This window comes from Pristiophorus japonicus, chromosome 23, assembly GCF_044704955.1.
Source record: "Pristiophorus japonicus isolate sPriJap1 chromosome 23, sPriJap1.hap1, whole genome shotgun sequence".
In the NCBI taxonomy this organism is placed as follows: domain Eukaryota; kingdom Metazoa; phylum Chordata; class Chondrichthyes; family Pristiophoridae; genus Pristiophorus; species Pristiophorus japonicus.
Window position 1 is genome coordinate 18,552,204 of NC_091999.1, and position 71,577 is coordinate 18,623,780.

General features: G+C 45.2%; 20 non-coding genes across 20 annotated transcripts; all 20 read right to left on the reverse strand.

The window, feature by feature from the left end:
* Positions 1-10,272: 10,272 nt before the first annotated feature.
* On the reverse strand, positions 10,273-10,356 carry trnal-uaa (transfer RNA leucine (anticodon UAA)). The gene has a single exon. It is a non-coding gene; the product is annotated as a tRNA-Leu (tRNA).
* A 7,314-nt stretch (positions 10,357-17,670) lies between these two features.
* On the reverse strand, positions 17,671-17,751 carry trnas-aga (transfer RNA serine (anticodon AGA)). Its single transcript has one exon. It is a non-coding gene; the product is annotated as a tRNA-Ser (tRNA).
* Positions 17,752-17,970: 219 nt separating this feature from the next.
* trnad-guc (transfer RNA aspartic acid (anticodon GUC)) lies at positions 17,971-18,042 on the reverse strand. Its single transcript has one exon. It is a non-coding gene; the product is annotated as a tRNA-Asp (tRNA).
* Positions 18,043-19,925: 1,883 nt separating this feature from the next.
* Positions 19,926-19,997, reverse strand: trnad-guc (transfer RNA aspartic acid (anticodon GUC)). Its single transcript has one exon. It is a non-coding gene; the product is annotated as a tRNA-Asp (tRNA).
* A 1,582-nt stretch (positions 19,998-21,579) lies between these two features.
* Positions 21,580-21,660, reverse strand: trnas-aga (transfer RNA serine (anticodon AGA)). Its single transcript has one exon. It is a non-coding gene; the product is annotated as a tRNA-Ser (tRNA).
* Positions 21,661-21,879: 219 nt separating this feature from the next.
* Positions 21,880-21,951, reverse strand: trnad-guc (transfer RNA aspartic acid (anticodon GUC)). Its single transcript has one exon. It is a non-coding gene; the product is annotated as a tRNA-Asp (tRNA).
* Positions 21,952-23,533: 1,582 nt separating this feature from the next.
* trnas-aga (transfer RNA serine (anticodon AGA)) lies at positions 23,534-23,614 on the reverse strand. Its single transcript has one exon. It is a non-coding gene; the product is annotated as a tRNA-Ser (tRNA).
* A 219-nt stretch (positions 23,615-23,833) lies between these two features.
* Positions 23,834-23,905, reverse strand: trnad-guc (transfer RNA aspartic acid (anticodon GUC)). Its single transcript has one exon. It is a non-coding gene; the product is annotated as a tRNA-Asp (tRNA).
* Positions 23,906-25,486: 1,581 nt separating this feature from the next.
* On the reverse strand, positions 25,487-25,567 carry trnas-aga (transfer RNA serine (anticodon AGA)). Its single transcript has one exon. It is a non-coding gene; the product is annotated as a tRNA-Ser (tRNA).
* A 219-nt stretch (positions 25,568-25,786) lies between these two features.
* Positions 25,787-25,858, reverse strand: trnad-guc (transfer RNA aspartic acid (anticodon GUC)). The gene has a single exon. It is a non-coding gene; the product is annotated as a tRNA-Asp (tRNA).
* A 1,567-nt stretch (positions 25,859-27,425) lies between these two features.
* trnas-aga (transfer RNA serine (anticodon AGA)) lies at positions 27,426-27,506 on the reverse strand. Its single transcript has one exon. It is a non-coding gene; the product is annotated as a tRNA-Ser (tRNA).
* Positions 27,507-27,725: 219 nt separating this feature from the next.
* trnad-guc (transfer RNA aspartic acid (anticodon GUC)) lies at positions 27,726-27,797 on the reverse strand. Its single transcript has one exon. It is a non-coding gene; the product is annotated as a tRNA-Asp (tRNA).
* A 1,576-nt stretch (positions 27,798-29,373) lies between these two features.
* On the reverse strand, positions 29,374-29,454 carry trnas-aga (transfer RNA serine (anticodon AGA)). The gene has a single exon. It is a non-coding gene; the product is annotated as a tRNA-Ser (tRNA).
* A 1,868-nt stretch (positions 29,455-31,322) lies between these two features.
* On the reverse strand, positions 31,323-31,403 carry trnas-aga (transfer RNA serine (anticodon AGA)). The gene has a single exon. It is a non-coding gene; the product is annotated as a tRNA-Ser (tRNA).
* A 220-nt stretch (positions 31,404-31,623) lies between these two features.
* trnad-guc (transfer RNA aspartic acid (anticodon GUC)) lies at positions 31,624-31,695 on the reverse strand. Its single transcript has one exon. It is a non-coding gene; the product is annotated as a tRNA-Asp (tRNA).
* Positions 31,696-33,277: 1,582 nt separating this feature from the next.
* trnas-aga (transfer RNA serine (anticodon AGA)) lies at positions 33,278-33,358 on the reverse strand. The gene has a single exon. It is a non-coding gene; the product is annotated as a tRNA-Ser (tRNA).
* A 1,872-nt stretch (positions 33,359-35,230) lies between these two features.
* trnas-aga (transfer RNA serine (anticodon AGA)) lies at positions 35,231-35,311 on the reverse strand. Its single transcript has one exon. It is a non-coding gene; the product is annotated as a tRNA-Ser (tRNA).
* Positions 35,312-35,529: 218 nt separating this feature from the next.
* Positions 35,530-35,601, reverse strand: trnad-guc (transfer RNA aspartic acid (anticodon GUC)). Its single transcript has one exon. It is a non-coding gene; the product is annotated as a tRNA-Asp (tRNA).
* Positions 35,602-37,188: 1,587 nt separating this feature from the next.
* On the reverse strand, positions 37,189-37,269 carry trnas-aga (transfer RNA serine (anticodon AGA)). The gene has a single exon. It is a non-coding gene; the product is annotated as a tRNA-Ser (tRNA).
* Positions 37,270-39,140: 1,871 nt separating this feature from the next.
* Positions 39,141-39,221, reverse strand: trnas-aga (transfer RNA serine (anticodon AGA)). The gene has a single exon. It is a non-coding gene; the product is annotated as a tRNA-Ser (tRNA).
* Positions 39,222-71,577: the final 32,356 nt, after the last annotated feature.

A 71,577-nucleotide genomic window follows, 5' to 3' on the forward strand; every position in this document is an offset into this window, starting at 1 on the left:
CTCAGTACCCCTTTCCAGCTTTCGCTCCACACCCCTTGATCCCATTAACTTAATGGCCATATCCAACTCCCTCTTGAATATATCTGATGAACTGGCATCAACAACGTTCTGCGGAAGAGAATTCCACAGGTTAACAACTCTCTGAGTGAAGAAGTTTCTCCTCATCTCGGTCCTAAATGGCTTATCCCTTGTCCTCAGACTGTGACCACTGGTTCTGGACTTCCCCAACATCGGGAACATTCTTCCTGCATCTAACCTGCCCAGTCCCGTCAGAATGTTTCTGAGGTTCCCTCTCATTCTTGTAAACTCCAGTGAATACAGGCCCAGTCGATCCTATCTCTCCTCATATGTCAGTCCTCCCATCCCGGAAATCAGTCTGGTGAACCTTTGCTGCACTCCCTCAATAGCATGAACGTCCTTCCTCATATTAGAACAAAACTGAACACAGTATTCCAGGTGAGGCCTCACCAAGGCCCTGTACAGCTGCAGCAAGACCGCCCTGCTGCTATATTCAAATCCCCAAGATATGGGGCCAACATGCTATTTGCCTTCTTTCTGTCTGCTGCACCTGCATGCCAACCTTAAATTACTGATGTACCATGACACCCGGATCTCGTTGCACCTCCCCTTTTCCTCATCTGCCGCCATTCAAATAATATTCTGCCTCCGTGTTTCTGCCACCAAAGTGCATAACCTCACATTTATCCACATTACACTACATCTGCCATGCAATTGCCCACTCACCTCACCTGTCCAAATCACCCTGCAGCCTCTTAGCATCCCCCTCACATTTCACACCTCCTTCCAGCATAATGTCATCTGCAAACTTGGAGATATTATACAAAATTCCTTCATCTAAATCATTAATGTATATTGTAAATTGCTGGCGTCCCAGCACTGAACCCTGCGGCACCCAACTAGTCACTGCCTGCCATTATGAAAATAACCCGTTTATCCCGACTCTCTGCTTCCTGTCCGCCAACGAGTTCTCTATCCACGTCAATACATTAACCCCAATACCATGTGCTTTAATTTTGCACACCAACCTCTTGTGTGGGACCTTGTCAAAAGTATTTTGCAAGTCCCACTACACCATATCCACTGGTTCTCACTTGTCGACTCTACTAGTTACATCCTCACACAATTCTAGAAGATTTGTCAAGCATGATTTTCCTTTCATAAATCCATGCTGACTTGGACCAATCCTGTCACTGCTTTCCAAATGGGCTGCTATTTCATCTTTAAAAATTAATTACAACATTTTCCCCACCACTGATGTCAGGCTAACCGGTCTATAATTACCCGTTTTCTCTCTCCCTCCTTTTTCAAAATGTGGTGTTGCATTAGCTACCCTCCTGTCCATACAAACTGATCGAGAATCGATGGACTGATGGAAAATAATCACCAATGCATCCACTATTTCTAGGGCCACTTCCTTAAGTACTCTGGGATGCAGACCATCAGGCCCCGGGGATTTATCGGCCTTTAGTCCCATCAATTTCCCTAACACAATTTCCCACAAATAAGGATTTTCTTCAGTTCCTCCTTCTCACTAGCCCCTCGGTCACGTACCATTTCCAGAAGATTATGCGCGTCTTCCTTCGTGAAGGCAGAACCAAAGTATCTGTTCAACTGGTCTACCATTTCTTTGTTCCCTATTATAAATTCACCTGAATTTGACTGCAAGGGACCTACGTTTGCCTTCACTACTCTTTTTCGCTTCACATATTTATAGAAGTGTTTATGTTCCCAGCAAGCTTCCTCTCATACTCTATTTTCCCCCTCCTAATTAAACCCTTTGTCCTCCTCTGCTGAATTCTAAATTTCTCCCCGTCCTCGGGTTGATGCTTTTTCTGACCAATTTATATGCCTCTTCCTTGGATTTAACGCTATCCTTAATTTTCCTTGTTAGCCACGGTTGAGCCACCTTCCCCATTTTATTTTTACTCCAGACAGGGATGTCCAATTGTTGAAGTTCATCCATGTGATCTTTATATGTTTTCCATTGACTATCTGCCGTCAACCCTTTATGTATCATGTCCCAATCTATTCTAGCCAATTCATGTCTCATACATCGAAGTTATCTTTCCTTAAGTTCAGGACCCCAGTCTCAGAATTAATTGTTTCACTCTCCACCTTAACAAAGAGTTGTACCTTATTGTGGTTACTCTTCCACAAGGGGCCTCGCACAACAAGATTGCTAATTAGTCCTTTCTCATTACACATCAAGCAGTCGAGGATGGCCAGCCCTCTAGATGGTCCCTCGACATATTGGTCGAGAAAACCATCCCTAATACACTCCAGCAAATCCTTCTCCACCGTATTGCTACCAGTTTGGTTAGCCCAATCTATGTGTAGATTAAAGTCGCCCATGATAACTAATGTACCTTTATTGCACACATCCCTACTTTCTTGTTGGATGCTGTCAGCAAAATCACTACGATGTTTGGTGGTACACAACTCCCACTAGCGTTTTTTTCCCTTTGATATTCCACAGATCCACCCACGTAGAATCCACGCGAATGTCCTTCCTGATTATTGCATTAATTTCCTCTTCAACCAGCAATGCCACCCCACCTCCTTTTCCTTTGTGTCTATCCTTCCTGACTGGTGAATACTCCTGGATGTTGCGTTGCCGGCCTTCGTCACCCTGGAGCCATTTCTCCGTGATGCCAATTGCATCATATTCATTAATTGCTGCCTGTGCAGTTAATTTCTCCACCATATTACGAATACTCCTCGCATTGAGTCACAGTGCCTTCAGGCTTGTTATCTTAACACACCTTGTCCCTTTAGAAGTTTGCTGCAATGTGGCCCTTTTTGATTTTTTCCTTTGGGTTTCTCTGCCCTCCACCCTTACTTTTCTGCCGCCAAAGGTTCCCATCCCGCTGCCATATCAGTTTAACCCCTACCCAACAACACGAGCAAACTCTCCCTCGTGGACATTGGTTCTGCTGAGGTGCAGACCGTCCGGTTTGCACAGGTGCCAGCTCCCACAGAACGGTTCCAATGTCCCAAGAAATTGAATCCCTCCCTTCTGCAACACACAGTCATCTGAACTATCCTGCGATTCCTACTCTGAAAAGTGGCAGCTATCCCTGAGATTGCTACCTTTGAGGTCCGATTTGTTAATTTAGCTCCCAGCTCCCTAAATTCAGCTTCTAGATCCTCAGACACAGAGAGTCAGACCCAAACACAAAAAGAGCTCTCTAAAGACAGAGAGTGAGAGGCACAGATACATTGCACAATCCCATTTGTTTGAATGTTACAAAGTTATCGACAAATGCAGATTCAACAGAATAGATTCAGGTATAACTGAGCAGGATGGCAGGAAATCGGTTTGAATTTAAATCTTTACCAGGAGTGGGGTTCGAACCCACGCAGGTATAAACCGATTCGATTTTCCGTCCAACGCCTGAACAACTCGGCCATCCTGGTTTTGTCAGTATTCGGATTTTGTCTCTGGGAGAATCTGGGCTGCAGCTCCACTCTCACAGACACAGGTTTTCAATGAGCATTTTCGAATATTTATAGTAATATTGACACAGGGGCAACTCTCCTGTTCTTTTTCGAGTAATGCTCTGGGAACTTTCATATCCACCCGAGGGTGCAGACGGAGCTTCAATTTAACATTTTATCCGAAAGTCAACAGCTTCAACAATGCAAAATCCCCCAAGTACTGCATTTGAGTGTCAGCCAAGATTATATGCTCAATTCTCAGGAGTGGGACTTACACACACAACCTCCTTATTCAGTCGAGAATACTGCCACTGAACCAAAGCCGATACCAAAGTTCACATCCGTATTATTTTCCCCAAGTCTTTTTATAAAGTTTCAGGACATACAGAAGTAATATTCAACATTTTAAAAAAGCTTCATCCTCGTCGGCGAATTGAACGCCTACCTCGCGCGTGACAGAGAGGGATATTAACTAAGACATGAATGAGGAGCTGACGGGTGTGGATTCTGTCAGTGCAGGAATCGAGCTGAGAACAGAAATGGACACCATGAGAAGTAGAAAGGCACATTGAGAGACAGAGACAAACCGACAAACAGGGAGAGACAGACAGAAAGATAGAGACAACGTGAGACAGAAAGTGTGAGACTGAGAAGCAGAGGCAGACTGAGTGAGAAAAAGACACAAACACACACACATACAGATATAAAGAGAGAGAAGGAAACAGTGAGAGAAAGACAGTGATAAAGACAGTAACAAGGAGCGAGACAGATGAAGAGTGAGCGACAGATAGAGAGATATACAGAGATATAAACAGAAAATGATGGAAATACTCAGCAGGTTAGAGACAGGAACTAAGAGAGACAGGCAAATAGAGACAGACAGGTCGAGACATAGACAGACAGAGATGATGGGAATGAGAGAGACAGTCAGACAGAGAGACAGAGAGAATCCCACTGGAACAGAACTGGACATCGTGAGAAAGAGACAGACACGTTGAGAGACAGACAAGCAGGGAAACAGGGAGAGACAGATAGCGAGATAGAGGCAAAGAGAGACAGAAAGTTTGAGACTGAGAGGGAGGGTCAGACTGAATGAGAAAACGACTCCAACACATACAGACACAGAGATGTGTTTGTGTGCTCCATAAAGAGAAGGAGTCAAATATGATGCCATGACAGAGACAAAGACAGGGACAAAGAAAGAGACAAAGAGGGAGACAGATAGAGAGAAAGACAGATAGAGACAATAATTTGGTTCTGTCTTTACAAAGGAAGATACAAAAAACCTTCCGAATGTACGAGGGGACTGTGCGTCTCGTGAGAATGAGGAACTGAAAGATATCCTTATTGGCGGGAAATTGTGTTGGAGAAATTGTTGGGATTAATAGCCGATAAATCCCCGGCTCCTGATAGTCTGCATCCCAGAGTACTTAAGGAAGTGGCCCTAGAAATAGTGGATGCATTGGTGATTATTTTCCAACAATCTATCGACTCTGGATCAGTTCCTATGGACTGGAGGGTAGCTAATGTGATGGCACTTTTTAAAAAAGGAGGGAGAGAGAAAGCAGCTAATTATAGACCGGTTAGCCTGGCATCAGTCGTGGGGTAAATATTGGAATCAATCATTAAGGATGAAATAGCAGCCCATTTGGAAAGCAGTGACAGGATCGGACCGAGTCAGCATGGATTTATGAAAGTGATATCACGCTTGACGAATGTTCTGGAATTTTTTGAGGATGTAATGAGTAGAGTGGACAAGGGAGAACCAGTGGATGTGGTGTATTTGAACTTTCAATAGGCTTTTGACAAGGTCCCGCACTAGAGACTGGTGCTCAAAATCAAAGCGCATGGTATTGGGATTAATGTACTGACATGGATAGAGAACTGGTTGGCAGACAGGATGCAGAGAATCGGGATAAACGGGTCCTTTTCAAACTGGCAGGAAGTGACTAGTGGGGTGCCGCAGGGCTCAGTGCTGGGACTCCAGCTCTTTACAATACACATGAACGATTTGGTTGAAGGAATAGAGTGTAATATCTCCAAGTTTGCGGATGACACTAAACTGGGTGGCGGTCCGAGCTGTGAGGAGGACGCTAAGAGGCTGCAGGGTGAATTGGACAGATTAGGTGAGTGGGCAAATACATGGCAGATGCAGTATAATGTGGATAAATGTGAGGTTATCCATTTTGGGGGCAACAACACGAAGGCAGAATATTATCTGAATGGCGGAAAATTAGAAAAAGGGGAGGTGCAGTGAGACCTTGGTGTTATGGTTCATCAGTCACTGAAAGTGGGCATGCAGGTACAGCAGGCGGTAAAGAAGGCAAATGGTATGTTGGCCTTCGTAGCTGGAGGATTTGAATATAGGAGCCAGGAGATCTTACTGCAGTTGCACAAGGCCTTCGTGAGGACACACCTGGAATATTGTGTTCAGTTTTGGTCTCCTAGTCTGAGGAAGGACGTTCTTGCTGTTGAGGGAGTGCAGCGAAGGTTCACCAGACTGATTCCAGGGATGGCAGGACTGTCATATGAGGAGAGATTGGATCAATTAGGCCTTTAATTTCTGGCGTTTAGAATGATGAGAGGGGATCTCATAGAATCATATAAGATTCTGACGGGACTGCACAGGTTAGATTCGGGAAGAATGTTCTCGATGTTGGGGAAGCCAGAACCAGGTGACATAGTCTTAGGATAAGGGGTAGGCCATTTAGCAGTGAGATGAGTAGAAACTTCTTCACTCAAAGAGTTGTTGACCTGTGGAATTCCCTGCCACAGAGAGTTGTTGAAGCCAGTTCATTGGATATATTCAAGAGGGAGTTAGATATGGTCCTTACGGTTAAGTGGATGAAGTGGGATGGAGAGGAAAACAGGAAAGGGTAACTGAAAGAATGATCAGCCATGATAATATTGAATGGCGGTGCAGGCTCGAAGGGCCTAATGGCCTACTCCTGCAGTTATTTTCTATGTTTCTATGTTTCAAAAACAGAAAATGATGCAAATACTCATCAGATTAGAGACAGGGACAAAATGAGACAGGCAAAGACACGGACAGGGAGGATGGGAAAGAGAGAGACAGTCATACAGAGAGTCTGAGAGAATCCCATTGGAACAGAACTGGACACCGTGAGAAAGAGACAGATTGAGAGACAGAGACAAACAGAGAACGATTCACCGACAGAGTGAGTCAGAGAGAGGCAGACTGAGGGAGACAAAGGCTCAAGCACACAAACAGATACACAACTCTTTAAAGAGAGAAAGGCAGAGACTGAGATACACAGCTACATTTCACAATTTCATTTCATGCTCGGCTTAGAGTGTCACAGAGTTACAGAAAATTGCAGATTCAACAGATGAAAATCATGTATCACTGGGCAGGATGGGAAAAATCTCTGTTAAATTAAAGAGATTCTAGGTTTGGGGTTCGAATCCACGCGGGAAAAACCCATTGAATTTTATGGCCAACGCCGTAACCACTCGCCCATCCTGGTCTTAGTAGCGTTTGGATTCTGTCTCTGTGAGAATGTGGCCTTCAGCTCCACCCCCACAGCAACACACACACATACACATCGGGTTTCAGTGAGCATTTACGAAAATTTTTAGTAATATTGACACGGGCGCAACTCTCCTATTCTTTTTCATGTAATGCTCTGGGAACTTTCACATCTAGCCGAGGGTGCAGACGGAGCTTCAATTTAACATTTCAGTCGATGGTCAACAGCTTCAACAATGCAAAATTCCCCAAGTACTGCACTTGAGTGTCAGCAAAGATTATCTGCTCAAGTCTCAGGAGTGGGACTTACACACACAACCTCCCGATTCAGTCCAGAATAGAGCAAATGAACCAAGGCCGATACCAAAGATCACAACCGTATTATTTTCCCCAAGTTTTTAAAAAATGTCCAGGACATACCACATTCATGGTGATGATTTCCACAGACAGTTGCACATACACAGAGACATACATACAGATAGACATACACAGACACACACACACACAATCACCAAAAATATACACGCGTCAACATAGAAACATAGAAAAATAGAAATTAGTTGCAGGAGCAGGCCATTCGGCCCTTCGAGCCTGCACCACCATTCTTTAAGATCATGGCTGATCATTCAACCTCAGTACCCATTTCCTGTTTTCTCTCCATACCCCTTGAACCCTTGAGTCGTAAGGGCCATATCTAACTCCCTCTTGAATATATCTAACTAACTGGCCTCAACAACTTTCTGTGGTAGAGAATTCGACAGGTTAACCACTCTCTGAGTGAAGACGTTTCTCCTCATCTCGGTGCTAAATGGCTTACCCCTTATTCTTAGACTGTGACCCCTGGTTCTCGAACTTCCCAGTAACGGAAACATTCTTCCTGCCACTCACTTGTCAAATTTCGTCAGGATTTTATTTGTTTCTATGAGATCCCCTCTCATTCTTCTAAACTCCAGTGGATACCAGCCCAGTTGATCCAGTCTCTGCTCATATGTCAGTCCTGCCATCCCGGGAATCATGCTGGTGAACCTTCGCTCTACTCCCTCAATAGCAAGGATGTCCTTCCTCAGATTCGGATACCAAAAGTGAACACAATATTCCAGGAGTGGCCTCACCAAGGCACTGTACAACTGCAGTAAAACCTCCCTGCTCCTATACTCAAATCCCCTCGCTATGAAGGCGAACATGCCATTTACATTCTTCACCGCCTGCTGCACCTGCACACCAAATTTCAATGACTGATGTACCATGACACCCAGATCAAGATATACACAGGTTGCCTTAGACAAATAGATGGATAGACAGGCAGGGTCACTGTCGCTACTTTGTCTGGCTTTTGCGTTTTTCAGTCGAGGATGCTGCCACTGAACCAAAGCCGATAGCAAAGTTCACAACCGTATTATTTTCCCCAAGTCTTTTTGAAAAGTTCCAGGACATACCAAATTCATGGTGATGATTTCCACAGACATTTGCACATACACAGAGACATATATACAGATAGGCAGACACAGAGACACACACATACATACATAACCAAAAATATACATGCACCAACGGACATGCACAGATGCCAGAGACATCTCGAGGGATGGACAGGCTGAGTCACTGTCGCTACTTTGGCTGATTTTTGCGTTTTTCTATCCGTATGTATCGTGAATATTGCAGATTAATAAAAATGAGATATAGATGTCAGTGTTGAAAGGTGTGGGACGTTATTCCACCTATCTCAGGATTCGTTTTGCAAAAACCTGGTTAAATTGTGAAGAAAATTGCTGAGAATCGTAGTCGGCTGGATTCGAACCTGAGCGCCGAAAACCCAAAGGAATTCAAGCCAATCGCATTAACCACTCGACCACAATAACTGCGTCTCTGAAACTTTAAATGTTGCTCAGAAAAAACTCAGTCATCCATCTCTGTGTAGCAGACGGCCACAGAATCATGAAAAGGTCTCTGTTTGCAAAAAATCTGGAAGAGGCAATCGCCTCTTGCTGTATTTTTACTGTTCTATATTGTTCTGGAACTTTTTAATATGAATCTATACCAAGAAACAGAAGTAAAATTAGACATTTTGAAAAAACTGCTTTTCCGTCGGGGAATTGAACCCGGTTCTATTGCTTAACAGGGGAGCAAAATCACGACTCTCCGGACGAAGGTACGGGCGATGTCAGAGCAGTAATCGAGTTGTGAACAGAAGTCGACAGACACATTGAGAGACAGAGACAAACCGACAAACAGGGAGAGATAGACAGCGATAGAGGGACAACGAGAGACAGAAAGGGTGAGACTGAAAATTCAGGCAGACTCTGAGAAAAAGACTCAAACACCTACATATACAGAGATGCGTGTGTGTGATCAATAAAGAGAGAGAGGGAAAGAGTGAAAGAAAGACAGTGATAAAGACAGTGACAAGGAGAGAGACAGATAGGTCGAGAGAGAGACAAAGATATCAACAAAAAAAGGTTGGAAATACTCAGCAGGTTAGAGACAGGAACTACCAGCGACAGGCAAAGAGAGACAGATCGGCAGAAATATAGACAGACATAGATGATGGGAAAGAGTGAGACAGTCAGACAGAGAGACTGAGAGAATCCCAATCGAACAGAACTGGACACCGTGAGAAAGTGACAGACACATTGAGAACCAGAGACAAACAGGGAAACAGGGACAGACAGACAGTGAGATAGAGACAAAGGGAGACAGAAAGTTTGAGACTGAAAAGGAGGATCAGACTGAATGAGAAAAAGTCTCAAACACATACATACACAGAGATGTATTTGCGTGCTCCATAAAGAGAGGGAGGCAAATAGTGATGGAATGACAGAGAAAAGGAGAGGGACAAAGAGAGAGACAAAGAGGGCGACTGATAGAGAGAAAGACAGATAGAGAGATAGACATAGAGACAAAAACAGAACATAATGGAAATATTTATCAGGTTAGAGACAGGGATTAACAGAGACAGGCAAATACATGGACAGACAGAGATAATGGGACTGAGATAGGCAGTCAGACTGAGAGTCTGAGAGAATCCCATTGCAACAGAACGAGACACCGTGAGAAAGAGACAGATTGAGAGACAGGGACAAACAGAGAAACAGGGACAGAGAGAGTGTGTCAGAGAGAGGCAGACTGAGAGAGACAATGACTCAAACACATTCACAGCTCTCGAAAGAGAGAGAGAGGCAGAGACCGAGCAACACAGATACATTTCACAATTTCATTTAATTGTCGGCTCAGAATGTCAATCGTTGCAGAAAATTGGAGATTCAGCAGATGAAAATCGGGTATCACTCGGCAGGATGGGAAAAATCTCTGTTTAATTAAGGAATCACCAGGAGTGGGGTTTGAACCCACGCAAGTATATAACCCATTACATCTTAAATGCAACGCCTTTAGCACTCGGCCATCCTGGTCCTGATCCTGTCAATGGTTGGACTCTGCCTCTGTGAGAATCTGGGCTTCAGCTCCACCCCCACAGACACACAGAGACATTGGATTTCAGGAAGCATTTACGAACATTTTTCGTAATATTGACACGGGCGCAACTCTCCTATTATTTTTCGACTAAGGCTCTGGGAAGTTTCACATCCACCCGAGGGTGAAAATGGAGCTTCAATTTAAAATTTCAGCCGATGGTCAACAGCTTCAACAATGCAAAATTCCCCAAATACTGCATTTGAGTGTCATCCAAGATGATGTGTTCAAGTCTCAGGAGTGGGACTTACACACACAACCTCCTGATTCAGTCGAGAATGGAGCCACTGAATCAAAACCGATACCAAAGATCACAACCGTATTATTTTCCCCAAGTGTTTTAAAAGTTCCGGGACGTATCAAATTCATGGTGATGATTTCCACAGACAGTTGCACATACACAGAGACATACATACAAATGGACATACACAGACACGCGCACACACAATAAAAAAATATACATGCATCAACATAGAAACATAGAAACATAGAAATTAGTTGCAGGAATATGCCATTCGGCCCTTCGGGCCTGCACCACCATTCAATAAGATCATGGCTCATCATTCAACCTCAGTAACCCTTTCCTGCTTTCCCTCCATACCACTTGATCTCTTTATCCATAAGGGCCATATCTAACTCCCTTTTGAATATATCTATGAACTGGCCTCAACGACTTTCTGCGGTAGAAAATTTCATAGGTAAACCACTCTCTGAGTGAAGAAGTTTCTCCTCATCTCGGTCATAAATGGCTTACCCCTTATTTTTAAACTGTAATCCTTGGTCTCAAACTCCCCAGCAATGAGAACATTCTTCCAGCCTCCAATCTCGTCAGAATTTTATATGTTTCTGTGAGATCCCCTTTCATTCTTCTAAACTCCAGTGGATACCAGCCCAGTTGATCCAGTCTCTCCTCATATGTCAATCCTGCCATCCCGGGAATCATGCTGGTGAACCTTCGCTGTACTCCCTCAATATCAAGGACGTCCTTCGTCAGATTCGGGGACCAAAACTGAACACAATATTCCAGGTGTGACCTCACCAAGGCCCTGTACAACTGCAGTAATATCTTCCTGCTCCTATGCTCAAATCCCCGAGCTATGAAGGCGAACATGCCATTTGTTTTCTTCACCGCCTGCTGCACCTACATGCCAACTTTCAATGACTGATGTACCATGACACTCAGATCCAGATATACACAGGTTGCCTTAGACAAATAGATGGATAGACAGGCAGTGTGACTGTCGCTACTTTGGCTGGCTTTTGCGTTTTTCTATCCGCATGTATCGTGAATACTGCAGATTGATGTAAGAAAGAAAACAGCGGCTGCATCGAAAGATGTGGGACGTTGCTCCATCTATCTCAGAATCAGTTTTGCAGTAACGTGGTTAAATTGTGAAACAGAATGAAATATGCTGAGAAACATAGTCGGCAGGATTCAAACCTGCACAGAGAAACCCCGATGAATTTTTTGTCTATTGTCTTACTCACTCGGCCACGACTACTAGCTCGCTGCATCATTCAATGTTACTCAGATAAAACTCAGTCATCCATCTCTGTGCAGCAAACGGCCACAGAATCCGGAAAAAGTCTCCGTTTGCTAAAAATCTGGAAGAGGCAATCTCCTCTTCCTGTATTTGTACTGTTCTATATTGCTCTGGAACTTTTTAATATGAATCAACACCAAGAAACAAGTAAAATTCTGCATTTTGTAAATGCTGCCACCGCGTCGGGAAGTAGAACCACGGTCTCCGGCGGAACAGGCGGGGATACTCACCACGATACTAACGAGCATGAGTTCTATCAGAGCAGGAAGCGAGCTGTGAATGGAACTGTACACGATGAGAAGAAGACAGACACATTGAGAGACAGAGACAAACCGACAATCAGGGAGAGACTGACAGCGAGATAGAGAAAATGAGAGACAGAAAATGTGAGACTGAGAAGGAGAGGCAGACTGAGTAAGAAAAAGACTCAAACATTTACATATACAGATATGTGTGTGTGTGATCTATAAAGAGAGAGGGAAAGAGTGAAAAAAAGAGAGTAATAAAGACAGTGACAAGGAGAGAGAGAGCGACAGATAGAGAGTGTTAGAGATAGAAACACTAATGCTGGAAATACTCAGCAGGTTAGAGACAGGAACTAAGAGAGGCAGGCAAAGACATGGACAGACAGAAATGATGGCAAAGAGAGAGCCAGTCTTTCAAAGAGTCTGAGAGAATCCCATTGGAACAGAACTGGATACCGTGGGAAAGAGACAGAGACACAGGAACAGACAGAGTGAGTCAGACTGAGAGTGAAAAACACACAAACACAAACACACCTCTCTGAAGAAAGAGACAGGCAGAGACCGAGCGACACCGATACATTTCACAATTTCATTTCATTATCGGCTCAGAGTGTCACAGAGTTGCACATTCAACAGATAAAAATCGGGTATCACTGATGAGAATGGGAGGAAATCCGTGTTAAATTAAAGAAGTAGCAGGAGTCAGCTACGAGAACACGCGGGAAACATCCCATTTAATTTTAAGGCCAACGCCTTAATCACTCGGCCATCCTGGTCCTGTCAGAATATGGATTCTGTCTTTGTGAGAAACTGGGCTTCAACCCCACCCCCACAGACACACAGACATGGAGGCTTTCAGTGAGCATTTACGAACATTTTTAGTAATATTGACACGGGGGAAACTCTCCTATTCTTTTTCGAGTAAGGCTCTGGGATCTTTCACACACACCCGATAGTGCAGACTCAGCTTCAATTTAACATTTCATCCGAAAGTCAACAGCTTCAACATTGCAAAATTCCCCAAGTGCGGCACTTGAGTGTTAGCCAAGATGATATGCTCAAGTCTCAGGAGTGCGACTTGAACACACAAACTCCTGATTCAGTCGAGAATGCTGCCACTGAACCAAAGCCGATACAAACGTCCACAACCGTCTTATTTTCCCCAAGTCTTTTTTATAATTTCCAGGACATACCAAATTCATGGTGATGATTTCCACAGACAGTTGCACATATATAGAGACATATATACAGATCGACAGACACAGAGACACACCCACATACATAACCAAAAATTTACACGCACCAACGGACATGCACAGATGCCTTCAACATATAAAGGGATAGACAGGCTGACTCACTGTCGCAACTTTGACTGATTTTTGTGTTTTCCTATCCGTATGTATCGTAAATATTGCAGATTAATAAAAATGAGAAAAAATGTCAGTGTTGAAAGGTGTGGGACGTTATACCATCTATCTCAGGATCAGTTTTGCAAAGTTCTGGTTAAATTGTGAAATGGAATGAAAAAATCCGAGAATCGTAGTGGACACGCCTCAAAGCTTCGCAGGGAAAACCCAATGGATTTTTAATCCATCGTCTTAACCACTCGGCCACTTCGAAGGCGACTCTGTCTTCTTAAACATTACACAGAAAAAACTCAGTCATCCATCTCTGTGCAGCAGACGGCCAACGAATCCTGTAAAAGTCTCCGTTTACTAAAAATCTGGAAGAGGCAATCTCCTCTCCGTGTATTTTTCCAGTTATATATGGCTCTGGAACTTTTTAATATGAATCTCTACCAAGAAACAGAAGTAAAATTCTACATTTTGAAATACCTGCCTTCCAGTCGGGGAATTGAACCCCGGTCTCCCGCGTGACAAACAGGGATACTCACCACTATACTAACGAGGAACTTACAGGTAGCAGCTCTGTCAGAGCCGGAATCCAGCAGTGCACAGAACTGGACACCATGATAAATCGACAGACACATTGAGAGACAGAGACAAACCGACAAGCAGGGAGAGACAGACAGCGAGATAGAGACAACAAGAGTCAGAAAGTGTGAGACTGAGAAGGAGAGGCAGACTTAGTGAGAAAAAGACTCAAATGCATACATATACAGAGATGTGTGTGTGTGTGTGATCTATTAAGAGAGAGAGGGTAAGAGTGAGATTAAGACAATGATAAAGACAGTGACATGGAGAGAGACAGATGGAGAGAGAGCGATAGAGACTAAAACAGAAAACGATGGAAATACTTCTCAGCTTACAGGCAGGGACTAACAGAGACAGGCAAAGACATGGACAGACCGAAATGATGGGAAAGAGAGAGCCAGTCAGAAAAAGAGTCAGAGAGAATCCCATTGGAACAGACGTGGCACCGTGAGAAAGAGACAGACTTGAGACAGAGACAAACAGAAACAGGGACAGACAGAGTGAGTCAGACTGAGAGAGACAAAGACTCAAACATACAAACACAAACACAACTCTCTGAAGAGAGAGAGAGAGGTAGAGACCGAGCGACACAGATACATTTCACAATTTCATTTCATTATCGGTTCAGAGTGTCACATTGTTACAGAAAATTGCTGATTCAACCGATGAAAATCCGGTCTCACTGATCAGAATGGGAGGAAATAAGCGTTAAATTGAAGAGACACCAGGAGTGGGGTACGAACCCACGCGGTAAAAAACCCATTGAATTTTAAGGCCAACACCTTAACCACGCGGCTATCCTGTTTCTGTGAGAACCTGCATTCTGTCTCGGAGAGAAACTGGGCTTCAACCCCAACCCCACATACAAACACACACACATCGGCTTTCAGTTAGCATTTACGAACATTTTTAGTAATATTGACAAGGAGGCAACTCTCCTATTCTTTTTCGAGTAATGCACTGGGAACTTTCATATCGACCCGAGGGTGCAGACAGAGCTTCACTTCAACATTTCATCCGAAAGTGAAATCTTCAACAATGCAAAATTCCCCAAGTGGTGCACTAGAGTGTCAGCCAAGATTATATGCTCAAGTCTCAGGAGTGCGACTTGAACACACAAACTCCCGATTCAGTCGAGAATGCGGCCACTGAACCAAAGCCGATACAAAAGATCACAACCGTATTATTTTCCCTAATCTTTTTTATAAGTTCCAGGACATGCAAAATTCATGGTGATGATTTGCAGAGACAGTTGCACATACACAGAGACATATATAGAGATAGACAGACACAGAGACACACACACACATAACTAAAAATTTGCACGCACCAACGGGCATGCACAGATGCCTGAGACATCTCGAGGGATAGACAGGCTGAATCACTGTCGCAACTTTGACTGATTTTTCCATTTTCTTATCCGGAATTATCGCGAATATTGCAGATTAATAAAAATGAGGAAAAATGTCAGTGTTGAAAGGTGTGGGACGTTATTCCATCTATCTCAGGATCAGTTTGGCAGAGAACCGGTTAAATTGTGAAATGGAATGAAAAATGCTGAGAATCGTAGTCGGCAGGATTCGAACGTGCGCGGGATAACCCAATGGATTTCTCGTCCATCGCCTTAACCACTCGGCCACGACTACTGTGTCGCTGCCTTTTTAAACGTTACTCAGAAAAAACTCAGTCATCCATCTCTGTGCAGCAGACGGCCAAAGACTCCTGAAAAATTCTCCGTTTGCTGAAAATCTGGACGAAGCAATCTCCTCTACCTGTATTTTTACAGTTCGATATTGCTCTGAAACTTTTCAATATGAATCTCTTCCAAGAAACAGAAGCAAAATTCTACAATTTGAAACAACTGCCTCCCCATCGGGGAAGTGAACCCCGGTCTCCCACGTGACAGGCGGTGATACTCACCACTATACTAACGAGGAACTGACGTGTGCCAGTTCGGTCAGAGCAGGAATCGAGCCACTATGAACAGAACTGGACACCATGAGAAGTCGACAGACACATTGAGAGACAGAGACAAACCGACAAACAGGGAGAGACAGACACCGAGATAGAAACAACGAGAGACAGAAAGTGTGAGACTGAGAAGGAGAGGCAGACTGAGTGAGAAAAAGACTCAATCATATACATATACAGAGATGTGTGTGTGTGATCTATTAAGAGAGAGAGGGATAGAGTGATAGAAAGACAATGATAAAGACAGTTACAAGGAGAGAGACAGATGGAGAGAGAGCGATAGAGACTAAAACAGAAAATGATGGAAATACTTCTCAGCTTAAAGGCAGGGACTAACAGAGACAGGCAAAGACATGGACAGACCGAAATAATGGGAAAGAGAGAGCCAGTCAGACAAAGAGTCTGAGAGAATCCCATTGGAACAGACGTGGCACCGTGAGAAAGAGACAGATTGAGAGACTGAGAGAAACAGAGAAACAGGGACAGACAGAGTGAGTCAGACTGAGAGAGAAAAAGACTCAAACATACAAACACATACACAACTCTCTGAAGAGAGAGAGAGAGGTAGAGACCGAGCGATGCAGATGCATTTCACAATTTCATTTCATTATCGGTTCAGAGTGTCACATTGTTACAGAAAATTGCTGATTCAACCGATGAAAATCCGGTCTCACTGATCAGAATTGGAGGAAATCCGTGTTAAATTAAAGAGATATCAGGAGTGGGGTACGAACCCACGCGGGAAAAAAACATTAAAATTTAAGGCCAACGCCTCAACCACTCAGCTATCCTGGTCCTGTGAGAACCTGCATTCTGTCTCTGTGAGAATCTGGGCTTCAACCCCAACCCCACATACAAACAGATACACATCGGCTTTCAGTGAGCATTTACGAACATTTTTAGTAATATTGAGACGGGGGCAACTCTCCTATTCTTTTTCGAGTAATGCACTGGAAACTTTCATATCCACCCGAGGGTGCAGACGGAGCTTCAATTTAACATTTCATCCGAAAGTCAACAGCTTCAACATTGCAAAATTCCCCAATAGCTGCACTTGAGTGTTAGCCAAGATGATAATGCTCAAGTCTCAGAAGTGCGACTTGAACACACAAACTCCCGATTCAGTCGAGAATGCTGCCACTGAACCAAAGCCGATACAAAAGTTCACAACCTTATTATTTCCCCCAAGTCTGTTTTATAAGTTCCAGGACATACCAAATTCATGGTGATGATTTCCACAGACAGTTGCACATACACAGAGACATATATAGAGATAGACAGACACAGAGACACACACACACATAACAAAAAATTTGCACGCACCAACGGGCATGCACAGATGCCTCAGACATCTCGAGGGATAGACAGGCTGAATCACTGTCGCAACTTTGACTGATGTTTGCAATTTTTGAAACGGATGTATCGTGAATATTGCAGATTAATAAAAATGAGAAAAAAATGTCAAAGTTGAAAGGTGTGCGACGTTATTCCATCTATCTCAGGATCAGTTTGGCAGAGAACCGGTTAAAATGTGAAATGGAATGAAAAATGCTGAGAATCGTAGTCGGCAGGATTCGAACCTGTGCGGGATAACCCAATAGATTTCTAGTCCATCGCCTTAACCACTCGGCCACGACTACTGTGTCGCTGCCTTTTTAAACTTTACTCAGAAAAAACTCAGTTATCCATCTCTGTGCAGCAGACGGCCAAAGACTCCTGAAAAATTCTCCGTTTGCTAAAAATCTGGACGAGACAATCTCATCCACCTGTATTTTTACAGTTCCATATTGCTCTGGAACTTTTTAATATGCATCTCTTCCAAGAAACAGAAGTAAAATTCGACATCTTGAAACAACTGCCTCCCCGTCGGGGAATTGAACCCCGGTCCCCCGCGTGACAGGCGGGGATACTCACCACTATACTAACGAGGAACTGACGGGTAGCAGTTCTGTCAGAGCAGGAATCGAGTCACTGTGAACAGAACTGGACACCAGGAGAAGTCGACAGACACATTGAGAGACAGAGACAAACCGACAAACAGGGAGAGACAGACAGCGAGATAGAGACAACGAGAGACAGAAAGTGTGAGACTGAGAAGGAGAGGCAGACTGAGTGAGAAAAAGACTCAAATATATACATATACAGATATGTGTCTGTGTGATCTATTAAGAGAGAGAGGGAAAGAGTGAGAGAAAGACAATGATAAATACAGTGACAAGGAGAGAGACAGATAGAGAGAGAGCGATAGAGACTAAAACAGAAAATGATGGAAATACTTCTCAGCTTACAGGCAGGGACTAACAGAGACAAGCAAAGACATGGACAGACCGAAATGATGGGAAAGAGAGAGCCAGTCAGACAAAGAGTCAGAGAGAATCCCATTGGACCAGACGTGGCAACGTGAGAAAGAGACAGATTGAGAGACAAAGACAAACAGAGAAACAGGGACAGACAGAGTGAGTCAGACTGAGATGAGACAAAGACTCAAACATACAAAACTCTCTGAAGAGAGAGAGAGACGCAGAAACCGAGCGACACAGATACATTTCACAATTTCATTTCATTATCGGTTCAGAGTGTCACATTGTTACAGAAAATTGCTGATTCAACCGATGAAAATCCGGTCTCACTGATCAGAATGGGAGGAAATCCGTGTTAAATTAAAGAGACACCAGGAGTGGGGGACGAACCCACGCGGGGCAAACTCATTGAGTTTTAAGGCCAACGCCTCAACCACTCGGCTATTCTGGTCCTGTGAGAACCTGGATTCTGTCTCTGTGAGAATCTGGGCTTCAACCCCAACCCCACATAAAAACACATGCACATCGGCTTTCAGTGAGCATTTACGAACATTTTTAGTAATATTGACACGGGGGCAACTCTCCTATTCTTTTTCGAGTAATGCACTGGGAACGTTCATATCCACCCGAGGGTGCAGACGGAGCTTCAATTTAATTTTTCATCCGAAAGTCAACAGCCATAACATTGCAAAATTCCCCAAGTGCTGCACTTGAGTGTTAGCCAAGATGATATGCTCAAGTCTCAGGAGTGCGACTTGAACAGACAAACTCCCGATTCAGTCGAGAATGCGGCCACTGAACCAAAGCCGATACAAAAGTTCACAACAGTATTATTTTCCCCAAGTCGTTTTTATAAGTTCCAGGACATACCAAATTCATGGTGATGATTTCCAGTGACAGTTGCACATACACAGAGACATATAAATAGATAGACAGACACAGAGACCCACACACACGTAACCAAAAATTTGCACGCACCAACGGGCATGCACAGATGCCTCAGACATCTCGAGGGATAGACAGGCTGAATCACTGTCGCAACTTTGACTGATGTTTGCGATTTTTGAAACGGATGTATCGTGAATATTGCAGATTAATAAAAATGAGAAAAAAATGTCAAAGTTGAAAGGTGTGGGACGTTATTCCGTCTATCTCAGGATCAGTTTGGCAGAGAACCGGTTAAATTGTGAAATGGAATGAAAAATGCTGAGAATCGTAGTCGGCAGGATTCGAACCTGAGCGGGATAACCCAATTGATTTCTAGTCCATCGCCTTAACCACTCGGCCACGACTACTGTGTCGCTGCCTTTTTAAACTTTACTCAGAAAAATCTCAGTCATCCATCTCTGTGCAGCAGACGGCCAAAGACTCCTGAAAAATTCTCCGTTTGCTAAAAATCTGGACGAGACAATCTCATCCACCTGTATTTTTACAGTTCCATATTGCTCTGGAACTTTTTAATATGCATCTCTTCCAAGAAACAGAAGTAAAATTCGACATCTTGAAACAACTGCCTCCCCGTCGGGGAATTGAACCCCGGTCTCCCACGTGACAGGCGGGGATACTCACCACTATACTAACGAGGAACTGACGGGTAGCAGTTCTGTCAGAGCAGGAATCGAGTCACTGTGAACAGAACTGGACACCAGGAGAAGTCGACAGACACATTGAGAGACAGAGACAAACCGACAAACAGGGAGAGACAGACAGCGAGATAGAGACAACGAGAGACAGAAAGTGTGAGACTGAGAAGGAGAGGCAGACTGAGTGAGAAAAAGACTCAAATATATACATATACAGAGATGTGTGTGTGTGATCTATTAAGAGAGAGAGGGAAAGAGTGAGAGAAAGACAATGAAAAAGACAGTGACAAGGAGAGAGACAGATAGAGAGAGAGCGATAGAGACTAAAACAGAAAATGATGGAAATACTTCTCAGCTTACAGGCAGGGACTAACAGAGACAAGCAAAGACATGGACAGACCGAAATGATGGGAAAGAGAGAGCCAGTCACACAAAGAGTCAGAGAGAATCCCATTGGACCAGACGTGGCACCGTGAGAAAGAGACAGATTGAGAGACAAAGACAAACAGAGGAACAGGGACAGACAGAGTGAGTCAGACTGAGAGAGACAAAGACTCAAACATACAAAACTCTCTGAAGAGAGAGAGAGAGGCAGAAACCGAGCGACACAGATACATTTCACAATTTCATTTCATTATCGGTTCAGAGTGTCACATTGTTACAGAAAATTGCTGATTCAACCGATGAAAATCCGGTCTCACTGATCAGAATGGGAGGAAATCCGTGTTAAATTAAAGAGACAATAGGAGTGGGGGACGAACCCACGCGGGACAAACCCATTGAGTTTTAAGGCCAACGCCTCAACCACTCGGCTATTCTGGTCCTGTGAGAACCTGGATTCTGTCTCTGTGAGAATCTGGGCTTCAACCCCAACCCCACATACAAACACATGCACATCGGCTTTCAGTGAGCATTTACGAACATTTTTAGTAATATTGACACGGGGGCAACTCTCCTATTCTTTTTCGAGTAATGCACTGGGAACGTTCATATCCACCCGAGGGTGCAGACGGAGCTTCAATTTAACATTTCATCCGAAAGTCAACAGCTTCAACATTACAAAATTCCCCAAGTGCTGCACTTGAGTGTTAGCCAAGATGATATGCTCAAGTCTCAGGAGTGCGACTTGAACAGACAAAATCCCGATTCAGTCGAGAATGCGGCCACTGAACCAAAGCCGATACAAAAGTTCACAACAGTATTATTTTCCCCAAGTCGTTTTTATAAGTTCCAGGACATACCAAATTCATGGTGATGATTTCCAGTGACAGTTGCACATACACAGAGACATATAAATAGATAGACAGACACAGAGACCTACACACACGTAACCAAAAAGTTGCACGCACCAACGGGCATGCACAGATGCCTCAGACATCTCGAGGGATAGACAGGCTGAATCACTGTCGCAACTTTGACTGATGTTTGCGATTTTTGAAACGGATGTATCGTGAATATTGCAGATTAATAAAAATGAGAAAAAAATGTCAAAGTTGAAAGGTGTGGGACGTTATTCCGTCTATCTCAGGATCAGTTTGGCAGAGAACCGGTTAAATTGTGAAATGGAATGAAAAATGCTGAGAATCGTAGTCGGCAGGATTCGAACCTTTGCGGGATAACCCAATGGATTTCTAGTCCATCGCCTTAACCACTCGGCCACGACTACTGTGTCGCTGCCTTTTTAAACTTTACTCAGAAAAAACTCAGTCATCCATCTCTGTGCAGCAGACGGCCAAAGACTCCTGAAAAATTCTCCGTTTGCTAAAAATCTGGACGAGACAATCTCATCCACCTGTATTTTTACAGTTCCATATTGCTCTGGAACTTTTTAATATGCATCTCTTCCAAGAAACAGAAGTAAAATTCGACATCTTGAAACAACTGCCTCCCCGTCGGGGAATTGAACCCCGGTCTCCCGCGTGACAGGCGGGGATACTCACCACTATACTAACGAGGAACTGACGGGTAGCAGTTCTGTCAGAGCAGGAATCGAGTCACTGTGAACAGAACTGGACACCAGGAGAAGTCGACAGACACATTGAGAGACAGAGACAAACCGACAAACAGGGAGAGACAGACAGCGAGATAGAGACAACGAGAGACAGAAAGTGTGAGACTGAGAAGGAGAGGCAGACTGAGTGAGAAAAAGACTCAAATATATACATATACAGAGATGTGTGTGTGTGATCTATTAAGAGAGAGAGGGAAAGAGTGAGAGAAAGACAATGATAAATACAGTGACAAGGAGAGAGACAGATAGAGAGAGAGCGATAGAGACTAAAACAGAAAATGATGGAAATACTTCTCAGCTTACAGGCAGGGACTAACAGAGACAAGCAAAGACATGGACAGACCGAAATGATGGGAAAGAAAGAGCCAGTCAGACAAAGAGTCAGAGAGAATCCCATTGGACCAGACGTGGCAACGTGAGAAAGAGACAGATTGAGAGACAAAGACAAACAGAGAAACAGGGACAGACAGAGTGAGTCAGACTGAGAGAGACAAAGACTCAAACATACAAAACTCTCTGAAGAGAGAGAGAGAGGCAGAAACCGAGCGACACAGATACATTTCACAATTTCATTTCATTATCGGTTCAGAGTGTCACATTGTTACAGAAAATTGCTGATTCAACCGATGAAAATCCGGTCTCACTGATCAGAATGGGAGGAAATCCGTGTTAAATTAAAGAGACACCAGGAGTGGGGGACGAACCCACGCGGGGCAAACTCATTGAGTTTTAAGGCCAACGCCTCAACCACTCGGCTATTCTGGTCCTGTGAGAACCTGGATTCTGTCTCTGTGAGAATCTGGGCTTCAACCCCAACCCCACATAAAAACACATGCACATCGGCTTTCAGTGAGCATTTACGAACATTTTTAGTAATATTGACACGGGGGCAACTCTCCTATTCTTTTTCGAGTAATGCACTGGGAACGTTCATATCCACCCGAGGGTGCAGACGGAGCTTCGATTTAATTTTTCATCCGAAAGTCAACAGCCATAACATTGCAAAATTCCCCAAGTGCTGCACTTGAGTGTTAGCCAAGATGATATGCTCAAGTCTCAGGAGTGCGACTTTAACAGACAAACTCCCGATTCAGTCGAGAATGCGGCCACTGAACCAAAGCCGATACAAAAGTTCACAACAGTATTATTTTCCCCAAGTCGTTTTTATAAGTTCCAGGACATACCAAATTCATGGTGATGATTTCCAGTGACAGTTGCACATACACAGAGACATATAAATAGATAGACAGACACAGAGACCCACACACACGTAACCAAAAATTTGCACGCACCAACGGGCATGCACAGATGCCTCAGACATCTCGAGGGATAGACAGGCTAAATCACTGTCGCAACTTTGACTGATGTTTGCGATTTTTGAAACGGATGTATCGTGAATATTGCAGATTAATAAAAATGAGAAAAAAATGTCAAAGTTGAAAGGTGTGGGACGTTATTCCGTCTATCTCAGGATCAGTTTGGCAGAGAACCGGTTAAATTGTGAAATGGAATGAAAAATGCTGAGAATCGTAGTCGGCAGGATTCGAACCTGCGCGGGATAACCCAATTGATTTCTAGTCCATCGCCTTAACCACTCGGCCACGACTACTGTGTCGCTGCCTTTTTAAACTTTACTCAGAAAAATCTCAGTCATCCATCTCTGTGCAGCAGACGGCCAAAGACTCCTGAAAAATTCTCCATTTGCTAAAAATCTGGACGAGACAATCTCATCCACCTGTATTTTTACAGTTCCATATTGCTCTGGAACTTTTTAATATGCATCTCTTCCAAGAAACAGAAGTAAAATTCAACAACTTGAAACAACTGCCTCTCCGTCGGGGAATTGAACCCCGGTCTCCCGCGCGACAGGCGGGGATACTCACCACTATACTAACGAGGAACTGACGGGTAGCAGTTCTGTCAGAGCAGGAATCGAGTCACTGTGAACAGAACTGGACACCAGGAGAAGTCGACAGACACATTGAGAGACAGAGACAAACCGACAAACAGGGAGAGACAGACAGCGAGATAGAGACAACGAGAGACAGAAAGTGTGAGACTGAGAAGGAGAGGCAGACTGAGTGAGAAAAAGACTCAAATATATACATATACAGAGATGTGTGTGTGTGATCTATTAAGAGAGAGAGGGAAAGAGTGAGAGAAAGACAATGATAAAGACAGTGACAAGGAGAGAGACAGATAGAGAGAGAGCGATAGAGACTAAAACAGAAAATGATGGAAATACTTCTCAGCTTACAGGCAGGGACTAACAGAGACAAGCAAAGTCATGGACAGACCGAAATGATGGGAAAGAGAGAGCCAGTCACACAAAGAGTCAGAGAGAATCCCATTGGACCAGACGTGGCACCGTGAGAAAGAGACAGATTGAGAGACAAAGACAAACAGAGAAACAGGGACAGACAGAGTGAGTCAGACTGAGAGAGACAAAGACTCAAACATACAAAACTCTCTGAAGAGAGAGAGAGAGGCAGAAACCGAGCGACACAGATACATTTCACAATTTCATTTCATTATCGGTTCAGAGTGTCACATTGTTACAAAAAATTGCTGATTCAACCGATGAAAATCCGGTCTCACTGATCAGAATGGGAGGAAATCCCTGTTAAATTAAAGAGACACCAGGACTGGGGGACGAACCCACGCGGGACAAACCCATTGAGTTTTAAGGCCAACGCCTCAACCACTCGGCTATTCTGGTCCTGTGAGAACCTGGATTCTGTCTCTGTGAGAATCTGGGCTTCAACCCCAACCCCACATACAAACACATGCACATCGGCTTTCAGTGAGCATTTACGAACATTTTTAGTAATATTGACACGGGGGCAACTCTCCTATTCTTTTTCGAGTAATGCACTGGAAACTTTCATATCCACCCGAGGGTGCAGACGGAGCTTCAATTTAACATTTCATCCGAAAGTCAACAGCTTCAACATTACAAAATTCCCCAAGTGCTGCACTTGAGTGTTAGCCAAGATGATATGCTCAAGTCTCAGGAGTGCGACTTTAACAGACAAACTCCCGATTCAGTCGAGAATGCGGCCACTGAACCAAAGCCGATACAAAAGTTCACAACAGTATTATTTTCCCCAAGTCGTTTTTATCAGTTCCAGGACATACCAAATTCATGGTGATGATTTCCAGTGACAGTTGCACATACACAGAGACATATAAATAGATAGACAGACACAGAGACCCACACACACGTACCAAAAATTTGCACGCACCAACGGGCATGCACAGATGCCTCAGACATCTCGAGGGATAGACAGGCTGAATCACTGTCGCAACTTTGACTGATGTTTGCGATTTTTAAACGGATGTATCGTGAATATTGCAGATTAATAAAAATGAGAAAAAAATGTCAAAGTTGAAAGGTGTGGGACGTTATTCCGTTCTATCTCAGGATCAGTTTGGCAGAGAACCGGTTAAATTGTGAAATGGAATGAAAAATGCTGAGAGTCGTAGTCGGCAGGATTCGAACCTGCGCGGGATAACCCAATGGATTTCTAGTCCATCGCCTTAACCACTCGGCCACGACTACTGTGTCGCTGCCTTTTTAAACTTTACTCAGAAAAAACTCAGTCATCCATCTCTGTGCAGCAGACGGCCAAAGACTCCTGAAAAATTCTCCGTTTGCTAAAAATCTGGACGAGACAATCTCATCCACCTGTATTTTTACAGTTCCATATTGCTCTGGAACTTTTTAATATGCATCTCTTCCAAGAAACAGAAGTAAAATTCGACATCTTGAAACAACTGCCTCCCCGTCGGGGAATTGAACCCCGGTCTCCCGCGTGACAGGCGGGGATACGCACCACTATACTAACGAGGAACTGACGGGTAGCTGTTCTGTCAGAGCAGGAATCGAGTCACTGTGAACAGAACTGGACACCAGGAGAAGTCGACAGACACATTGAGAGACAGAGACAAACCGACAAACAGGGAGAGACAGACAGCGAGATAGAGACAACGAGAGACAGAAAGTGTGAGACTGAGAAGGAGAGGCAGACTGAGTGAGAAAAAGACTCAAATATATACATATACAGAGATGTGTGTGTGTGATCTATTAAGAGAGAGAGGGAAAGAGTGAGAGAAAGACAATGATAAATACAGTGACAAGGAGAGAGACAGATAGAGAGAGAGAGCGATAGAGACTAAAACAGAAAATGATGGAAATACTTCTCAGCTTACAGGCAGGGACTAACAGAGACAAGCAAAGACATGGACAGACCGAAATGATGGGAAAGAGAGAGCCAGTCAGACAAAATCCCATTGGACCAGACGTGGCAACGTGAGAAAGAGACAGATTGAGAGACAAAGACAAACAGAGAAACAGGGAGAGACAGAGTGAGTCAGACTGAGAGAGACAAAGACTCAAACATACAAAACTCACTGAAGAGAGAGAGGCAGAAACCGAGCGACACAGATACATTTCACAATTTCATTTCATTATCGGTTCAGAGTGTCACATTGTTGCAGAAAATTGCTGATTCAACCGATGAAAATCCGGTCTCACTGATCAGAATGGGAGGAAATCCGTGTTAAATTAAAGAGACACCAGGAGTGGGGGACGAACCCACGCGGGGCAAACTCATTGAGTTTTAAGGCCAACGCCTCAACCACTCGGCTATTCTGGTCCTGTGAGAACCTGGATTCTGTCTCTGTGAGAATCTGGGCTTCAACCCCAACCCCACATACAAACACATGCACATCGGCTTTCAGTGAGCATTTACGAACATTTTTAGTAATATTGACACGGGGGCAACTCTCCTATTCTTTTTCGAGTAATGCACTGGGAACGTTCATATCCACCCGAGGGTGCAGACGGAGCTTCAATTTAATTTTTCATCCGAAAGTCAACAGCCATAACATTGCAAAATTCCCCAAGTGCTGCACTTGAGTGTTAGCCAAGATGATATGCTCAAGTCTCAGGAGTGCGACTTTAACAGACAAACTCCCGATTCAGTCGAGAATGCGGCCACTGAACCAAAGCCGATACAAAAGTTCACAACAGTATTATTTTCCCCAAGTCGTTTTTATCAGTTCCAGGACATACCAAATTCATGGTGATGATTTCCAGTGACAGTTGCACATACACAGAGACATATAAATAGATAGACAGACACAGAGACCCACACACACGTACCAAAAATTTGCACGCACCAACGGGCATGCACAGATGCCTCAGACATCTCGAGGGATAGACAGGCTGAATCACTGTCGCAACTTTGACTGATGTTTGCGATTTTTAAACGGATGTATCGTGAATATTGCAGATTAATAAAAATGAGAAAAAAATGTCAAAGTTGAAAGGTGTGGGACGTTATTCCGTTCTATCTCAGGATCAGTTTGGCAGAGAACCGGTTAAATTGTGAAATGGAATGAAAAATGCTGAGAGTCGTAGTCGGCAGGATTCGAACCTGCGCGGGATAACCCAATGGATTTCTAGTCCATCGCCTTAACCACTCGGCCACGACTACTGTGTCGCTGCCTTTTTAAACTTTACTCAGAAAAAACTCAGTCATCCATCTCTGTGCAGCAGACGGCCAAAGACTCCTGAAAAATTCTCCGTTTGCTAAAAATCTGGACGAGACAATCTCATCCACCTGTATTTTTACAGTTCCATATTGCTCTGGAACTTTTTAATATGCATCTCTTCCAAGAAACAGAAGTAAAATTCGACATCTTGAAACAACTGCCTCCCCGTCGGGGAATTGAACCCCGGTCTCCCGCGTGACAGGCGGGGATACGCACCACTATACTAACGAGGAACTGACGGGTAGCTGTTCTGTCAGAGCAGGAATCGAGTCACTGTGAACAGAACTGGACACCAGGAGAAGTCGACAGACACATTGAGAGACAGAGACAAACCGACAAACAGGGAGAGACAGACAGCGAGATAGAGACAACGAGAGACAGAAAGTGTGAGACTGAGAAGGAGAGGCAGACTGAGTGAGAAAAAGACTCAAATATATACATATACAGAGATGTGTGTGTGTGATCTATTAAGAGAGAGAGGGAAAGAGTGAGAGAAAGACAATGATAAATACAGTGACAAGGAGAGAGACAGATAGAGAGAGAGCGATAGAGACTAAAACAGAAAATGATGGAAATACTTCTCAGCTTACAGGCAGGGACTAACAGAGACAAGCAAAGACATGGACAGACCGAAATGATGGGAAAGAGAGAGCCAGTCAGACAAAGAGTCAGAGAGAATCCCATTGGACCAGACGTGGCAACGTGAGAAAGAGACAGATTGAGAGACAAAGACAAACAGAGAAACAGGGAGAGACAGAGTGAGTCAGACTGAGAGAGACAAAGACTCAAACATAAAAAACTCACTGAAGAGAGAGACAGAAACCGAGCGACACAGATACATTTCACAATTTCATTTCATTATCGGTTCAGAGTGTCACATTGTTACAGAAAATTGCTGATTCAACCGATGAAAATCCGGTCTCACTGATCAGAATGGGAGGAAATCCGTGTTAAATTAAAGAGACACCAGGAGTGGGGGACGAACCCACGCGGGGCAAACTCATTGAGTTTTAAGGCCAACGCCTCAACCACTCGGCTATTCTGGTCCTGTGAGAACCTGGATTCTGTCTCTGTGAGAATCTGGGCTTCAACCTCAACCCCACATAAAAACACATGCACATCGGCTTTCAGTGAGCATTTACGAACATTTTTAGTAATATTGACACGGGGGCAACTCTCCTATTCTTTTTCGAGTAATGCACTGGGAACGTTCATATCCACCCGAGGGTGCAGACGGAGCTTCAATTTAATTTTTCATCCGAAAGTCAACAGCCATAACATTGCAAAATTCCCCAAGTGCTGCACTTGAGTGTTAGCCAAGATGATATGCTCAAGTCTCAGGAGTGCGACTTTAACAGACAAACTCCCGATTCAGTGGAGAATGCGGCCACTGAACCAAAGCCGATACAAAAGTTCACAACAGTATTATTTTCCCCAAGTCGTTTTTATAAGTTCCAGGACATACCAAATTCATGGTGATGATTTCCAGTGACAGTTGCACATACACAGAGACATATAAATAGATAGACAGACACAGAGACCCACACACACGTAACCAAAAATTTGCACGCACCAACGGGCATGCACAGATGCCTCAGACATCTCGAGGGATAGACAGGCTGAATCACTGTCGCAACTTTGACTGATGTTTGCGATTTTTAAACGGATGTATCGTGAATATTGCAGATTAATAAAAATGAGAAGAAAATGTCAAAGTTGAAAGGTGTGGGACGTTATTCCGTCCTATCTCAGGATCAGTTTGGCAGAGAACCGGTTAAATTGTGAAATGGAATGAAAAATGCTGAGAGTCGTAGTCGGCAGGATTCGAACCTGCGCGGGATAACCCAATGGATTTCTAGTCCATCGCCTTAACCACTCGGCCACGACTACTGTGTCGCTGCCTTTTTAAACTTTACTCAGAAAAAACTCAGTCATCCATCTCTGTGCAGCAGACGGCCAAAGACTCCTGAAAAATTCTCCGTTTGCTAAAAATCTGGACGAGACAATCTCATCCACCTGTATTTTTACAGTTCCATATTGCTCTGGAACTTTTTAATATGCATCTCTTCCAAGAAACAGAAGTAAAATTCGACATCTTGAAACAACTGCCTCCCCGTTGGGGAATTGAACCCCGGTCTCCCGCGTGACAGGCGGGGATACGCACCACTATACTAACGAGGAACTGACGGGTAGCAGTTCTGTCAGAGCAGGAATCGAGTCACTGTGAACAGAACTGGACACCAGGAGAAGTCGACAGACACATTGAGAGACAGAGACAAACCGACAAACAGGGAGAGACAGACAGCGAGATAGAGACAACGAGAGACAGAAAGTGTGAGACTGAGAAGGAGAGGCAGACTGAGTGAGAAAAAGACTCAAATATATACATATACAGAGATGTGTGTGTGTGATCTATTAAGAGAGAGAGGGAAAGAGTGAGAGAAAGGCAATGATAAATACAGTGACAAGGAGAGAGACAGATAGAGAGAGAGCGATAGAGACTAAAACAGAAAATGATGGAAATACTTCTCAGCTTACAGGCAGGGACTAACAGAGACAAGCAAAGACATGGACAGACCGAAATGATGGGAAAGAGAGAGCCAGTCAGACAAAGAGTCAGAGAGAATCCCATTGGACCAGACGTGGCAACGTGAGAAAGAGACAGATTGAGAGACAAAGACAAACAGAGAAACAGGGAGAGACAGAGTGAGTCAGACTGAGAGAGACAAAGACTCAAACATACAAAACTCACTGAAGAGAGAGAGGCAGAAACCGAGCGACACAGATACATTTCACAATTTCATTTCATTATCGGTTCAGAGTGTCACATTGTTACAGAAAATTGCTGATTCAACCGATGAAAATCCGGTCTCACTGATCAGAATGGGAGGAAATCCGTGTTAAATTAAAGAGACACCAGAAGTGGGGGACGAACCCACGCGGGGCAAACTCATTGAGTTTTAAGGCCAACGCCTCAACCACTCGGCTATTCTGGTCCTGTGAGAACCTGGATTCTGTCTCTGTGAGAATCTGGGCTTCAACCTCAACCCCACATAAAAACACATGCACATCGGCTTTCAGTGAGCATTTACGAACATTTTTAGTAATATTGACACGGGGGCAACTCTCCTATTCTTTTTCGAGTAATGCACTGGGAACGTTCATATCCACCCGAGGGTGCAGACGGAGCTTCAATTTAATTTTTCATCCGAAAGTCAACAGCCATAACATTGCAAAATTCCCCAAGTGCTGCACTTGAGTGTTAGCCAAGATGATATGCTCAAGTCTCAGGAGTGCGACTTTAACAGACAAACTCCCGATTCAGTCGAGAATGCGGCCACTGAACCAAAGCCGATACAAAAGTTCACAACAGTATTATTTTCCCCAAGTCGTTTTTATAAGTTCCAGGACATACCAAATTCATGGTGATGATTTCCAGTGACAGTTGCACATACACAGAGACATATAAATAGATAGACAGACACAGAGACCCACACACACGTACCAAAAATTTGCACGCACCAACGGGCATGCACAGATGCCTCAGACATCTCGAGGGATAGACAGGCTGAATCACTGTCGCAACTTTGACTGATGTTTGCGATTTTTAAACGGATGTATCGTGAATATTGCAGATTAATAAAAATGAGAAAAAAATGTCAAAGTTGAAAGGTGTGGGACGTTATTCCGTCCTATCTCAGGATCAGTTTGGCAGAGAACCGGTTAAATTGTGAAATGGAATGAAAAATGCTGAGAGTCGTAGTCGGCAGGATTCGAACCTGCGCGGGATAACCCAATGGATTTCTAGTCCATCGCCTTAACCATTCGGCCACGACTACTGTGTCGCTGCCATTTTTAAACTTTACTCAGAAAAAACTCAGTCATCCATCTCTGTGCAGCAGACGGCCAAAGACTCCTGAAAAATTCTCCGTTTGCTAAAAATCTGGACGAGACAATCTCATCCACCTGTATTTTTACAGTTCCATATTGCTCTGGAACTTTTTAATATGCATCTCTTCCAAGAAACAGAAGTAAAATTCGACATCTTGAAACAACTGCCTCCCCGTCGGGGAATTGAACCCCGGTCTCCCGCGTGACAGGCGGGGATACTCACCACTATACTAACGAGGAACTGACGGGTACCAGTTCTGTCAGAGCAGGAATCGAGTCACTGTGAACAGAACTGGACACCAGGAGAAGTCGACAGACAATTTGAGAGACAGAGACAAACCGACAAACAGGGAGAGACAGACAGCGAGATAGAGACAACGAGAGACAGAAAGTGTGAGACTGAGAAGGAGAGGCAGACTGAGTGAGAAAAAGACTCAAATATATACATATACAGAGATGTGTGTGTGTGATCTATTAAGAGAGAGAGGGAAAGAGTGAGAGAAAGACAATGATAAATACAGTGACAAGGAGAGAGACAGATAGAGAGAGAGCGATAGAGACTAAAACAGAAAATGATGGAAATACTTCTCAGCTTACAGGCAGGGACTAACAGAGACAAGCAAAGACATGGACAGACCGAAATGATGGGAAAGAGAGAGCCAGTCAGACAAAGAGTCAGAGAGAATCCCATTGGACCAGACGTGGCAACGTGAGAAAGAGACAGATTGAGAGACAAAGACAAACAGAGAAACAGGGACAGACAGAGTGAGTCAGACTGAGAGAGACAAAGAGTCAAACATACAAAACTCTCTGAAGAGAGAGAGAGAGGCAGAAACCGAGCGACACAGATACATTTCACAATTTCATTTCATTATCGGTTCAGAGTGTCACATTGTTACAGAAAATTGCTGATTCAACCGATGAAAATCCGGTCTCACTGATCAGAATGGGAGGAAATCCGTGTTAAATTAAAGAGACACCAGGAGTGGGGGACGAACCCACGCGGGGCAAACTCATTGAGTTTTAAGGCCAACGCCTCAACCACTCGGCTATTCTGGTCCTGTGAGAACCTGGATTCTGTCTCTGTGAGAATCTGGGCTTCAACCCCAACCCCACATAAAAACACATGCACATCGGCTTTCAGTGAGCATTTACGAACATTTTTAGTAATATTGACACGGGGGCAACTCTCCTATTCTTTTTCGAGTAATGCACTGGGAACGTTCATATCCACCCGAGGGTGCAGACGGAGCTTCAATTTAATTTTTCATCCGAAAGTCAACAGCCATAACATTGCAAAATTCCCCAAGTGCTGCACTTGAGTGTTAGCCAAGATGATATGCTCAAGTCTCAGGAGTGCGACTTTAACAGACAAACTCCCGATTCAGTCGAGAATGCGGCCACTGAACCAAAGCCGATACAAAAGTTCACAACAGCATTAATTTCCCCAAGTCGTTTTTATAAGTTCCAGGACATACCAAATTCATGGTGATGATTTCCAGTGACAGTTGCACATACACAGAGACATATAAATAGATAGACAGACACAGAGACCCACACACACGTAACCAAAAATTTGCACGCACCAACGGGCATGCACAGATGCCTCAGACATCTCGAGGGATAGACAGGCTGAATCACTGTCGCAACTTTGACTGATGTTTGCGATTTTTGAAACGGATGTATCGTGAATATTGCAGATTAATAAAAATGAGAAAAAAATGTCAAAGTTGAAAGGTGTGGGACGTTATTCCGTCTATCTCAGGATCAGTTTGGCAGAGAACCGGTTAAATTGTGAAATGGAATGAAAAATGCTGAGAATCGTAGTCGGCAGGATTCGAACCTACGCGGGATAACCCAATGGATTTCTAGTCCATCGCCTTAACCACTCGGCCACGACTACTGTGTCGCTGCCATTTTTAAACTTTACTCAGAAAAAACTCAGTCATCCATCTCTGTGCAGCAGACGGCCAAAGACTCCTGAAAAATTCTCCGTTTGCTAAAAGTCTGGACGAGACAATCTCATCCACCTGTATGTTTTCAGTTCCATATTGCTCTGGAACTTTTTAATATGCATCTCTTCCAAGAAACAGATGTAAAATCGACATCTTGAGACAACTGCCTCCCCGTCGGGGAATTGAACCCCGGTCTTCCGCGTGACAGGCGGGGATACTCACCACTATACTAACGTGGAACTGACGGGTACCAGTTCTGTCAGAGCAGGAATCGAGTCACTGTGAACAGAACTGGACACCAGGAGAAGTCGACAGACACATTGAGAGACAGAGACAAACCGACAAACAGGGAGAGACAGACAGCGAGATAGAGACAACGAGAGACAGAAAGTGTGAGACTGAGAAGGAGAGGCAGACTGAGTGAGAAAAAGACTCAAATATATACATATACAGAGATGTGTGTGTGTGATCTATTAAGAGAGAGAGGGAAAGAGTGAGAGAAAGACAATGATAAATACAGTGACAAGGAGAGAGACAGATAGAGAGAGAGCGATAGAGACTAAAACAGAAAATGATGGAAATACTTCTCAGCTTACAGGCAGGGACTAACAGAGACAAGCAAAGACATGGACAGACCGAAATGATGGGAAAGAGAGAGCCAGTCAGACAAAGAGTCAGAGAGAATCCCATTGGACAAGACGTGGCAACGTGAGAAAGAGACAGATTGAGAGACAAAGACAAACAGAGAAACAGGGACAGACAGAGTGAGTCAGACTGAGAGAGACAAAGACTCAAACATACAAAACTCTCTGAAGAGAGAGAGAGAGGCAGAAACCGAGCGACACAGATACATTTCACAATTTCATTTCATTATCGGTTCAGAGTGTCACATTGTTACAGAAAATTGCTGATTCAACCGATGAAAATCCGGTCTCACTGATCAGAATGGGAGGAAATCCGTGTTAAATTAAAGAGACACCAGGAGTGGGGGACGAACCAACGGGGGGCAAACTCATTGAGTTTTAAGGCCAACGCCTCAACCACTCGGCTATTCTGGTCCTGTGAGAACCTGGATTCTGTCTCTGTGAGAATCTGGGCTTCAACCCCAACCCCACATAAAAACACATGCACATCGGCTTTCAGTGAGCATTTACGAACATTTTTAGTAATATTGACACGGGGGCAACTCTCCTATTCTTTTTCGAGTAATGCACTGGGAACGTTCATATCCACCCGAGGGTGCAGACGGAGCTTCAATTTAATTTTTCATCCGAAAGTCAACAGCCATAACATTGCAAAATTCCCCAAGTGCTGCACTTGAGTGTTAGCCAAGATGATATGCTCAAGTCTCAGGAGTGCGACTTTAACAGACAAACTCCCGATTCAGTCGAGAATGCGGCCACTGAACCAAAGCCGATACAAAAGTTCACAACAGTATTATTTTCCCCAATTCGTTTTTATAAGTTCCAGGACATACCAAATTCATGGTGATGATTTCCAGTGACAGTTGCACATACACAGAGACATATAAATAGATAGACAGACACAGAGACCCACACACACGTACCAAAAATTTGCACGCACCAACGGGCATGCACAGATGCCTCAGACATCTCGAGGGATAGACAGGCTGAATCACTGTCGCAACTTTGACTGATGTTTGCGATTTTTAAACGGATGTATCGTGAATATTGCAGATTAATAAAAATGAGAAAAAAATGTCAAAGTTGAAAGGTGTGGGACGTTATTCCGTCCTATCTCAGGATCAGTTTGGCAGAGAACCGGTTAAATTGTGAAATGGAATGAAAAATGCTGAGAGTCGTAGTCGGCAGGATTCGAACCTGCGCGGTATAACCCAATGGATTTCTAGTCCATCGCCTTAACCATTCGGCCACGACTACTGTGTCGCTGCCTTTTTAAACTTTACTCAGAAAAAACTCAGTCATCCATCTCTGTGCAGCAGACGGCCAAAGACTCCTGAAAAATTCTCCGTTTGCTAAAAGTCTGGACGAGACAATCTCATCCACCTGTATGTTTTCAGTTCCATATTGCTCTGGAACTTTTTAATATGTATCTCTTCCAAGAAACAGAAGTAAAATCGACATCTTGAAACAACTGCCTCCCCGTCGGGGAATTGAACCCCGGTCTTCCGCGTGACAGGCGGGGATACTCACCACTATACTAACGAGGAACTGACGGGTACCAGTTCTGTCAGAGCAGGAATCGAGTCACTGTGAACAGAACTGGACACCAGGAGAAGTCGACAGACAATTTGAGAGACAGAGACAAACCGACAAACAGGAAGAGACAGACAGCGAGATAGAGACAACGAGAGACAGAAAGTGTGAGACTGAGAAGGAGAGGCAGACTGAGTGAGAAAAAGACTCAAATATATACATATACAGAGATGTGTGTGTGTGATCTATTAAGAGAGAGAGGGAAAGAGTGAGAGAAAGACAATGATAAAGACAGTGACAAGGAGAGAGACAGATAGAGAGAGAGCGATAGAGACTAAAACAGAAAATGATGGAAATACTTCTCAGCTTACAGGCAGGGACTAACAGAGACAAGCAAAGACATGGACAGACCGAAATGATGGGAAAGAGAGAGCCAGTCAGACAAAGAGTCAGAGAGAATCCCATTGGACCAGACGTGGCAACGTGAGAAAGAGACAGATTGAGAGACAAAGACAGACAGAGAAACAGGGACAGACAGAGTGAGTCAGACTGAGAGAGACAAAGACTCAAACATACAAAACTCTCTGAAGAGAGAGAGAGACGCAGAAACCGAGCGACACAGATACATTTCACAATTTCATTTCATTATCGGTTCAGAGTGTCACATTGTTACAGAAAATTGCTGATTCAACCGATGAAAATCCGGTCTCACTGATCAGAATGGGAGGAAATTAAAGAGACACCAGGAGAGGTGGACGAACCCACGCGGGAGACGAACCCACGCGGGACAAACTCACTGAGTTTTAAGGCCAACGCCTCAACCACTCGGCTATTCTGGTCCTGTGAGAACCTGGATTCTGTCTCTGTGAGAATCTGGGCTTCAACCCCAACCCCACATACAAACACATGCACATCGGCTTTCAGTGAGCATTTACGAACATTTTTAGTAATATTGACACGGGGGCAACTCTCCTATTCTTTTTCGAGTAATGCACTGGGAACTTTCATATCCACCCGAGGGTGCAGACGGAGCTTCAATTTAATTTTTCATCCGAAAGTCAACAGCCATAACATTGCAAAATTCCCCAAGTGCTGCACTTGAGTGTTAGCCAAGATGATATGCTCAAGTCTCAGGAGTGCGACTTGAACAGACAAACTCCCGATTTAGTCGAGAATGCGGCCACTGAACCAAAGCCGATACAAAAGTTCACAACAGTATTATTTTCCCCAAGTCGTTTTTATAAGTTCCAGGACATACCAAATTCATGGTGATGATTTCCAGTGACAGTTGCAGGTACACAGAGACATATAAATAGATAGACAGACACAGAGACCCACACACACATAACCAAAAATTTGCACGCACCAACATGCATGCACAGATGCCTCAGACATCTCGAGGGATAGATAGGCTGAATCACTGTCGCAATTTTGACTGATGTTTGCGATTTTTGAAACGGATGTATCGTGAATATTGCAATTAATAAAAATGAGAAAAAAATGTCAAAGTTGAAAGGTGTGGGACGTTATTCCACCTATCTCAGGATCAGTTTGGCAGAGAACCGGTTAAATTGTGAAATGGAATGAAAAATGCTGAGAATCGTAGTCGGCAGGATTCGAACCTGCGCGGGATAACCCAATGGATTTCTAGTCCATCGCCTTAACCACTCGGCCACGACTACTGTGTAGCTGCCTTTTTAAACTTTACTCAGAAAAAACTCAGTCATCCATCTCTGTGCAGCAGACGGCCAAATACTCCTGAAAAATTCTCAGTTTGCTAAAAATCTGGACGAGGCAATCACATCCACCTGTATTTTTGCAGTTCCATATTGCTCTGGAACTTTTTAATATGCATCTCTTCCAAGAAACAGAAGTAAAATTCGACATCTTGAAACAACTGCCTCCCCGTCGGGGAATTAAACCCCGGTCTCCCGCGTGACAGGCGGGGACACTCATCACTATACTAACGAGGAACTGACGGGTACCAGTTCTGTCAGAACAGGAATCGAGTCACTGTGAACAGAACTGGACACCAGGAGAAGTCGACAGACACATTGAGAGACAGAGACAAATCAACAAACAGGGAGAGACAGACAGCGAGATAGAGACAACGAGAGACAGAAAGTGTGAGACTGAGAAGGAGAGGCAGACTGAGTGAGAAAAAGACTCAAATATATACATATACAGAGATGTGTGTGTGTGATCTATTAAGAGAGAGAGGGAGAGAGTGAGAGAAAGACAATGATAAAGACAGTGACAAGGAGAGAGACGATAGAGAGAGAGCGATAGAGACTAAAACAGAAAATGATGGAAATACTTCTCAGCTTACAGGCAGGGACTAACAGAGACAGGCAAAGACATGGACAGACCGAAATGATGGGAAAGAGAGAGCCAGTCAGAAAAACAGTCAGAGCGAATCCCATTGGACCAGACGTGGCACCGTGAGAAAGAGACAGATTGAGAGACAAAGACAAACAGAGAAACAGGGACAGACAGAGTGAGTCAGACTGAGAGAGACAAAGACTCAAACATACAAACCTCTCTGAAGAGAGAGAGAGAGGCAGAAACAGAGCGACACAGATACATTTCACAAATTCATTTCATTATCGGTTCAGAGTGTCACATTGTTACAGAAAATTGCTGATTCAACCGATGAAAATCCGGTCTCACTGATCAGAATGGGAGGAAATCCGTGTTAAATTAAAGAGACACCAGGAGTGGGGGACGAACCCACGCGGGACAAACCCATTGAGTTTTCAGGCCAACGCCTCAACCACTCGGCTATTCTGGTCCTGTGAGGACCTGGATTCTGTCTTTGTGAGAATCTGGGCTTCAACCCCAACCCCACATACAAACACATGCACATCGGCTTTCAGTGAGCATTTACGAACATTTTTAGTAATATTGACATGGGGGCAACTCTCCTATTCTGTTTCGAGTAATGCACTGGAAACTTTCATATCCACCCGAGGGTGCAGACGGAGCTTCAATTCAACATTGCATCCGAAAGTCAACAGCTTCAACATTGCAAAATTCCCCAAGTGCTGCACTTGAGTGTTAGCCAAGATGATATGCTCAAGTCTCAGGAGTGCGACTTGAACAGACAAACTCCCGATGCAGTTGGGAATGCGGCCACTGAACCAAAGCCGATACAAAAGTTCACAAATGTATTATTTTCCCCAAGTCGTTTTTATAATTCCAGCACATACCAAATTCATGGTGATGATTTCCAGTGACAGTTGCACATACACAGAGATATATAAATAGATAGACAGACACAGAGACCCACATACACATAACCAAAAATTTGCACGCACCAACGGGCATGCACAGATGCCTCAGACATCTCGAGGGATAGACAGGCTGAATCACTGTCGCAACTTTGACTGATGTTTGCGATTTTTGAAACGCATGTATCGTGAATATTGCAGATTAATAAAAATGAGAAAAAAATGTCAAAGTTGAAAGGTGTGGGGCGTTATTCCATCTATGTCAGGATCAGTTTGGCAGACAACCGGTTAAATTGTGAAATGGAATGAAAAATGCTGAGAATCGTAGTCGGCAGGATTCGAACCTGCGCGGGATAACCCAATGGATTTCTAGTCCATCGGCTTAACCACTCGGCCACGACTACTGCGTCGCTGCCTTTTTAAACTTTACTCCGAAAAAACTGAGTCATCCATCTCTGTGCAGCAGACGGCCAAAGACTCCTGAAAAATTCTCCGTTTGCTAAAAATCTGGATGAGACAATCGGGGATACTCACCAGTATACTAACGAGGAACTGACGGGTACCAGTTCTGTCAGAGCAGGAATCGAGCCACTGTGAACAGAAATGGACACCATGAGAAGTCGACAGACACATTGAGAGACAGAGACAAACCGACAAACAGGGAGAGACAGACAGCAAGATGGAGACAACGAGAGACAGAAAGTGTGAGACTGAGAAGGAGAGGCAGACTGAGTGCGAAAAAGAATCAAATATATACATATACAGAGATGTGTGTGTGTGATCTATTGAGAGAGAGAGGGAAAGAGTGAGAGAAAGACAATGATAAAGACAGTGACAAGGAGAGAGACAGATAGAGAGAGAGCGATAGAGATTAAAACAGAAAATGATGGAAATACTTCTCTGCTTACAGGCAGGGACTAACAGAGACAGGCAAAGACAGGGACAGACCGAAATGATGGGAAAGAGAGAGCCAGTCAGACAAAGAGGCTGTGAGAATCCCATTGGAACAGACGTGTATTTAGATTTACCGAAGGCATTCGATGAGGTGCCTCACAAGAGATTATTATACGAGCAAGGATTAAGGATTGGTTAATTGACAGAAAACAGAGAGTAGGAATAAACGGGTGATTTTCGGGTTGGCAGGCTGTAACTGGTGGGGTGCTGCAAGAATCGGTGCTTGGGCCCCAGCTATTCACAATGTATATCAATAATTTGGATGAGGGGACCAAATGTCATATATCGAAGTCTGCTAAGGCTACAAAGCTCGTTGGGGATGTAAGTGTGATGAGGATGAAAAGAGGTTTCAAACGGATATGTACAGGCTCAGTGAGTGGGCAAGAACATGGAAAATAAAATATAATGTGAAGAAATGTTAAGTTAGACACTTATAGTAAAAATAGAAAGGCAGAGTATTTTTTTTAAATGGTGAGAGTTTGGGAAACATTCTGTCCAGAGGGACGTGGGTGTTCTTGTACACACATCGCTAAAAGTTAATATGCAGGTGCAGCAAGCAATTAAGAAATCAATAGGTTTAGTGGCCTTTATTAAAAGAGGATTTGAATATTTACGTCTTACTGCAATTATACAGGGCCCTGGTGAGACCACACCTGGAGTATTGTGTGCAGTTTTGGTCTCCTTACCGAAGGAAAGATAAACTTGCTATAGAGGGAGTGCAATGAAGATTCACCAGACTGATTGCTGGGATGGGGGGATTGTCCTATGAGAGATTGAGTAGACTAGGCCTATATTCTCCAGCGTTTAGAAGAATGAGAGGTGAGAGACGAGACACACATCCCCTGAACAAATTTTTAAAAAGAGATGTGAGGTGCTTAAATTTAATCAAGGGCACCAGCTAAATTATAAGAGACACTCCCGGTCCTTCAGGGCCTGTGTCCAGGGGAGAAGCTGATGGGTTTATCTGATCATCTTTGGGTAAAATGTTGTGTTCATTGAGCTGAGCACCTCGTGCCAGCATCAAACACTCTCCAGTCGGGCACAGCATGGGTTAGATACAGATTGAAGCCATCGGTCGCTCCTCGACACAGATACTGAGGGACAGGTAGTGTCTGGGACACTGACATTTCTCACTCAATAAGGTATAGATTGATCCTGTACCTCTCCCCATTAATCCTGGGCTCCACACGGCTCGAATCCTGCTCCTGTTGCCCTTCCTGTGACAGCACTGAGCTCAACCCAGCCCATAATGAGCAGGGCTCAGGAAGGGTGGTTGCTAGGCGCTGCAGTGATGTCACTACGCAGGGCCATTCAGCCAAGCTGGTCCTCTCCTTGTCCCTTTCAAGGTGGAGAGCTGGGACATCCTGTCTCAACATACACACCCTGTTCATACTGAGAATCCCCAGGGAAGGCCCAAGGCCCAGAATGTGGAACACAACCAAGGGGGAAAGAGGAGGAGAGAAGGGGATGTAAATCAAGGAGTAGGGACTGAGGGCCACCAAGCTTCATTTTTAGAGCCTGTAGACTTCAGGAGGGGGAAGAGTTAGTTAGAAATATAGAAACATAGAAAATAGGTGCAGGAATTGGCCATTCGGCCCTTCGAGCCTGTACCACCATTCAATAAGATCATGGCTGATCATTCACCTCAGTACCTCTTTCCTGCTTTCTCTCCATACCACTTGATCCCTTTAGAGGTAAGGGCCATATCTAACCCACTCTTGAATATATGTAACGAACTGGCATCAACAACTCTCTGCGGCAGAAAATTCCACAGGTTAACAACTTTGAGTGAAGAAGTTTCTCCTCATCTCGGTCCTAAATGGCTTACCTCTTATCCTTAGACTATGTCCCCTGGTTCTGGACTTTCTCAACATCGGGAACATTCTTCCTGCATCGAACCTGTCCAGTGCCATCAGAATCTTATATGTTTCTATGAGATCCCCTCTCATTCTTCTAAACTCCAGTGAATACAGGCCCAGTCGATCGAGTCTCTCATCATAGGTCAGTCCTGCCGACCCTGGAATCAGTCACGTGAACCTTTGCTGCACTCCCTCAATAGCAAGAATGTCCTTCTTCAGATTAAGAGACCAAAACTGAGCACAAAATTCCAGTTGAGGCCTCACGAAGGCCCTGCACAACTGCAGTAAGACCTCCCTGCTTCTATACTCAAATCCGCTTGCAATGAAGGCCAACTTACCATTTGCCTTTTTCACCACCTGCTGTACCTTAAAGCCAACTTGCAATGACTGATGTACCATGACACCCTTGTCCCATTGCAACTCCCCTTTTCTTAATCTGTCGCCATTCAGATAATATTCTGTCTTCATGTTTTAGCCATCAAGTGGATAATTTCACATTTATCCACATTATACTTCATCTGCCATGCATTTGCCTGTCCAAGTCACCCTGCAGCCTCTTAGCATCCTCCTCACAGCTCACACCGCGATCCAGCTTAGTATCATCTGCAAACTTGGAGATATTACACTCCATTCCTTCATCTAAATCATTGATGTATATTGTAAATAGCTGGGTTCCCAGCACTGAGCCATGCGGCACCTCACGAGTAACTGCCTGCCATTCTGAAAAGTACCCGTTTATCCAGACTTTATGCTTCCTGTCTGCCAACCAGTTCTCTATTCACATCCATACTTTAACCCTAATACCATGTGCTTTAATTTTGCACACCAATCTCTTGTGTGGGACCTTGTCAAAAAACTTTTGAAAGTCCAAATACACCACATCCACTGGTTCACCCTTGTCCACTCGACTAGTTACATCCTCAAACAATTCTCGAAGATTTGTCAAGCATGATTTCCCTTTCATAAATCCATGCTGACTTGGACCGATCCCGTCACTGCTTTCCAAATGCGCTGCTATTTCATCTTTAATAATTGATTCCAACATTTTCCCCACGACCGATGTCAGGCTAACCAGTCTATAATTACCCGTTTTCCTCTCCCCCCTTTTTTAAAAAGTGGTGTTACATTAGCCACCCTCCAGTTCATAGGAACTGATACCGAGTCGATAGACTGTTGGAAAATGATGAGCAATGCATCCACTATTTCTCGGGCCACTTCCTTAAGTACCTTGGGATGCAGACTGTAGTTTCAGGATCCAGGGAGAGAACAAGGAGCAGATGGGGTGACTGGCGTGGACTCCAGCACAGTGAGGATGTCGGGGGAGGGAGATTGTGTCGGGTCGTGTATTAAGGGTGAAGGAGGGAGAAGAGAGGAAAAGTCAAAGGAGCTATTACTGCAGCAGTGTCCATCAATAGTGATAGAGAGAAGGTGGGGGCCAGAGTGGGGCTGGACTGGCAGGTAAACTGTTTGTTTGCTGTGAGCAGCTTTCCTTCTGTCACAAATAGCCTCCTGTAGCCCAGTGACACAAACAGCCCATTAAACGCCTCCAATGTCCTTTGGTCTGGTGAGGTCTCCCTTTGTGAAACATCAGCTGTTGTTAAAGCTTCTCATTCTGAATCGCTTACAGTGAGACAGTATCCACTGTCCGTTTTATTCCATGGGCTTCATCTTTGCTGGTATTGGTAACACGCCCGGGATCACTAAACATAAAACCCAGTCTGTGAATCACTTTCAGCTACTGGACTTAGTATGTTCTCCACTGCACCTCTCTCACCTTCTATGTGTGAATAGAGCATCACGTCTGCAAAGCTGGTTTAAGTTTATATCCAGGCAGAAAATATATTTAAGAAAAGCCTGTAGGCCGATGAGACAGTGCTCAGGTGCCAGTGTGCTGCTGGTTTGCCCGGCATTTTGCCTGTAATGGAAGATAACTGAACATGTCTCCCAGTGTAACCTTTGCTGTAATGAAATGTGTCTTTTAATAAGCCTCATGTCCTTGCTCATGTCTGCTGCAATTGTGTAGGAAGGGGATGTGTGGATGATGGTGTTTGTATGGAGATGTGAAACAAGGAAACGGTATGTGTGTGTGGCAGTGACACAGCCTTGTGGTCACAGGCAGAACCATGCACCGATATCCTTGTGGTTATGGTTTGAGCAGGGTCAGTTCATGAATGCTCAAGCTCAGAGGTGCCAGAGATCGGGAGCAGAGGCAGTAAATCAAATCTAAATGTAAATTCCGATGTAGTTTATTTCATGTATTCCTATTTTAATAGCTTTTTCTGAATGTGGCCTATGCCAAGTGCCAGGATATTGGATCAGGCCCACCATAGAAAATGAGTTTGACACCTTGAGGTGGACAATGTCAACCAGATTCCCCCATCCACCAACCTAACAACTTCTTTACAAACTCAAGCTAGCTTGTAAGACGTGACCATGTTTACCGGAATCCATGTTCAGTATCTCTAATGGCCCCTTCCCTTTCCCCATGATGGAAAACAGCATCTCCCAGGAACCCTTCAAGCACCTTCCCAGTGATTGAGGTCACGTTGATGGGCCTTCAATTCCAGAGCTCTGACTTGTGACCAATTTGAAAAATGGGAACAACGTGTGCTACCTTCCAATCTCAGGGAACAACCCATGATTCTACTGAGCTGTTGGAGATATGGGCAAGGGGCTAACAGAGCACCCATCCCATCTCTTTAAACACACTTGGGTGGATATCATCCGCACCTTACACCATCAAGATTAACCCGCTCGGTGACTTTGCTGACAGTGAAGTGTGATGAGAAAGACCAAAGTGCCATTTGCCCCTCTCAGTGTGACCCTGACGGACTGTGCCCATGCTGAAGTTCTCCCCCCATACAATCCTCCCTACAGATTGTCCTCACTGAGCTCCAGCCAGGTGATGCTAAACACTCCCGCATGGTAAAGACAAAAATCCACAGCAATATGTTGAAAGCAACACTAATTTATTTGTCTATATCGCAAATATTAAACTCCAGTCAAGTTACAGGAGTTATTAGCATCAGCAGAAACAAACCTCAACTGTCAGAATGAACATGGTTCAGTCGGGATGTGATTAACAGCAGCAATAATAGCAGAATCCCACCCCTGCAGTCACTTGTGAACTCTCTGGTGTTTCATCACGGTGGATGACTGAGTGAATCTCCTCCCACACTCAGAGCAGGTGAATGGCCGCTCCCCAGCGTGAATTCGATGGTGCCTCAGCAGGTGGGAGGACCGAGCGAATCCCTTCCCACAATCGAAGCAGGTGAACGGCCTCTCCCCAGTGTGAACTCGCTTGTGTATCAGCAGGTTGGATGGCTGAGTGAATCCCTCCCCACACTCAGAGCTGGTGAACGGCCTCTCTCCAGTGTGAACTCGCTTGTGCCTCAGCACGTCGGCTGATTAAGTGAATCCCTTCCCACAATCGGACCAGCTGAATGGCCTCTCCCCAGTGTAAACTCGCCAATGTGTTTCCAGCTTGAAACATTTCCCACAGTCCCCATATTTACACAGTTTCTCCCCAGTATGACTGCACTTGTGTCTCTGCAGGTTGGCTGATCGGCTGAAGCCTTGTCCACATGCAGAGCACGTGTACCATTTCTCCCCGCTGTGAACAGTGCTTTTTGCTTCCATGGTCAAAGGCCGATGATATTCCATTCCCGATGAATCGAGTGACTCCGTCATATCTTAATGTGATGTTTGGTTTGAGCCTCTGGTCGACAAATCTTCTCCTTTTAATAACCTGTAAAGTGAGTTTCAAACAAAAAAAAGGGTGGGTGAGAGAGAACCCATAAAAACACAAAGGCAGGTTCTGAAATTGAGCTGAATGAACCTGGCTATTTGTGCGGCCGCCAACAGAAAAAGTGACCACGAAAGCTGCCGGATTGTCATAATAACCCAACTGATCACCAATGTCCTTCAGGGAAGGGAACCCACCACCCGGTCTGGGCCTACACAAGACTCTGGCCTCTATGGGAGGAGGGAGAGGTGGGCAGGGCGAAGGGGAGGTAATTTAAACATCTGTAACTCGACCAGAACTTTGACAGAACCTCCCAAACCCACAACCTCTCCCACCTAGATGGACCAGGGCAGCAGGTGCATGGAAATCCATCACCTCCAAGTTCCCCTCCAAGTCTCACACCATCCTGACTTGGGCATATATCACCGTTCCTACATCGTCACTGGGTGAAAATCCTGGAACTCCTCACCTAACAGCATTGTGGGAGGGCCTTCACCACACGGACTGCAGCGGTTCGAGAAGGCCCACCTTCACCTTGTGAAGGGGCAAATGGAAATTGGAAATATATTCTGGCCCTACTAGCGACACCCACTTCCTAAGAATGGATTAAAACAAATCTGTATATTGAAATCCTCTATAGAAATACTTGTTCCTAAAACAATACGCTTCTACATTGTGCGGGCAGTGTCTGTTTCACAACCTAATCTCCCCTAGAATCCACCGCCGTTGATAATCTCTCATCGGAAATTGTTGGTCCCGACTGGGCCCAGAGGTACTGGGGGTTAAACCCAGCAGCTTCTCCCCCCTCTCGAATCCAGCTCAAACTGATGCAACAAACCGACCCACACAGGAGGCCAGGCAGTGACTTCCGTATCCAGCACCCACCCTGATACAGAGCAACTCTGGATTGGTCGCTCTGTGTTTCCAGTATCGATGCACTGAAGATCAGAATATGAGGGAGAAGGGAATGGAGGCTGATGATGAGAGAGTTAGAACCATAGAATCAGAGAATGGTTACAGCACGGAACAAGACCATTCGGCCCGTCGAGCCCGTGCCAGCTCTCTGCAAGAGCACCTCAGCTAGACCCACTCCCCCACCCTTACCCCACAGCCGTGCAAATGTTTTTCTTTCAGGTACTTATCCAACTCCCTTTTGAAAGCCGTGATTAAGTCTGCCTCCACCACCATTTCAGGCCGTGCAATCCAGATATTAAACACTCGCTACGCAAAAAGGTTTTTTCTTGTGTCGCCTTGGGTTCTTTTGCCAATCACCTCAAATTTGTGTCCTCTGGTTCACGACCCTTCTGCCAATGGGAACAGTATCTCACGATCTACTCTGGCAAGACCACTCATGATTTTGAACACCTCTATCAAATCTCCGCTCAATCTTCCCTGCTCTAAGGGGAACATAAGAAATAAGAATGGGAGTCAGCCATTTGCCCCTCGAGCCTGCTCCGTCATTCAATAAAATTATGGCTGATCGAATCATGGACTCAGCTACACTTCCCCGCCCGCTCCCCATAAACCTTTACTCCCATAATCGCTAAAACATCTATCTATCTTCGCATTAAATATATTCAATGATCCGGTCTCCACAGCTCTCTGGGGCAAAGAATGCCACAGAATTAGAACCCTGAGAGAAGAAATTCCCCCTCATCTCAGTTTTAAATGGGCAATCCCTTATTCTGAAACTATGCCCCCTAAGCTCTAGATTCCCCTATGAGTGGAAATATCCTCTCTGAATGCACCATGTCAAGCCCCCTCAATATCTTATATGTTTCAATTATATCACCTCTCAGTCTTCTGAACTCGAATGAGTATAGGCGCAAGCTACTCAATCTTTCTTCATAAGTCAACCCCCTCATGTCAGGAATCAACCTAGTGAACCTTCTCTGAGCTGCCTCCAATAAAAGTATATCCTTCCTTAAATACACAGAGACCAAAACTGTAAGCAGTACTCCAGGTGTGGCCTCATTAAAACCCTGTACCGTTGTAGCAGGACATCTCTGCTTTTATACTCTATCCCCCGTGCAACCTCAGCTGCTCCAGTTGTCCAGGTAACTGAAGTCCCTCATCCCTGGAATCATTCTCGTAAATCTTTTCTGCACCATCTCCAAGGCCTTCACATTATTCCCAAAGTGTGTTGCACACAATTGGGCATAGTACTCCAGTTGAGGCAGAACCAGTATTTTGTACAGGTTCATCATAATATCCACGCGTTTGTACTCTATACGTCTATTTATAAGCAGTGATACTGTCTAGTGTAATATAAACAGGGATAGGGTCTAGTGTAATATAAACAGAGGCAGGGTCGAATGTAATATAAACCGAGACAGGGTCATGTGTAATTATAAACAGTGACATGGTCTAAGGTAATATTTAAAATTACTCCTGGTGCCATGAACTAGTGAGTACAGAAATAGGAGGATAGAGCTGATGAATGCGTGGCTGGAGAGATGGTACAGGAGGGAGGGCTTTAGATTCCTGATCCATTGTTACCGCTTCTGGAGGGAGGTGGGACCAGTACAAGCCGGACGGGTTGCACCTCAACAGAGCCGGGACCAATATCCTCGCCGGGGGTGGGGGGGTTTGCCAGTGCTGTTGGGGAGAGTTTAAACTAGCTTGGCAGGGGAATGGGAACCTGAGAATAGATTCAGTCGGTAAGGAAGTAAAGCTGGAATTAGAAAGCAAAAATGTAGAAAGTGAGTTTGAAGGACAGAAGAAAAAAGCAGGAAAAACAGGTAAAAAAACAAATTTAAAAGTTCTTTGTCTAAATGCACATAACATTCGTAACAAAATAGATGAGTTGACGGCACAAATAGATACAAATGGGTATGATCTGATAGCCATTACAGAGACGTGGTTGCAAGGTGACCAGGACTGGGAACTAAATATTCAAGGATATTTGACAATTCGGAAGGACAGACAGAAAAAAAAGGAGGTGGGATAGCTCTGTTAATAAAGGATGAGATCAGTGCGTTAGTGAGAAACGATATTTGCTCAGAGGATCAAAATATTGAATCAGTTTGGGTGGAGATGAGGAATAATAAAGGGAAAGTCACTGGTGGGCAGAGTCTATAGGCCCATAACAGTAGCTGCACTGTTGGACGGAGTATAAATCAAGAAATAATGGAGGCTTGTAATAAAGGAACGGCAATATTTATGGGTGATTTTAAACTTCATATTGATTGGACAAAGCAAATTGGCCAGGGTAGCCTTGAGGAGGAGTCCATAGAGTGTATTCGGGATAGTTTCCTTGAACAGTACGTTGTGGAACCAACCAGGGAGCAGGCTATCTTAGATCTAGTACTGTGTAATGAGGCAAGATTAATAAATGATCTCGTACTAAAAGATCCTCTTGGAATAAGTGACCATAATATGGTTGAATTTCAAATTCAGCTGGAGGGTGAGAAAGTTGGTTCTCAAACTAGGGTCCTAAGCTTAAATAAAGGAGACTGCAGAGGTATGAGGGCAGAGTTGGCTAAAGTGGACTGGGAAAATAGATTAAAGAATGGGACAGTTGATGAGCAGTGGCAGACATTTAAGGAGATATTTCATTACCTGCAACAAAAATATATCCCAATGAGAAGGAGAGACTAAGAGAAGGGATAACCATCCGTGGCTAACTAAGGAAATAAGGGAGGAATCAAATTGAAAACAAAGGCATACGGTGTGGCCAAGACTAGTGGGAGGCCAGAGGTTTATGACATTTTTAAAAGCCAGCAGAGAACGACTAAAAAAATGATTGAGAGGGAAGATAGATTATGAAAGTAAGCTAGCACAGAATAGAGAATACAGCAAGAGTCCTTCATGGTAGAAGACACTAAAAACATCCCAGCAGTGGATAAGCGAGGGGCTGTAGGTAGGGAGTTACGTAATACAATCACTAATGATGTATTAGGTAAAATAATGGGACTAAAGGCAGAACAGTCCCCTGAACATGATGGCTTGCATCCTAGGGTCTTAAGAGAAGTGACTGCAGAGATAGTGGAAGCATTGGTTGTAATCTACCAAAATTCCCTGGATTCTAGTGCGGTCCCAATAGATTGGAAAGCGCAAATGTAACTTGCCGATTTGAAAAAGGAGGCAGACAAAAAGCAGGAAACCATATACCACGTAGCCTAACTTCTGTCGTTGGGAAAATGCTGGAGTCCATTATTAAGGAAGCAGTAGCAGGACATTTGGAAAAGCATCATTCATTCAAGCAGATTCAACATGGTTTTATGAAAGGGAAATCAAGTTTACAAATTCGCTGGAGTTCTTTGAGGATGTAACGAGCAGGGTGGATAAGGGGTAAGCAGTGGATGCGATGTATTTGGATTTCCAGAAGGCATTCGATAAGGTGCCACCTAAGAGGTTACTGCACAATATAAAAGCTCACTGGGTTGGGGGTAATATATTAACGTGGATAGGGGATTGGCTAACTAACAGAAAACAGAGGGTCGGGATAAATGGGTCATTTTCCAGTTGGCAAACATGACTAGTGGGGTGCCGCAGGGATTGGCGCTGGGTCCTCAACTATTTACAATCCATATTCATGATTTGGATGAAGGGACCGAGTTTGCAGTTGTTACAAAAATTGTGTGGAAGACACAAAAATCTGCAAAGGGATACAGAGAGGTTTAGTCAGAGGGCAAACATTTGGCAGATGAAGTATAATGTGGGAAAATGTGAGGTTATCCACTTTATCAGAAATAATAGAAACGCAAATTATAATTTAAATGGAGAAAAATTGCAAAGAGCTGCATTACAGAGAGACTTGGGGGTCTTGTGCATGAAACACAAAAAGTTAGTATGCAAGTACAGCAAGTAATCAGAAAGGCAAATGGAATGTTGGCCTTTATTGCAAGGGGGATAGAGTATAAAAGCAGAGAAGTCCTGCTACAACTGTACAGAGTAATGGTGAGGCCTCACCTGGAGTACTGCGTACAGTTTTGGTCTCCGTATGTAAGGAAGGATATACTTACATTGGAGGCTGTTCAGAGAAAGTTCACTAGGTTGATTCCAGAGATGAGGGGGTTGATTTCTGAGCATAGGTTGAGTAGGTTTAGCTTCTACACATTGGAGTTCAGAAGAATGAGAGGTGATCTTATTGAAACTTAATGATAATGAGGTGGCTCGCCAAGCTGGATGCAGAGGGGATATTTCCATTCATAGGGGAAACTAAAATTAGCGGAAATAGTCTCAGAATAAAGAGCCGACCATTTAAAACTGAGATTTCTTCTCTGAGGGTTGTAAATCCATGGAATTAGCTGCCCCAAAGAGCTGTGCAAGCTGGATCTTTGAATATATTTAAGGTGGAGAGAGACACATTTTGAGCGATAAGGGAGTAAAGGGTTATGGGGAGCGGGCACGGATGTGGAGTCGAGACCATGATCAGATCAGCCATGATCTTATTGAATGGGGAGCAGGCTCGAGGGGCCAAATGGCCTACTCCTGCTCCTATTTCTTATATTCTTATGTTATAGACTGCTTCATCTCCACTCCCAATTTTCCCCACCAATTCTAGCTGCGTACAGTTCGACACTCACTGGCTCCCCTCCCCCCTTGATGGTGCTGACTCTGGCTGAGTCCAGTTCTACAATCACTGGTTTCATCTCCCTCTCCTCCAATAATGGTGCTAACTGTGGCTGGGTCTAGTTCTACACTCACTGGTTCCCCTCCCCTGAAGGTACTGACTCTGGCTGGGCTCAGTTCTACACTCACTGGTTCCTCTCCCCTGAAGGTGCTGACTGTGGCTGGGTTCAGTTCTACACTCACTTGTTCCCCTCCCCTGAAGGTCCTGACTCTGGTTGGGTTCAGTTCTGCACTCACTGGTGCCCCTGCCCTGAAGGTCCTGACTCTAGTTGGGTTCAGTTCTGCACTCACTGGTTCCCCTGCCCTGAAGGTGCTGACTCTGGCTGGGTTCAGTTCCAGACACGAACATTCCAGCACCAAGATGGCCGCGCATGCACTCTGCTACTAACTGCATCAAGATGGTGGAACGCTGAACATGGTTCCTGTACCAAGATGGCCGCTGTTACCTTGGGCCTGTGACGAGGAGAAAGCCACGAAGCTGTAACCGCCGATATTCCGGTAATTATAGAAACATAGAAACATAGAAAATAGGGCAGGAGTAGGTCATTCGGCCCTTCGAGCCTGCACCGCCATTCAATGAGTTCATGGCTGAACATGCAACTTCAGTAACCCATTCCTGCTTTCTCGCCATACCCCTTGATCCCCCTAGTAGTAAGGACTACATCGAACTCCTTTTTGAATATATTTAGTGAATTGACCTCAACAACTTTCTGTGGTAGCAAATTCCACAGGTCCACCACTCTCTGGGTGAAGAGGTTTCTCCTCATCTCGATCCTAAATGGCTTACATCTTCTCCTTAAACTCTGACCCCTGGTTCTGGGAACATTCTTCCTGCATCTAACCTGTCGAAAACCATCAGAGCCCCTCTCATTCTTCTGAACTCCAGTGAATGCAAGCCCAGTTGATCCTGTCTTTCTTGATATGTCAGTCCCACCATCCCGGGAATCAGTCTGGTGAACCTTCGCTGCACTCCCTCTATAGCAAGAATGTCGTTCCTCAAGTTAGGAGACCAAAACTGTACACAATACTCCAGGTGTGGCCTCAACAAAGCTCTGTACAACTGTACTAACACCTCCCTGCCCCTGTACTCAAATCCCCACGCTATGAAGGCCAACATGCCGTTTGATTTCTTAACCGCCTCCTGTATCTGCATGCCAACCTTCAATGACTGATGTACCATGACATCCAGGTCTCGTTGCACCTCCCCGTTTCCTAATCTGTCACCATTCAGATAATAGTCTGTCTCTCTGTTTTTACCACCAAAGTGGATAACCTCACATTAATCCACATTATACTTCATCTGCCATGCATTTGCCCACTCACCTAACCTATCCAAGTCAATCTGCAGCCTGATAGCATCCTCCTTGCAGCTCAGGTCCCACTTCCCTCAGAACTGGTTCCAATGTCCCAGGAATTTGAATCCCTCCCTCTTGCACCACTGCTCAAGCCACGTATTTATTCTAACTACCCTGCTCCCTCTACTCTGATTAGCACGTGGCACTGGTAGCAATCCAGAGATTACTACCTTTGAGGTTCTACTTTTTAATTTAACTCCTAGCTCCCTAAATTCAGCTTGTAGGACCTCTTCCCGCTTCTTACCTATATCGTTGGTACCTACATGTACCACGACAACTGGCTGTTCACCCTCCCTCTCCAGAATGCTCAGCAGCCGCTCCAAGACATCCTTGACCCTTGCACCAGGGAGGCAACATACCATCCTGGAGTCTCGGTTGCGTCCGCAGAAACTCCTATCTATTCCCTTTACAGTAGAGTCCCCTATCACTATAGCTCTCCCACTCTTTTTCCCAGTGCCGTCATGCGGTCGGTCAGGAGCTGCAGTTGGACACACTTCCCACACACATAGTAGTCAGGGACACTGGAAGCGTCCCTGACTTCCCACGTAACACAGGAGGAACATGACACATGTCCGAGCTCTGCTGCCATGACTTAACCCTTAAATTAATTTACTTACTAAAATTTACTTAAACACCAAACAGCTACTTATTGGTTGGCTGCCAATTAAACCAATCTAAAAGTCAGTCTAAAAGAGAGTGACACTTACCAGTCGAACAGCCAACCACTTACCAGCTTGGCTGCGACGTCACCTCTCGATTTCAAACCCTCTATCTTTGTCTGCAACTGGTTGGGCTGGTCTCTGGGCCTCTGTCTCCGACTCTCGCACTCCTTATCAGCTGCTCTAGTGTCAGCACAGATAGCAAAAACAAGACAAAGCAGCATCTGCCACCCCTGCTTGCCCGAACACACCCACTTCCGGGCTTGCAGCGGACACCGGTTGTTTATGAAGCCTCCCCGGCTCCCTGCTGGTCCATTACTCCGCTCCGTCCCGCTGAAAAGGACACTTCTGAGGAGCCTGTCCAAAACATGTCTCCTCCACCAGTACACACACCGCGCATGCTCCAAACACAGCCAGGCCCGCGCCTGCGCACTGAGCTCCTGTAGTCTGGGTGCAGCACATTCTCCCCCGCGGGGCATGCTGGGTACATATGACCATGAGAAATAGGAACAGGAGTGGGCCACCCAGAACCCCGAGCCTGCTCCCCATTCAATAAGGTCATGGCTGGTCTGATCATAGACTCAGCTCAGGTTTGAAGACTAGAAGGGACTGTCGTTTCTCTCCGTTCTGTTCCTTGTGGAAATATAGCCTGCAGTATTCTGACTATTATGGGCTTCTGAACTCGCACAGATGTTCTGACCACTGGGCAGAATAATGCAACACTCCAATCTATGGGTGTGGAATTGCTGCTGGCAGGTATCAATCAGTCACATGCTGATTGCCGATTTAGGTCTAAGAGCAAAGCAATTTGAGAGTTGTTCAACCATGATTGGACAGCAATTTCAGTCCAATTGTATGGATCGACATTTAACAGACAGAGCCTTCTCCAGGCCAAAGCCTGGACCTATGTAAATCATAAAGCCACACCAGACTTCTAAGCTGCTATTCTGAAGCATGAGACAGAACAATCAATGAGTTACTCAAGCAAAATGTTGACACTTCTATGAGCGCAGAAGGGTGCTCAAGAATAGACCTGGTGTCTCGCTGTACAGATTACAGAATCAGACATCAGTACCTCACTACTTCTTACAGTTGTCTTATTTGTTTCCACTGATGGTGTAGTTGGTATACCGAGTGTGCAGCTGAGCCCAAGAGGTGAGATAGTCCCAGGTTCAATCATTGCTTTCCGCAGAGCTAGCTGGTCTCAGACAGCAGTTTGGAGATACAGTTGGTTTCGGTGCCCCTGTACTCAGGAAACTAGAATTTCGGCCAGATCCACTGATCCCTACTTGCAAGAAAACTTGTCAAATTTGGACTCGGTTGTGATACCCATGGTCAAGTTCCTTTCGGACATTTACTGAAGGATTGCCACTTGGGAAAGTAGCATACGGCACCCATGTGCTGTCAAACTGTCCCCAGCACGAGTTAGCGCCTTGAGGGGACAGGGCAGGACAATAAAGAAAGTGCCTTGTACATTTAAGGAAAATAGGATCCAATGTCAGGATTGAGTCAGATGGCATTTTCTTTTCAGACTCGTTAGCCAAATGTTGGAACAAAGTCTCCACCAAGCGCAGCTCTCCACCAGCTGGAGTGGCGGCTGTCCTGCAGGAGCTGCTGCTCAGGAATCCGGACTTCCACGATCAAGGTTTTAGGTGGCAGTCGGTCGAGAGGGCTGTGGCTGGCGAGGTGACCATGGTCAGGGACCTGCTGGATGGTGGAGGAGCAGGCTGGATGGCGCCAGACATGCTGGCATGCAGCCTAAATTCGGCCGACGTCCACTGCGTGGCCGATGCCATCAAGTCGCTAAAAGCAGCTCTGGGCCCTGACTCTGTTAGGTGTGCCGAGGAGGCTCAAGCACGTGGGGAGATCCCGTCCGAACTGACCCCCATCTGGACGGAATTCCTCATTGGCGCCAAACCCCGGAACCTCCCTCGGGAGCCGGTGCCTCACAACTTGAGCCACCTCGAGGAAATCCCCTCCATGCCTTTCAGTTCCGCGCGGTGGGGTTTCCTGTACGGGCTGCTCCTGCACACTCTCAACCTTGCCATCCTCGTCTGCCATCCGGACACGCCATGGCGTACTATCTTGCCATCCGGAGGAGGCGGGGGTCCCCGATGGAGTGCACTCTACGCAGGAGTCCTCCCGCTATTTATCGGGAACTTGGCCTGGAGGGTGGTGCACGGAGCAGGCCCGTGCAATAAATTTTTAAGTCGGTTCATGGGCTCCCAGGCCGCCTGCAATTTCTGCGGTCTGGAAGAGTCTGTGTTCCCCGTTTTAAGTGAATATACGAGGTTGCAGCCCCTGTTCCATTATTTAAATGAGCTGCTCCTCAATTTCTGGCTGCACTTCAGTCCCACACTCCTGATCTTTGGGCACCCTGTGCGGAGGGGAGCGGGTAGGTCCGAAGGCCTACTTGTAGGTCTGCTCCTGGGCACTGCCAAGGGTGCCATCAGCCGGTCCAGGCAGCGGGCGTTCGAGGGGGTCGTTCAGCCTGACTGCCTGCCTCTCTTCCGTGCTTACATCTGGGCCACGGTGTCCCTGGAGATGGAGCACATGGTGTCCACTGGTACGCTCATGGCCTTCCGCGAGAGGTGGGCACCGGACGGACTGGAGTGCATTGTCACCCCCGGCAACCAAATTTTAATTTGATTTTATATGTTTTAAAGTTTAATTTGTTTTAATTGCTGGGTTTTAGTGTCCCCCTCCCCTTTTATAGGGGGCACTTGTAAATTATCGTTTTACTACCCAAAAAAAACCAACAAAAAAACCCCACAAAAATCACAAAAAAAAAGGGCACGTGAAAAGTGTTTGGAGTGTCCCCCAGATTGGGGGGCATTTGGATTAATTTATTATGTTTTCCCCAAAAGAGTTGTTAGCCAAATGTTCCCACGTGGATATGTCGACTAGTTCAAAGAGTCAATAACGAAAAGGAAATCTAACAAAAAAAAATCGAGCTCTGATTATGACGATATTAGTCTACTGATGTACAACCAACCACTCAATGGCACCTCGATGCAGGTAGACAGCTGAGCAGTGTCCTGGAAAGGAATTGTCCAACTTAACCCTGTGCTGAAAAAAAAAGTCTTATTCTTGTCTCCAGTGGCCAAAGGTTCATCAACACTCTATGACCATTTGATGCTGCAGATCTCATCAAAATAATGTATTAATTTTTTCAGATAGGTTTCAGCCCTCAGCAAGAGGACCTAATTGCCCTGAAATGTGTAGGGATGCAAGGCTGAAGAAGTAACATGCAAAATAAGCAAGCTCATACTATCCCAGCAGAATGTTTGTGATCTGTGTTTGTGTCGAGTTACAGGTACCGAAGTGTTGGTACAGGTGCCAAGCTGCTTGTGTTTAAAAGATCATTTCAGTGTCTCATTGAATTTTATTGCAAGGATAGTGTTACTGATCTGTAGGGAAAGCCAAGGACTTTAACATGCTACCATTAGGTCATCAACTTAAATTTCATTAAATTTTACAGCACAGAAGGAGGCCATTCAGCCAATCACGTGCCGGCTCTTTGAAAGAGCTGTCCAAATTAGTCCCACGACCCTGCCCTTTCCCCCCATAGCTTTGCAATTTTTTCCATTTCAAGTATATATCCAATTCCCTTTTGAAAGTTACTATTGAATCTGCACCAGACTGATTCCCGGGATGGCTGGACTGACATGTGAGGAGAGACTGGATCAACTGGGAATTTATACATTGGAGTTTAGAAAGATGAGAGGGGATCTCATAGAAACATATAAGATTCTGACGGGACTGGACAAGTTAGATGCGGGAAGAATGTTCCCGATGTTGGGGGAGTCCAGAACCAGGGGACACAGTCTTAGGATAAGGGGTAGATCATTTAGGACTGAGATGAGGAGAAACTTCTTCACTCAGAGAGTTGTTAACCTGTGGAATTCACTGCTGCAGAGAGTTGTTGATGCCAGTTCATTGGATATATTCAAGAGGGAGTTAGATGTGTCCGTTACGGTAAGGTGATCAAGGGGTATGGAGAGAAAGCAGGAAAGGGGTACTGAGGGAATGATCAGCCATGATCTTCTTGAATGGTGGTGCAGGCTCTAAGGGCCGAATGGCCTACTCCTGCACCTATTTTCTATGTTTCTATGTTTCTATGATTCCCTGCTCACTCCCCGGAACACTTTACTCCCTTATCGCTCAAAAATCTGGCTATCTCTACCTTAAATATATTCAATGACCCAGCCTCCACTGCTCTCTGAGGCAGAGAATTCCACAGATTTACAACACTCTGAGAGAAGAAATTCCTCCTCATCTCAGTTTTAAATGAGCTGAGCAAAAAGGCTGCATTTGGGACTCGAACAGGATTTACTGTGATTGCTTTGGGCACTGAACCATGTTCATTCTGGCACCTCATGTTTGTTTCTGATGATCTTAATAACCCCTATACCTGAGCTGGAGATTAATATTGAGTATAAATGTTGAATACATTATCTTTGTTTCAGACACATTGTGTCGAATATTTGATTCCTCCATGATCAGAGGAGACTAATTGATATTCTGTTACTGACTCTTCCATTTTAGTGCTTTTTATTAATCTAACTTATATCACTTCTCACCTAGTTCGCCTTCTATCAAACCCCAAACTTGTTCCATTTGAGTACATGGGTTGTGGTTGTTGTAGACTTAACTGCAGTGTCTCACCTTAAACTCAGCTGAAATCCTTTGAACCACCCCTTTATTGAACCATCTTGCATAAGGTTTGAAATCTGTTACTTTCTGTAACCCATTTTTGGAACCCATTGGATTTTAAAAACTCATCCATGCATTTTGCACGTGATAGCCTGTGAAATATACTGATATTTGTAATTGTCATTGCCACACACTCCGTTCCCGAGTGACAAACTCCATCCCTCTCCCCAACTTCTGTCTGAGCCTGAACCAGACTGTTCGCAACCTTGGTTTCATACTTAACCCTGAAATAGGTTATTTGATCAGATATCAACAGCATAATTAAGACTGCCTATTTCCACCTCTGTAACATCATCCGTCCCCGCTCTTGCCTCAGCTCATCCACTTCTGAAGCCCTCATCCATGCCTGTGTGACTTCTGGACTTGACTATTCCAATGCACTTCTCCCACATTCTACTCTACATAAACTAGTGTTAATCCAAAATTCGGCTGCCCATGCCCTAACTCGCACCAAGTCCAGCTCACCCATTACCCCAGTGCTCACTGACCTACATTGGCTTCTAGTTGAGCAACGCCTTGATTTCAAAATTCTTATACTTATTTTCAAATCCCTCCGTGACCTTGCCCCTCCCTAGCTCTGTAAATTCCTCCAGCCCCACAACCACCGCTGACACCCGCTCACCCATGAGATATATGTCTTCCTGACCATCCCTGATTATAATTGGTGGCTGTGCCTTCTGTTGCCCAGGCCCCAAGTTCTGGAAAACCCAGCCTAAACTTTGCTGTCTAACCTGTGCAGTACCTGCCCTGGCAGTTCTTGATGGGATAGTGCAGAGCAAGCTTTTCTCTCTTATCTAACCTGTGCTGTATCTTCCCTCTGAGTGCTTGATGGGACAGTGTAGAGTGAGCTTTACTCAGTATCTAACCCGTGTTGTTCCTCCCCTGGGAATATTTAATGAGACTAGCGGGAGTTTTACTCTGTATCTAACCCGTGCTGTACCTGCAATGAGAGTGTTTGATGGAGCAATCTATGGGGAGCTTTACTCTCTGACTGACCCGTGCTGTGCCTGTTGTGTGAGTGTTTGATGGGACCGCGTAGAGGGAGATTAACTCTGTATTTAACCTATGCTGTACCTACCCTGTGAGTGTTTGGGACAGGCTAGAAGGAGACTTAACCTTTAATAACCCATGCTGTGCCTACCTGGGAATGTCTGGTGAGACTGTGTAGAGGGAGCTTTACTCTGCATCTAACCTGACTTGTCCTCATCATTATCATCATCATCATCATAGGCAGTCCCTCGGAATCGAGGAAGACTTGCTTCCACTCCTGAAGTGAGTTATTTGATGTCTAAACAGTCCAATATGAGAGCCACAGACTCTGTCACAGGTGGGACAGATAATCATTGAGGGAAGGGGTGGGTGTGATTGGTTCGCCACATGCTCTTTCCGCTGCCTGCGCTTAATTTCTGCATGCTCTCGGCATTGAGACTCGAAGTGCTCAGCAACTTCCCGGATGCACTTTCTCGAATTAAGGTGGTCTTTGGCCAGGGAATCCCAGTTGTCAGTGGGGATGTCGCACTTTATCAGGGAGGCTTTGAGGGTGTCCTTGTAACGTTTCCGCTGCCCACCTTTAGCTCATTTGCCATGAAGGAGCTCCACATAGAGCACTTGATTTGGGAGTTTTGTGTCTGGCATGCGAACTATGTGGCCTGCCCAGTGGAATTAATCGAGTGTGGTCAGTGCTTCAATGCTGGGGACGTTAGCCTGGACAAGGACGCTGATGTTGGTGTGCCAGTCCTCCCAGGGGATTTGTAGGTTCTTGCAGAGACATTGTTGGTGATATATCTCCAGTGACTTGAGCGTCTACTGTACATGGTCCATGCCTCTGAGCCATACAGGAGGGCGGGTATTACTACAATCCTGTAGACCATGTGCTTGGTGGTACCTGCCCTGCGAACGGTTGATGGGACAGTGTAGAGGGAGCTTTACTCTGTATTTAACCCATGCTATACCTACCCTTGCAATGTCTGGCAGAACAGTGTAGAGGGAGATTTTCTCTATATCTATCCGATGCTATATCTGCCCTGGAATGACTGGACAAGTTAGATGGAGATGTAGTCTGTATCCAACTTGTGCTGTACTTGCCCTGGGAATGACTGATGGAACAGTATAGAGGGAGCTGTATCATCTTTCTTTAACCCATGTTGTACTTGCTCTGGGAATGTTTGATGAGACACTGTGGAGGGAGCTTTACTCTGTATCTAACCCATGCTGTACCTTCCCTGCAAGTGTCTGATGGGACAGCGTATTGAGATCCTTACTGTGTACCTACTCATGTCCGTCATACACCGTAGTGGACGAAAACCACACTGTGACTCCGGGAGGAGTTCCTCAGCCACAGGGAGAAGACGGTTTGGGAGGATTCTAGTGATGGCTTTCCCAGTGGCTGATAACAGGGCGATCCATCTGCAATTGCCGCAATCGGACTTGTCCCCTTTGTTAAAGATTACTGCGTCTCTGAGATCTCCAGGCATGCACTCCTCCTTCCAGATGAGAGAGATGAGGTCATGCATTTTTGCCAATATTGCCTCTCTGCTATACTTTCGTGCCTCAGTGGGGATTTCATCCGCTCCCATTGCCTTGTTGTTCTTGAGCTGGTGGATGGCCTTTTCTATCTCGTGCAGGGCTGGGGTTTTGCGGAGATGTTGGCGGGTAGCATGCTGTGGGTTGGAATCGAGGACACTCGAGTCAAAGGCAGAGTCTCAGTTAAAGAGATCTTCGAAGTGCTCCTTCCAGCGGGTCCTGACTGCCTCAGTGTCCTTGATGAGTGTTTCTCCATTCTTGGCCAGCAGTGGGGTGGGGCCTTGGGTGCTTGGGCCATAGGTGGCCTTGACTGCGATGAAGACTCGTCACACATCATGGCTGTCGGCCAGCTGCTGAACCTCCTGTGATTTACCGACCCACCATCTATGCTTTAGGTCACAGGTTTTTTCTTGGACCTCGGCCTTAAGCCGTCTGTAATGCTGCTTTGCTGCTCCAGAGTTGGGTTGTTGTTTTAGGTTCAGAAATGCCCTGTGCTTGCTAACAATTAGCTCTTGGATCTTCTCGTCATTCTCATTAAACCAGTCCTGGTGTTTCCTCGATCAGACCAACATCACCAGCATCAAAGCACTGACCACACTCGACCAGTTCCATTGGGTGGGCCACATTGTTCACAACTATTTTAAGTAAAACAATAATCAAGTGTCCCCTGATTAAAGTGGGGAGGGGCGTCACACTCCAGAAACTTTCATTAAAGTGCCCCTTTATTATTTTTGTGGGCACCAAAAACAAAACTTATTAATTCAACATTAAGGGAAGCTTTGTCAAATCAAATCAAATTTATTAAAATTAAAATTCAGTTCCCTCTTGAAATGATGCACTCCAGTCTCTGCGGTGCCCATCTCTCGTGGATACCGCATGCTCCATCTCCAGGGACACACATAGAAACATAGAAACATAGAAAATAGGTGCAGAAGTAGCCCATTCGACCCTTCTAGCCTGCACCGCCATTCAATGAGTTCATGGCTGAACATGCAACTTCAGTACCCCATTCCTGCTTTCGCGCCATACCCTTTGATCCTCCTAGTAGTAAGGACTTCATCTAATTCCTTTTTGAATATATTTAGTGAATTGGCCTCAACAACTTTCTGTGGTAGAGAATTCCCCAGGTTCAGCACTCTCTGGGTGAAGAAGTTTCTCCTCATCTCGGTCCTAAATGGCTTACCCCTTATCCTTCGACTGTGACCCCTGGTTCTGGACTTCCCCAACATTGGAACATTCTTCCTGCATCTAACCTGTCTAAACCCATCAGAATTTTAAACGTTTCTATGAGATCCCCTCTCATTCTTCTGAACTCCAGTGAATACAAGCCCAGTTGATCCAGTCTTTCTTGATATGTCAGTCCCGCCATCCCGGGAATCAGTCTGGTTAACCTTCGCTGCACTCCCTCAATAGCAAGAATGTCCTTCCTCAAGTTAGGAGGCCAAAACTGTACACAATACTCCAGGTTTGGCCTCGCCAAGGCCCTGTACAACTGTAGCAACACCTCCCTGTCCCTGTACTCAAATCCCCTCACTATGAAGGCAAACATGCCATTTGCTTTCTGAACCGCCTGCTGTACCTGCATGCCAACCTTCAATGACTGATGTACCATGACACCCAGGTCTCGTTACACCTCCCCTTTTCATAATCTGGCTTGCCACATTGTTCACATGGTTCACACAAGACTCCCAAAGCAAGCGCTCTGCTCAGAACTTCTACATGGCAAGCGAGCTCAAGGTGGGCAGACGAACCATTTCAAGTGCACCGTCAAAGCTTCCTTGATAAAATGCAACATCCCCACTGATACCTGGGGGTCCCTGGCCAAAGTCCACTCTAAGTAGAGGAAATACATCCGGGGAGGGCGCTGAGCACCTCAAGTCTCATCGCTGAGCGCATGCAGAAACAAAGCAGAGGAGCATGCGGCAAACCAGTCCAACCCACCCTTTCTTTCAACGACTGGCTGTCCTACCTGTGACCGAGACTGTAATTCCCGTATTCGACTATTTAGTCACCTAACAACTCACCTTTCGAGTGTAAGCAACTCTTCCTCGATTTCGAAGGACTGCCTATAATGATGATGATGTGTACCTAACCTGTGTTGTGCCTGTCCTGTGCAATTTTGGATTGCCTGTTTAGAAAGACATTTACCCTGCATCTAAATTATGCTGTACTTGCCCTGTGAGTGTTTGATGGGACAGTGTAGAGGGAGATTCACTCTGTATCTAACCCATGCTGTGCTTGCACTGGGAGTGTTTGATGGGACAGTGCAGAGGGAGCTTCACTCTGTATCTAACCCCTGCTGTACCTGCCCTGGGAGTGTTGGATTGGTGAATGTAGAGGGAGCTTTACTCCGGATCTAACCCATGCTGTACCTGCCCTGGGAGTGTTTGATAGGTCACTGTAGAGGGAGCTTTACTCTCTATCTAACATGTGCTGTACCTGCCACCAGTACGCTTGCGGCCTTCTGTAAGAGATCAGCACCAGACGGACTGGAGTGCATCATCGCCTCCAGCAACCAACTGTTAATTTGATTTAAGTTTACCGTCCATAGTTTAATTGGTTTATTTGTGTCTCCTCCCCCCTTTAATCAGGGGGCTTTTTATTTACAGATTAACAACAAAATACTTGTGCTGTACCTGCCCTGGGATTGTTTCTTGGGACAGTGCAGAGTGAGCTTTATTCTGTATCTAACTCGTGCTGTAAATGCCCTGGGAATACCTGGTGGGACAGTGCAGCTGGATCCTTACTGTGTATTTAATATGTGCTGTACCTGCCCTGGGAGTGTTTGATGAGTCAGCGTACAGCAAGCTTTAAATTGTAACTAACCCGTGCTGTACCTGCCCTGGGATTGTTTAGGACAGTACAGAGGGAGCTTTACTCTGTATATAACCGTGCAGTATCTGGCCCACTCCTGCACCGATTTAACATGGTCTTATGTACCCAGCGTGCCCCGCGGAGAAGAAAGTGCCGCACCCAGACTTCAGGAGCTCAGTGCGCAGGCGCGGGCCATGGCTGTGTTTGGAGCATGCGCGAGGCTTGTAATGGCGGAGAAGACATGTTTTGAGCAGGCTCCTCAGAAGTGTACTTATCAGCGGGACAGAGCGGAGTAAGGGACCAGCGGGGAGGTGGGGAGGCTTCACAAACAACCGGTGCCCGCCGCAAGCCGGGAATAATAACCGGAATATCGGCGGTTGCAGCTTCGGAGCTTTCTCCGGTCACAGGCTCAGGATAACGGCGGCCACCTTCGTATAGGAAGGCAGGTTCAGCGCTCCTCCATTTTGATTCAATGAGTAGCAGCGCGCATGCGCGGCCATCTTGGTGCAGGAGCAAAGTGAATGATGTCAGTGTCTGGAACTGAACCCAGCCAGAGTCAGTACCTTCAGGGGAGGGGAACCAGTGAGTGTAGAACTGAACCCAGCCAGAGTCAGCACCTTCAGGGGAGGGGAACCAGTGAGTGTAGAACTGAACCCAGCCAGAATCAGTACCTTCAGCGGAGGGGAACCAGTGAGTGTAGAACTGAACCCAGCCAGAATCAGTACCTTCAGGGGAGAGGAACCAGTGAGTGTAGAACTGAACCCAGCCAGAGTCAGTACCTTCAGGGGAGGGGAACTAGTGAGTGTAGAACTGAACCCAGCCAGAGTCAGTACCTTCAGGGGAGGGGAACCAGTGAGTGTAGAACTGAACCCAGCCAGAATCAGTACCTTCAGCGGAGGGGAACCAGTGAGTGTAGAACTGAACCCAGCCAGAATCAGTACCTTCAGGGGAGAGGAACCAGTGAGTGTAGAACTGAACCCAGCCAGAGTCAGTACCTTCAGGGGAGAGGAACCAGTGAGTGTAGAACTGAACCCAGCCAGAGTCAGTACCTTCAGGGGAGGGAAACCAGTGAGTGTAGAACTGAACCCAGCCAGAGTCAGTACCTTCAGGGGAGGGGAACCAGTGAGTGTAGAACTGAACCCAGCCACAGTCAGTACCTTCAGGGGAGGGGAACCAGTGAGTGTAGAACTGAACCCAGCCAGAGTCAGTACCTTCAGGGGAGGGGAACCAGTGAGTGTAGAACTGAACCCAGCCAGAGTCAGTACCTTCAGGGGAGGGGAACCAGTGAGTGTGGAACTGAACCCAGCCAGAGTCCGTACCTTCAGGGGAGGGGAACCAGTGAGTGTAGAACTGAACCCAGCCAGAGTCAGTACCTTCAGGGGAGGGGAACCAGTGAGTGTAGAACTGAACCCAGCCAGAGTCAGCACCTGAGGCAGGGCGGAGTTGTGCGCAGGCGCGGGGCCAGCCTATTGTGGGAGGTTAGCTGCGGACGGACGATGTTTTGCCCCACGCGGAGGATGGGTGAGCAGCCCGGGCAGTGCGCTCAGCCTCCCTGAGGACTCACCTTCTCACGGACACGTGCGGGCGGTGAGATTTGGCCGCCGAGTCGGCGGGTGGCAGCTGTGGGGCACCTTCGGGCGGGGACGGACCTTGGTTACTGTCGGGGTTTGCCGGGAGTTCGGCCGCCATCTTTGGGCAGCACGGGGCCGCCCGCCACGGGGGGCGGGGCTTCCTCGACGTCACAATACTTTCCATTGTCCCGCTGCAGGGCAGGGAGCATGCGCGGCGGCCATCTTACTGCAGGGAGCAGGTGCAGGATGGGGACCAGTGACATGAATACATGAGAACATCAGAAATAGGAGATGAGTCGGCCCTTTGGCCTCTCGAGCCTGCTACCATTCAATAAGATGATGACTGCAGCATCTGGGGTGGTTCTCCTTGGAGCAGTGAAGGTGCAGGGCAGGTTTAACAGAGATGCTCACAATCAGGAAGGCTTTAGATTGAGTCAGGGAACAGAGTGGTTCTGCTCACACAATCAGAGAATGGTTACAGCACGGAAGGCTGTTCGGCCCATCGAATCCTTGCCTGCTCCCAGCTAGTCCCACTGCCCGCCCTTCCCCCAGCCCTGCAAATGTTTTCTTTCAGATACTTATCCAACTTTTTTTTTTGAAAGCTGTGATTGAGTCTTCCTCCACCACCCTTTCAGGCCGTGCTTTCCGGATCCTAACCACTCGCTGCGTAAAATAGATTTTCTGATGTCACCTTTGGTTCTTTTGCCATTCACCTTAAATCCATTTCCTCTGATTCTCTACCCTTCTGCCAGTGGGAACAGTATATCTCTACCTACTCTGTCCACACCTCTCATGATTTTGAACACTTCTATCAATTCTCCTCTCAACCTTCTCTGCTCCAAGGAGAACAACCCCAGCTTCTCCAGTCAAACAACGGAACTGAAGTCCCTCATCTCGTGAATCATTCTTGTCAGTCTTTTCTGCACCCTCTCTCAGGCCTTCACATCCTAATGTGCGATGCCCAGAATTGGACACACTGCTCCAGTTGAGGCCGAACCAGTGTTTTACAAAGGTTCATCATAACCTCCTTGCTTTTGTACTCTGTGATTCCCAGCAACCTGTCAGCTTTTTTAACTGCTTTCCCAACCTGTCCTGTCACCTTCAGTGATTTGTCCACATATACCCGCAGGTCTCACTGTTCATGCACCCCCTTTCGGATTGTACCCTTCAGTTTATATTGTCTATCCTTGTTTATTTCATTATGCTTCTCATTTTATTTCTTCACTCAGGTTCACGGTCTTGTTTTATTTCTTCCTCCAAGCCCCTCAACTTAATCTGGCAGTGTAATGTTGGCGAGTGGTGATTGATTGCCCTGGGAACCAACAGGAAGAGAGTTCAGAGGTCGGAGTGCCCAGGGAGCAGCGAGTTCTGCAACCAATCGCGGTGCTTGAGGGGTGGATCCTGAGTCGGCCTGTCGGGTGAGTCTGTGTGAATCCCTGTTAAACAATTTATCTTTTAAAAGTTAAATCAAGATTTCTTTTGTTAACAAAACAATGTAACATTGCTCAGTTTTTTGTTTTCCTGGAACTCCTATTATGAGTTTCAGACACTTCAGTTCCAAGTTAATCAGGTGTTTAAATGTCATTCATTTCCCTCTTTCCATGACGCTGTTAGTTAAAGGGACAGAGATTGATTTCCCCGCATTAAACATTCGTAGTATTTAAAGTAACATCCTTCCTGTTGGTAGTGAGTTACATTCTGTGCTGGGCGAGATGGCTGGTGGTATCAGCCTTTAAAATACGCATTCTCTTGTTCAAATCTCTCCAGGGTCTCACCCTTCCCTATCTCTGTAACCTCCTCCAGCCCACCAACCCTCTTTGGAACAAAGGAGGCTGAGGGGAGATCTTAATGAGGTGTATAAAATTATGAGGGGCCCAGATTGAGTGGATAGGAAGGACCTATTTCCCTTCACAAAGGGGTCAGCAACCAGCAGAACTTTTTAGCCAGTATGCAGCAAGCCCAACAAGAGAGGGGGAAGTTCTGGACTTAGTATTAGAGACTGAAGCTGGGTAAGTGGAAGGGGTATCGATGGGACAGCATTTTGGTGCTAGTGATCATAATTCAGTTTGATTTAGGGTAGTTATGGAAAAGGACAAAGACAGACCAGGAATAAAAGTTCTCAATTGGGGAAAAGCCAATTTTACTAAGCTGAGATGTGATTTAGCCAAAGTGGACTGGAAACAGCTATTTGAAATGGTGAGAGATTGGGAAACGTTGGTGTTCAGAGGGACCTTGGTGTCCTTGTACACGAATCACTGAAAGTTAATATGTAGGTACAGCAAGCAACGAAGAAAGCAAATGGTATGTTGGCCTTTATTACAAGAGGATTTGAGTACAGGAGTAAAGACGTCTTACTGCAATTATATAGGGTCCTGGTGAGACTGCAGCTGGAGTATTGTGTACAGTTTTGGCTGCTTACCGAAGGAAGGATGTACTTGCTGTTGAGGATGGCAACGAAGGTTCACCAAACTGAATTCCTGGGATGGGAGGATTGTCCTATGAGGAGAGATTGAGTGGACTAGGCATGAATTTTCTAGAGTTTAGAAGAATGAGAGATGATCTCATCGAAACAAACAAAATTCTTACAAGGCGTGACAGGATAGATGCAGGGAGGATGTTTCCTCTGGCTGAGGAGTCCAGAACCAGGGGTCACAGTCTCAAAATAAGGGGTTGGCCATTTAGGACTGAGATGAGCAGAAACTTATTTACTCATTAATCTTTGTAATTCTCTACCCCAGAGGGCTGTGGAGGCTCTGTCTTTGAGCATATTTAAGACAGAGATCGATAGATTTTTGTAAATTAAGGTAATCAAGGGATATGGAATAGTGCAGGAAAGTGAAGTTGAGGTAGAAGATCAGCCATGACCTCATTGAATGGCAGAGCAGGCTCGAGGGGCCGAATGGCTTACTCCTGCTCTGAAATCTTATGTTCTTTTGTTGAAGTTAAATCAGTCTCAGAGCAGTGGGAGGCATTCAATGAAGAGATAATGAGGGTTCAGAGGAAGTATGTTACCTTAAAGAAAAAGGGTGGGACTAATAAATCTAGAGTCCCCTGGATATCAACATAAGAAATAGCGGCAGGAGGAGGCCATAATGTCCCTCGAGCCTGCACGGCCATTCAATAAGATCATGGCTGATCATCGCCCTCAACGCCACTTTCCCGCCTGATCTCCATATTCCTTGATTCCCTTAATATACAAAAATCTATCTATCTCAACCATGAATAGACTGAGCATCCACAGCCCTCTGGGGGAGAGAATGCCAAAGATTCACAACCCTCTGAGTGAAGAAATTCCTCTTCATCTCTGTCTTAAATGGCCTACCCCTTATCCTGAGACTGTGCCCCTAGTTCGAGACAGTCCAGCCAGGGGAATCAACCTCTCAGCATCTAACCTGTCAGTCCCCTTCAGAACCTTGTATGTTTCAATGAGATCACCTCTCATTATTCTAAATTCGAGAGTGTGTAGGCCCATTCTACACACTATCTCATCATCAGACAGCCCTCTCATCCCAGGAATCTTGTGAACCTTTGTTGCACCGTCTCCAAGGCAAGTGTTTCCGTCCTTAGATAAGAAAACAAAACTGTGCCCAATACTCCAGGTGTGGTCTCACCAAGGCCCTGTGCAATTGCAGCAAGACCTCCTTACTCTTATACTCCAAACCCTTGCAATAAAGGACAAACCATTTCCCTTCCTTATTGCTTGCATACCTGCATGCTCACGTTCTGTGTGTCTTGCACAAGGACACCCCAAATCTCTCTGAACACCGATGTTTAAAAGTTTCTCATAATTTAAAAGATACTCTGTTCTTCTGTTGTTCCTACCAAAGTGAATAACCTCACATTTCCCTACATTATACTCCATCTGCCACCTTACTGCCCACTCACATAGTCTATCTATGTATATCTTGCAGACTCTTGTGTTCTCACAGCTTACTGTCCCACCTAGTTTTGTATCCTAAACAAATTTGGATACATTACACTCGGTCCCTTCATCTAGGTCATTAATCATAAAATCATAGAAATTTACAGCATGGCAGGAGACCATTTCAGCCCACCGTGTCCATGCCGGCCGACAAACAGCTATCCAGCCTAATCCCACTCTCCAGCTCTCGGTCCGTAGCCCTGTAGGTGATGACACTTGAAGTGCACATCCGAGTATTTTTCAAATGTGCTGAGTGTTTCTGCCTCTATCACCCTTTCAGGCAGTGAGTTCCAGACCCCCACAAACCTCTAGGTGAAGAAAATTCCCTTTGTATCTCCTCTAAACCAATTACTTTAAATCTGTGCCTCCTTGTTGTTGACCACTCTGCCAAGGGAAACAGGTCCTTCCTATCCACTCTATCCAGGCCCCTCATAATTTAATACACTTTCATCAGGTATCCCCTCAGTGTCCTCTGATCCAAAGAAAATGGACTCTGCATCTCCAATCTTTCCTCATAGCCAAAATTCTCCAGTCCAGGCAACATTCTTGTAAATCTCCTCTGCACCCTTTCCAGTACAATCACATCTTTCCTGTAATGTGGTGACCAGAACTGCACACAGTATTCCAACTGCGGCCTAACCAGTTCAAGCATAACCTCCTAGCTCTTGTATTCCATGCCTCGACTAATAAAGGTAAGTATTCCATATGCCTTCTTAACCACCTTATCTACCTGGCCTGCCACTTTCAGGGATCTGTGGACCTACACTCCAAGGTCCCTTTGTTCCTCTACAATTTTCAGTGTCGTACCATTTAATGTGTATTCCCTTTCCTTGTTAGACCTCCCCAAATGTATTACCTCACACTTATCCGGATTAAATTCCATTTGCCACTTTACTGCCCACCTGACTAGTACATTGATATCTTCCTGCAGTGTGCAGTTTTCTTCTTAATTCTCAACCACACAGCCTATTTTAGTGTCACCTGCAAACTTCTTAATCATACCCCAACATTGAAGTCCAAGTCATTGATATATACCACAAAAACAAGGGACCCAGCACTGAGCCCTGCAGAACCCCACTGGAAACAGCCTTCCGGTCACAAAAACACCGAATGGCCCACTCCTGCAACTATTTTCTATGTTTCTATGACCCAACTTTCACAGCTCTCTGAGGCAGCAAATTCCACAGATTTACAACCCTTTGAGAGAAGACATTCCTCCTAATCTCAGTTTTAAATGGGTGGCCCCTTATTCTAAGATTATGCCCTCTAGTTCGAGTCTTCCCCCATCAGTGGAAACATCCTCTCTGCATCCACCTTGTCCCGCCCCCTCATAATCTTATGCGTTTCGATAAGATCACCTCTCATTCTTCTGAATTCCAATGGGAAGAGGCCCAAACCACTCAACCTTTCCTCATAAGTCATCCCCCTCATCCCCGAAACCTTCTCTGAACTGCCTCCAAAGCAAGTATATTCTTTCATAAACATGGATCAGGAAGGCCACGATTCCGTTCGCCTTCCTGATCACTTGCTGTACTTGTATACTGCCCTTTTGTGTTTCATGCACAAGTACCCCCCAGGTCCCGCTGTACTGCAGCACTTTGCAATCTTTCTCCATTTAAATAATAACTTGCTCTTTAATTTTTTTTCTGTCAAAGTGCATGACCTCACACTTTCTAATATTATACTCCATCTGCCAAATTTTTTCCCATTCACTCAGCCTGTATATGTCCTTTTGCAGATTTTATGTGTCCTCACATATTGCTTTTCCTCCCATCCTTTGTATCGTCAGCAAACTCGGCAACACTACATTCAGTCCCTTCTTCCAAGTCCTTTAATATAGAATGTGAATAGTTGGGATCCCAGCACTGATCCCTGCAGCACCCCACTAGTTACTGGTTGCCAACCAGAGAATGCACCATTTATCCGACTCTCTGTTTTCTGTTATTTAGCCAATTCTCTATCCTTGCTGATATATTACCCCCAACCCTGTGAACTTTTATCTTGTGCAGTAACCTTTTACGTGGCACCTTGTCAAATGCCTTCTGGAAGTCCAAATACACCACACTCACTGGTTCCCCTTTATCCACCCTGTTTGTTACATCCTCAAAGAATTCCAGCAAATTTGTCAGACATGCCTTTCCCTTCATAAATCCATGCTGACTCTGCCTGACCGAATTTTGCTTTTCCAAATATCCTGCTACTGCGTCTTTAATAATGGACTCCCAACATTTTCCCAACCACAGAAGTGAGGCTAACTGGTCCAGAGTTTCCTGCTTTTTTTTCTGCCTCCTTTGTTAAATAAGGACGTTACATTTGCAGTTTTCCAATCGCTGGGACCTCCCCAGAATCCAGGGAATTTTGGTAAATTACAACCAATGCATCCACTGTCCCTGCTGCTGCTTCTCTTAAGACCCGAGGATGCAAGCCATCAGCTCCAGGGGATTTATCCGCCTTTAGTCCCATTATCTTACTGAGTACCACCTTCTTCATGATTGTGTTAAGTTCCTACCCCCTGTAGCCCCTTGACTGTCCACTGTTGGGATATTGTTAGTGTCCTCTACCGTAAAGACTGAGAGAAAATATTTGTTCAGAGTTTCTGCCATCTCCATGTTCCCCATTACTAATTCCCTGATCTCGTCCTCTAAGGGACCAACATTTACTTTAGCCACTCTTTTCCTTTTTATATACCTGTAGAAACTCTTGCTATCTGTTTTTATATTTAGTGCTAGTTTACTTTCATAGTCTATCTTCCCTTTCTTAATCATTTTTTTTAGTCATTCTTTGCTGGCTTTTAAAAGCTTCCCAGTCTTCTGTCCTCCCACTAGTTTTGGCCACTTTGTATGCCCTTGATTTTAATTGGATACCGTCCTTTATTTCTTTAGTTAGCCACGGCTGGCTATCTTTTCTTTTACATCCTTTCCTCCTCAGTGGAAAATATTTTTCTTGAGAGTTGTGCAATCAATATCTCCTTAAATGTACACCACTGTTCATCAACCGTCCTGCACTTTAATCTATTTTCCCAGTCCACTTTACCCAACTCTGCCCTCATACCTACATAGTCTCCT